The sequence below is a fragment of the Ahaetulla prasina genome, chromosome 3 (genome assembly GCF_028640845.1).
Source record: "Ahaetulla prasina isolate Xishuangbanna chromosome 3, ASM2864084v1, whole genome shotgun sequence".
NCBI lineage: Eukaryota > Metazoa > Chordata > Lepidosauria > Squamata > Colubridae > Ahaetulla > Ahaetulla prasina.
In genome coordinates this window covers 39,909,077-39,981,165 of record NC_080541.1, presented here as the reverse complement: position 1 = coordinate 39,981,165, position 72,089 = coordinate 39,909,077, and positions in this window count along the sequence as shown.

The following is a 72,089-nucleotide window of genomic DNA, read 5'->3' as shown; positions in this document are numbered from 1 at the left end:
TACAAGGCTCACGACAACACTGTCTGATTTAAAGCATGTGAAGCAAGCTGAATGCTATTAATAATACTAATGGAGTGATTATATTTGGCTCCCAAGTCTCTCTTTCTCTCCCCACCCCCACACCCTCACCACTTCTGAAAATAAAAGCAGGAAAGTTTGTTTTAACAGTCTGCTCTTTTTCCTGAATTGTTGAAAGAAGCAATTGAATTCCTTCTGTGCTTTATTAATTTTTTTTAAAGAAAGGAAAATGTCATCACTTAATTAAAAAAACTGTGACACTTCCCTTCCCTTACAAAAGCCAGTTTCTTTTCCCAAAGTCAGCTCTTTGCCCTAGTACCTCTCAAAAGCAATAGAAGATCAATGAATCAATGGCTAAATGAAAATACATTTGATTTCATTTACTTTCCACCACCCCAATTTCTCATTGCTGGTATAAGCCAGGGGTTAGTTGTGCTCTTCTGAAGCCTCGAGAAATAAATAAAAGCAATCTTTTCTGAGATGCTTTATATAGCACACGCTTAAGGGCTGTTGATCATAGCAAAATTGGCATGAGGACCAGTTACAGCATGTTACCATGCCAATGTCTAGATACAAATATAGCCGAAGTGTATGAGCCATCTGGAAATGAGTAAGTTCTGGTGAGGAATATTTCCTTGCACAACAATACACTTTTTAAGAAAGGAAGCCTCACCAGTTTTTTCGCTGATTGATCAGTTGATTGAAGCTCCCTGATGTATATGTTCTTCCGAAGAGCTCCCAGCAATTTCTGTATGGTCCTCAGTAGCTTTCCCTCCAGGCAGTTTACAATGTCAGGCCTGTTGAACTTCAGCAGTCATGTGCCTTGAGGCCATTCTTCAGGCCAGTCTGTGTAGATGGGTTTCAAGAGGACAGAAAAGAGTCTACTCCCTGTAAGGACTGTCTCGAGCTAACATTAATCACAACTAAGTTTTGGTAAGGCCAATAGGAGAGGCCAAAGGATTGTATCTAATTTGAGTTGGATTGCTCTTAGGCTAAGCTTAACCTACTGTATCTTGTATACTCAAGCCTTGATTTTTATTTCAATTGTTAATTAAGAGGGATCTAAGTAATGTTCAAGATTTCATAAAAGAGAAACATTCAATGAATTCTTAGAAGGCCTGAATTTTGCCTGGATTGGGTCCTCCCACCCCGTAGTTCTAATAACTTGGCAACCAAACTGATTAATAATAGAAATTAATAAGTCTGTAATGTGCAACTATTGAAAGATCTTCACACAATTTACACATTGATTTACACATACATAAGTTCGATTAAAATTAATAAGGCTTCAGTTAGCTGTGATTTAAAGGTCCCACTGCTTTCAAATTAGATATTTTGACTAAGTCTTGATGAAAGCTCTTAATGATCATAAAGATAAAAACTGAGGGCTTTAGAAGATATGGAAATGATGTGATGTCATCACTGCATGGTAAAAGATTGATATTTTTAATCTGTTTTTCCAAATTTCTTTCTGGTTTTGGATTACTTTTTTTACTCCCCTTAAGCATGCCAAAAGCTGTTTTAGGCTTAACATATCTGTTTAGGTTTTTTTCTAAAACATAATAAAATATGTGGGCATTTATTTGGATTACAAAAATCTTTTTAGGCAAGGAGAACATAATTAGGATGAGGGGGTATGTTACACCTATCCTGAGATATTTTGACAGTAAGTGAACCACCACATCTTCTCATTTGCCAGCACCCCTAGGAAGTCCAAACCATGAAACTATGGAGGTCTAAAACTACTTTTATTGAGCATTGCTATAATAACAAAATTTTGTAAACCCAAGTGTTCTGTACCTGATCTTTCTTATTACAGGTCAGTGAATTAGGGAGGTTTCTTTCTGAACCACTTCTGACTTAGAAAATGTTTCAGCTCCTAAAGCCTAGGCAACAGCTTCCATGCATTTCTGTCAAGGTTATCTTCCTTACTTTCCTTCCATACTGGACAAGTCCTCACTGCTGACTCTTCACTCTTTTTTTCCAGAAAAGCAACAGTTATTTATTTTCCTTACTGTAGGCTGGGGTGTCCAAACTTGGCAACTTTAAGACTTGTGGACTTTAACTTCCAGAATTCCTCAGCCAACTTTGCTTGCTGAGGAATTCTGGAGTTGAAGTCCACAAGTTTTAAATATTGCCAAGTTTGGACACCCCTGCTGTTGGCAATTCTTACTCAGCATAAATACTTTTATATACTTGCACCCATACATTTTTATTAATCTTCTCATCATTCCTATCACCTATCTCCTCCCACCTATGTCTGTATGACTGTAATCTTGTTGCTGGTATCCTTAGATTTATATTGACTGTTTCCTAATATGATTTGATTGCTTATTTGTTCCCTATGATTATCATTAAGTGTTGTACCTTATGATTCTTTTCTTTTATGTACACTGAGTGCTTATGCACGGGAGACAAATTCCTTGTACCCCAATCATACTTGGCCAATAAAGAATTCTGTTCTATTCTATTCTACATTTCCCTCCCCCGCTAATTTAACAAAATCCTCTTTACTCACACTCTTTTGGTCTCTACGATCTAGAATACCTTTATTAATAGTTCTGCAACAGTTTTTAACAAGTTTCATGCCGGACGTTTTCTATATACTAGGGAACCAGGCATTATTTTATCTCTATTAAAGGTCCCTCTAGAACAGGGGTAGTCAACCTTTTTATACCTACTGCCCACTTTTGTATTTCTGTTAGTAGTAAAAAATTTTAACCGCCCACCGGTTCCACAGTAATGCGCCATGTATCATCGTCTGCGCATGCCTCTCACGCATCGTGGATTGGGGTTGGGGGGGGCACTGGCTACCAGCTCTGCTTGTCTGTTACAGCTGGGTGGTGTGGGGGGAGATGCGTGAGTGGGATGAGGCTCTTTTGTTTGCGGTCGTACTATAGCGCCATTTAGTTTCACTTAGGTAACGTGAACTAAACTTATACGTGGGCAATACAAATAATATATTTTCAGAAATTTAAATTGTCACGTGGAATTTTATGAAAATCTAATGAAAATGTTTTTAAATAATGCTATGAATTTTTTTTTAAAAGTCCATTAAATTAAAAAAAAGGAAAGTGCTTCAGTATCGGACAAAACCTTTACTGCCCACCATGAAATCTGGAACCCCCAATAATGGGCGGTAGGGACCAGGTTGACTACCGCTGCTCTAGAAGATCCTAAAAACCATGGCCAACATTGTTTCGGTTCGGGGGCATTCCTATCTCTGTGACGTGGCCAATGTAGGGGCTGGCATGGTAGAAAATCATATGCCATAAGCAAAATGCTCAACAGTATTTCAGGCAATAGTAAAACATATAGAACATTAAGAAGTTATGATATTTATGTACTGGTAGTTACTTACCAAGCACATCTAAATTAAATTATAAGTAACCAAAATATCTTTACAATCCTCAACTTTTGAGCACCCCTAATGTTTGGAAATTGAAAGCTGAAAAATTTGACACAGCCTAAAAGTAGGAGGGAGTCTGGACTTTGACAGTGCAGCAATCTAAAAGTAGCTTTCATGATTGGGAAGGATTGAGCAGAGAGTAATGTTACCTCTTCCTACTTTTCAAAAATACCTACATTGCACTTGGCAATGCAGATTTCTGATTTGCTCTTTATTTTCTTACTCTAATCACAAGATCCCTCTAACTTCTACTCCTGGCACTGTCTAGAATCCAATTTCTCATAACTAATATCTGAGTTCTTGGTCTGCTAATTACTATAAGTGACAATTAAAACAGATTAAAACCTAGATAGTTAATCTTGATTTTTTAAATATTTAAGTGGAATTACCTGAGTTAAATAGCATTTTCTTTAATGATATTGGATTGGATCCAAACTTAGTTATAGTAGACTAGCTGAAATCAATGAGACTTAAGTTAGTCTGACTTAATTAAATTCCATTATTTACAATAGTTCAATTCAAAGAATATGTTCATCTGGTTCTAAGCCACTATTTTAAGTGACATCACAAACCTTGCTTTGTATAGAAAATGTGATACGTTTAACTTATTTTATTCAAAGACTTATCCATAAATCAACCAAAATGTCAGAACCAAAGCAATAACAAGAATTAAAAATATATATATTGGGCTATTTCAAATTTCAAATGATTATAGAATGCATTTACTTTGCTCTTTTCCCAGTTTTACTTGTGATAAATTTAATGAAAATTTTAACTTTATAATCTTTAATCGGGTTGTGCAAGAAATAAACACAGTTTTAATCATTAAATATTTATGAATATGTCAAATTTAAAAACAAAAGAACCATATGCTTTTGTAAAATAAAATGGATAAAAAGTTCAATAACGTTTAGATTTCTACATACATATCAATGACTTGGTAGATTATTACTTCAAAAGGACAAAATAACAACATTGGAAGGACTTTGGTGGTCTTCTAGTTCAATCCGCTGTTCAAGTAAGAAACACAATACTATTTCAATCCAACTTCATATGCAAATGCTTTCAAGAGAAGATAAAACCAACTATCAGCGGTACATGGATCATCACTATACATAAAGAATTTGTGACATGATCAATAGCTGTCAGTTGTTATGCTCTGAAGAACATTTTGTGCATTTCAATTGTGTTTAAGAATCATTTTGATATAATAACTGTTATTAGTAGATAAATTAATGGATAAATTAAAGTATTTATAAAAGAAATGCAAGTATTACATTTATTCTATAATGTAAGTAATAATTTAAAGAGGCATCCTAAATTTGTCGAAATAGTCTAAATCTTCAAGATGATGAAATGTAAATAATTGTATGTTGTTTAGAAGTCCTGGTTTATTCAGAATAGTGATATTATTTTTTAAGTAAAACTAGGCTTTTATTGTGCTTATGGAATCATGACCAAAAGGGAATGACTAAAACTGTAAACCTAGTTAACTTGTTCTTTATCTTATTAAAAACATTATGTGAAAGCCTCAATTTACTGAAGCCATGATGTCAATATTTGTGGATCCATTTGTGGATTGCCATAGCATATGGTATTGATGTAAACTAAGTTTAATTAGATTTTGTTTTCTTTTTCTTTTCAACTGCCTTTAATTCTCTTTGCTTACTATTTCTTATTCTTTCTATGCTTTCCACAACACTATTCTATGCTTTGCACAACACTTTGCACAACACTTATCAAATTTGAAAATGACACGAAACTGGCAGGAATAGCCAACACCCCAGAAGACAAGCTCAGGATCCAAAAAAATCTTGACAGACTTGAACAATGGGCCCTATCCAACAATTAAATTTAATGTGGGGGAAAAAGCAAGGTTTTACACCATGCAGGAAAAACCAAAAGTACAAGTACAGATTAGGTGAAACCTAGCTCAAAAACAGTAACTGTGAGAGGGACCTTGTAGTCCTAGTAACGATCACTTAAACATAAGCCAGCAGTGTGTGGCAGCAGCCAAAAAAGCTAACAATCCCTGGTTGTATAAACAGAGGCATAAATTCAAAAGCATGTGAAGTATTACTACCATTTTATTAAGCCTTAGTAAGACCTCACCTGGAATACTGCATCTAGTTGTGGTCATATTACAAAAAAGATATTGATACTTTGGATAAAGGACAAAGAAGAACAACTAAGATGATTAAAGGCCTGAAGATTTAAACATATGAAGAATGGTTGCAGGATTTGGGTTTGGCTAGTCTAGAGAAAAGAAGGACTGGGGGGACATGATAGCAGTATTCCAGTATTTGAGAGGCTGCCACAAAGAGGAGGGGGTCAGCATATTTTTCAAAACACCAGAGGGCAGGACAAGAAACAATGGATGGAAATTAATCAAGGAGAGAAAAAACCTGGAATTGCAAAGAAACTTCTTAACAGTGAGAACAATTAAACAGTAGAGCAGCTTGCCTTCAGAAGTGATGGTGCTTCATCAATGGAGGTTTTTTAAGAAGAAACTAAAATAAATAAATAAATACAAAAAGCATTTGGCAGTTCTTCAAGCTTGACAGAGCACACATAAATATGCATAGATATGTAAAGTGAACAACCAGAGAAGATATATCATGATACCACAACTGGTTTTTTTTCCAATTGAGAGTCATATGTGTATGGGGCAATGGAAACATGGCTATCATAGTGAACAGAATGTGGTCATATCCAGAGTAAAACCACATTTTAAAAAGATTCAATCTACTTTTTCCTATTATTATTGTAATTATATACTATACTTTTTACCATCCTAAAATAGAGGTTATTTGAATGCTGTACATGCTCTTGCCCCTCTTATTCAGTCTTCAAGTCATTACATTTATTTTTAACTGATTTAACACCATTCACTTGTTCAAAATGACTAGAGGGGCCTAGAGTTGTGTATCCCTGAGGTAAACAATGAAACCAGAAATTATACTCATTGATAGCATTCTACTCAAACCCACCCTCTTTATCTCAACAAACAACTATTTAACATAAATTCAGATTGTTTTTAAAAATTAAATATTCACATGCTTCTCAGTCCCCAATTCCATCTGAAAGCACCAAAATTCTTATTTTCCTTATAGAAGGTTTTCTGTAATGAAAATAACTACATATTAAAATGCAGGTAGTATTTTTTAAAAAAAATTTCTTCCATACGCCTCTTGTTTTATATATGTGTTCCTTTTAGTTGCTGTTGTCCATTGTGCTTTTTTTCTCCAGCATGGAGTTTAAAATATAAAATATGCTTCCCCTTCAGAACTGAGCCCACTGGGTTATACATTATGCCATGCAACGTACAACCAAACACAACTTATCACAATGTGACAGCTAATATTTAAAAAAAGAACACACACGTATTTTGAGGTTTGATAATGCCTATCAATCTCAGTAATGGGTATCCAATCCAGATTTCTGACAGATATCTAGTGGATGGAGCATCCACTTTGAACGGCTATGGCTGAAGGAAACGAATGAGGTAGATATTTCACCCCTCTAATTAAAAATAAGACACAAACACCATCTACACTGGAATGTTAAACATTATTGCTTGTTGACGTATTCTGGAATGTTCTAGAAATTTAAATTTTTAGATAGGACTCACTTTGTTGTATAGGTAGTGATAATGTGTGTGCCTTTATTGTTACAATGGCAATGTTTTACAAATCCCTATGCAATTCAATATCCGGGTTGCACGCATGCTACCAAGAAGCAGTACAGTAGTCCTGATAAATGCATGCCTTTGATGCTTTGAGAAAATGCGCTTAAGTCAAAATGTCCTTCTAAATAAAAATTGCAGCACAAAGCTTATAGCGTAATACTATGTAGATTATTACGTGTACAATTAGGGATGCTAATATTGTGAGACCAAAGGGTGCTAGTTAATTTGATCTTGACTTTTTCTAGGGATGGCTGATATCCCTGGATGACACAACAGCTGCATTGGCGAGAAAAATAATCTCATAATCCTAAAAGCTTTAACCAAAAACTTTCTACTATTGACCTCACCCCATTCCTAAGAGGACCATAAGGGGCGTGCATAAGCGCACAAACGTGCCTACCGTTCCTGTCCTATTGTTTTTCTTTTCTTCTTCCTATATATATATATATATATGCTTATACCTCCTAATATTTACTCATATATGTGTTTATATGCTATATAATCTTTTTGTATGATACCTACATATATTGTTGTGACAAAATAAATAAATAATAAATAAATAAATAAATAAATAAATAAATAAATAAAAAAGCAGAAAAACCTGTCTCCTTATACTCATAGACCCAGTCTGGAACTTACTAGCTGGTATGTTAAAACCCTGAGGCTACAAATTTGTCCCTTTGTTTCTACACAACATGAATCTAAATATTTTGCTCTTTTTAATCTGGCGTTTTAAATGAGTTTTCTACACTTTCACATATATTCTCCACATTTATTCCATATTATTTTAATTCCCAGAACAGAGACATGATTATTCTGTCTTTTGCTTACATGCTCTGTAAAGCACCCTATGTATTAACAGACTACAAGAAGTAATATAATAGACATTACGGTGGAAAAAATTGCTTAAATGAGTACACTTGATGTGCCCAGATTTTAAAACATCGGGCACAACTTGCTTCATTGTGAGGAGGGTGAATATTTGATCATTTCCCATCCCAGTGGGAAAACTGAAATATAGATAGCAACTTTTGAATCTTCAGAATGTTTCTTCTATGTAAAAATTAAATGCTGCATTTCACTGTGAAGCTGAACCTTACAGAAGTGTCACATTACCCATTTTGGGAAATGAAAGATAGTCAGTTCTTATTCATCTTATTGTTCTTTCAACATAAAACAAAGTTTCAAATAGTATCAAGTGTTATCTCTATAGAAAAGAAGAAATGGCAGTAATTAGGGATGATCTATACATAATGGGTGAGGCAACTTCTGCATTAATACTTAACAGAGTTTTGAAAATGATTCTGAAGAGGTGCTTTCTGACATGCAGGAGGAATGACCTGTATAGATACCTCATTAAAGCAGCTATACCCCTTTTAAAGCTTCTGTATGAGCATAAAAAAGGAATTGCTACCTTAAAGAGATGACTCATTAAAAGGAACCATATATTTTACGCAGCTAAGTCTTTTCTCAGGCTTCAACAAAAGCCTGAAAAAGAATTAAAGAATGACTGGACTTGCACTTTCACATGATTCAAAGCACTTCTGCCAAATAATATTTTTCAAGGTTTTAAGAGCTCTAATTCTTAACGCAGAAAAGAGATATCATAAAATGTTATGTGCATAGAGATATGCCGAATATCAGGAAGTGAGATTATACCCCACTGCTCTTCTGAATGAGGTTATTTTTCAGCAAGTAAAGATACCTTCTCTTCCTAGAAAAAAAATTCTAATCTGCTATCAATAGTGTAAACCGGTGGTAATATCTCCTTGGTAGTGAAATCAGATATATTGAACAGTAGTGGGTTTCAAAACCAGTCACTACCGATTCTCTCGTGGGTGCTTGCATGTGCATGCACAACACTTCTGCGCATGCGCAGAAGCATCCGGGCAGGTGGGTGGAGCCTCCCGCTGCCACTGCTCCGATCTGGGACGAACCAGTAGCAACCCAGAACTTGGAAGTGACAATTACAATAAAATATAGAAAACAAAATGTAGTGTTCTAGCGATAAGGAGGAGGAGGAGGAGGAGGAGGAGGAGGAAGAGGAGGAGGATTATTCATTAAATAGGTAAGCCAGCAACTCCCAGCAACTCTGGGTGGTTCTGTATGAACTGTACTGCAATTCATCAGCTATCCTTTTGTTGCATTGTCATGTTTTTCAGGGGCAGCATTGAGTACTCTTTTATCAGCAGTTTTGGAGAACTAATCAATGGGTTGGTTCTAGGACACTGATTTAAGAACGGGTACTTCTATTAGTGATGCATGTTTTAGATTCATCTAGCTTATTTCTGACAACTTTGTGGGAGTATAGAAAAGAGGCTTTCTTACGACCTAACTAGCAATACTGCAGATTGCACCTGGGCCTTTTTACAAGCAAAATATGATTTTATCCTTAATGTCAATGTGAAATCATGCAGAGGTTGAAATCTAACTTCAGTCATTCTTCATCAGCAACAGGAAATGTGTTGAATGAAGGGAGCTGCAATTCAAAACCTTTTAAATGTTATATTTTGCATTTTTTTGGCTGATATCATTAAGATATTGTTCATCTTTAGCTCAATGAATGTTCAAAAGATAATGTAGAAGAAGCAGGGAGGCCTAACATGAACGTTCCACAAAATCCAGTAAATTTAGGAATGTTTTTCACTGGTCCTAAGAATCCCTCAACATCCCATGGTCAGAAGCTCCTTCAAAACAGAGTTTCCAAGATCTCTGGTGCCATCTAAACTTCCAACCCAGATGAGTGCATCAGCAGAAGATGTGGAAAATAAATAAACATGGAAATTGGGTGGACAGTATTTCCAAATTTCTCCAGGAGAATGAAAAATTGTCTATTTATTTCTTTAAAAAAATAATCCATTAAACCTCTCAGGAGCACTACAATTAATAAAATCCAGTATGAGGTTTCTTATAAGGCTTACTTTGGAATATAATTAAACATACAGTAGGAAAGCTTCAAAGCAGTGGAAAAAGTATTGTATTATGAAAGAGAAGAGGTTAACACACCCCTTGGCTACCTGGAAGCTACATAAGCTCAAGAACATGACTACCTCTTTCTTTTAAATGTTCTATTCTTTTGGTATGAAAAATTCTAACTCAAGCTCTCTTTCATTAAGTCAAATAAGCACTAGTAGACAAAACAAGAAGTTTAATTTATTCGATTGGTACTGTAGCTAGAACTCATGATACATTTCTGTTTTTTAAAAATTGTCTGTTCTTTAGTCATATTTAGAAGCAGCATGAATCTTTTCAGTTACTAAAGCCCAGTTTGAAGAGGAAAAGGGAATCAACCCTTCCTCCAAATTCTTCGATTATTTGGAAGAAAAAGCAAGATCAGTGAACCAATGACTATCAAACACAGCCAAAATTTGTAGCCCTCTGCTTGAAGTTCTGCAAATATGAATAGACTGACTGCCACATAACTATATTTAATCTCTGTTCGGTAAGCAAGGTAGGTGGCCGTGAAAACCTAAATTTCATACTTTGGATAATGTGTCATCCAAGCAGACACATGCTGTCTGACAGCTGTCTTCTTTTTCATCCCACAGGCTTGATTCATGGGCCAAATCTTCCAGATAAACCCAGCAGTTTAGTTTCTAGTAGAAACAGTCTGGCACTTCCTCGGGGAATATTTTCTGTTAAGATATGACATGGTCATCTTATGAAGCAATAAATGCTACCCTATCTAATGATCCACCAAAATGTTTCTCATGCAAGGAAGAAGTCAACACATTGCTATCAAGATAAACTTGATCTTCAGTTTTTATAACATGTTATGGTTCACAACTTTCCAACATGGACTTTTTCCTATATTCCAATAGCAAGAGAATTACAAGCTGTGTGTACTTTGTACTGTGCAATCATATTAGAGAGATGGGAAAAAGAGGTGTATTGTCAAAGGAATTTCTTCTAGAGTCTCAACACTGACACAAACATGTTATGCATGCAAGTGTGGATTTATTGTGTATCCCATTATTGGTCTGAGCCAAGACAGAATGAATTAAAGAATGAATAGGATAGATAGATTTCTCTTGGGAATACAGTGATTTGATCCCTTTATTTCCACATAATATTGCAATAAGAAGGCTCTGTAAGGTAATGACAATTGCATTTTCATGCTATGCGCTAAAAATATGAGTCACATGCATAATGTCTGCATTTTCCATTCTTTTGACAGGTCCACTGGCTCCACTGACTGTCTAATTAAACTCTTTAATTAGACACATGCTCAAATTAAGTACATATGTTTTTATATAGTGAAGTTAGATGACATTTAAATACATTTCAGTTTGCAAAAATGTCTTTACAAGTGCAAAAGCAAGGAAATCCCCTCACACTATTTTTTTAAAGTGAAAAACAAAAGAATTGGAATGCAAAATAAATGAATGATTCCACTTGATATTTTTTTCCTCCTCTTTTAGTCATTGTATCAGGATCGAGGATACAGGGCTGCATCCATGAAGGTTGCATGCATTCCACAGCATTAGATTGTGGAAGGAAATGAAAAACCTAATAGCATTTTGATATATTCCAGTTAGGTTTTCCATTAGGAGAAAAAGGTGATATGTTCACACCATTTGTCAAGAAACGAAGAAATGAAGAGAATGTTGACAATTTCATTACGCTCTGGTTATGGGGTAATCCGCACTTAGCTATTACAAGATAAAAAAGTCTATTCAGGATATTATTAGTTGAAAACATTACTGTTTATGTTTTTTTTTGTTTTTAAGTTGTGCCACAACTAAGGGAGTTAATGTAATGATGGAGCCTACAAATTTTAAGACAGAGATTTCATATTAGTTTACAGCACTAAGTATTTTTTTTTCTTTTGAGGGGAGTGGGATGTTACTAATTTTATTGACACAGTATCAAAGTCTTCTGCTAGCAAGCATTTCTCTCATAAAACCATACTTTTCAAAGAACAAAAGCAACTAACAAGATATTAAAAATGCTTTGCATCCTGCCCCATTTTCTTATTTTATTTTGGAAAACCACTACAGCTGTTATCTTATGCACCCCTTTTAGAAGTAAATCACTGGAACATATACTTTGAAATAGATATTCATATTACAGTAACTTTTCACATGTTAAGCAAACAAATTCTCTTCAGCTTCCTCTTTTATCAGTATTTCCAGCTAGTCTGTTGAGAATATTTCTTCAGTGGCTAGGTATGTCATGGTAAAGTCAGTGAATTTATTGCACAGTCCTATTGATTGATTTTAATTGGGCTAAGTCATAGGTAAGTGGATTTATGATTGTAGCCAAAATGTACAATCACAGAATGCAAAGGGCAGAGAGGTTAAGATGAACCATCAATCTGGCCATTTGACTAATGAATCAGAGAAGGTGGCTTCACAAGGCAGAAGTGGAGATATATTGCTGAATTCCAACTCCCACAGCCTTTGAGCAAGGGATATTGGAAACTGAATAATATTCGGAACAGAAATAGAAAATTTGGGGATTTGACGAACATGCTGACAGCACGTGGCTATCTTGATGGGCATGGCTTCTCCCAAAATATCTATTGATTGAACAGCAAATTAATAACGTTGTTCCCTATCCTAGCCTTACTCGAAACTTCTCACCACCCTAGTTTATATTTGGACAGACAGACATATTTAAAAACACTGTGCTACAGCAGTCCATGAGGTTGAATGTCTAAAACATGCAGATAAGTAGCCTTTTGCTTTGCAACATGACAGCTTTTTGTTTATTTCTTTGTTAATTAAAAAATTAAAATTACGGTAAATCTGATGGGACAGGAGGACCAAAAGAAGTATCCATGGGCAAACTGATGTTTATGGGGAACATATTGCCTATCCTATATCTGAGGGTCCTAAGTTCTTCACAATTGCAATGAAGTCTGAATACACCCCACCCCCCCAATTAGACACTATCTACACATGAAAAGGGATCAAATTCAAAACATTCAGCTTTTAGAAATCCTTATGTACAGCAATATGAATATAGCCCAAGGAATTAAGGATCAGTGCTATACCATTCAGCTTTAATTAAGCTTTCGCCTGATTTCCACAGTCTTGTGTAATGAATATAAAATTACAACTTTGAAAAAATTGCAAGGGTGGGGAGAGAGTTAAGCTCTGGTTTGATTAGAATACTATTCAATGAGATTTATAAAGCAGAGGATTACATTAGGGACTTCTTTCACTACAATAAATACCTAAGACCTGTCCTTGCCATAGCTGAAAGTAAAATAATAAAAAAAAATACGCAGCTATATTTGTCATAGAAAAGGTAATTTGTTTCATAGTGCATGTTTTATTAAAGGTTAGGGCCCACATTAAAAGTAACATTGGCATATAAAAGAAATTTGTGTGGGATTACACAAAGGTGATGTCATGTACTTGTATTTTATATAGCACCTTGTCCATTACATAGGCTATTTAAATACATTATCATAATTTTTGCTTAAATTGGATGGCTAGTTCCTAGGCATGTGCAGTATTAAATAAAGATGCAGTAAGCAACTAGATCACTAATATTTTGGGATATATAAAAAAACAGGAAGGAAGGCAGACTGGTGAGTTTGTTGTAATTAATACAACCTATGGATAATACAGCATTTTTGTCTAATGTCATCTATATTGGCCTTGAGAACAAATTCAAATTGACAAACCAATATTCAGAAGTATGTATTGGTTGGATTCATGCAGAATTTGGTAAATGCGGGTGAGCCTTTGTGATTGCTTTCCTCTCTGTCTAGCTTGTAATTCAACTGAAATGAATGGCCTCATGACAAACAATCCAATATAGCTGGGGATTTGCAGAGGGGAAGTAAACGTGAGTGGCAAGTTGAGAACATAGTGAAAAATAGTTTGGGAGCCTTTTAATGATATAGCATATGCCAAGGGTTTAATCAGTCCCCATAAGGAAGACTACCAAGGCCATATGGAAAGTCACTCTATTAAAGAAGCCAGCCATTAGCAAGCCTAGCAAGATACATGGTGGGTATATCTTATTTGTTCTGGTGAAAGCGTCCAAAGCAAGGGTGAAATTCAGCAGGTTCTGACAGGTTCTGGAGAACCAGTAGCAGAAATATTGAGTAGTTCAAAGAACCAGCAAATACCACCTCTGGCTGGCCCCAGAGTGGGGTGGGAATGGAGATTTTGCAATATCCTTCCCCCAGGAGTGTGGAGGAAATGGGGATTTTGCAATATCCTTCCCCTGGAGTGGGGTGGGAATGGAGATTTCACAGTATCCTTCCCCTGCCATGCCCATCAAGCCACGCCCACTAAGCCACACCACACCTACCAAGCCACTCCCATAGAACCAGTAGTAAAAAAAATTGAATTTCACCACTGGTCCAAAGGGATAAATAAATAACCAGTTGCATGATAGTTCAGAATGTGTATATAATGCTTGCATTTTTCTCATAATATCTTAATTATGATTAAGATGGATTACTCCAGACACCTTCATTGGACCTGCTCAGATTTCAAAATGGGCTTGCCAGTTTTTCAGTGCTACAGCAAAATGTTCTTCCACAACTCTGTCTATCTCTAGTATGAATTCAGTCAGTGCCATACCTGCCCAAATGTGATACCCGAATGCAAATGATGCCGCAGAATGCCGTCAAGCCTTCTATGGAACTAGTTTGCCTCCTGTGTTGCACTCTGGGTAGTGTGCAAGTATGAACTGAACAAACTTACAATCAGCAGCAGCCAATTACTTTGTACTAGCATTGTAGTCTCCTGGCCAATGTAATATCACCATACACTAAATAAATAAATAATACTTCATTATCAATTCCATCCTGCCAAGATTAATCTTTTGTTGTGGGGTCCTTGATGCTCTCTGAGCTTGGTTGTTTTCTTGCAGATATTTCATTACCAAATTAGGTGACATTTTCAGTGGTAGGAGTGGAGTTTGCTCTTTGTTTATGCTTGCCCAGTCAAGGTTGGTGGGACTGTTCTTGGTGGTTCCTTGATTTGGCTGTTGTTCACTAGGTTGGTAGTTCCTTGATAGGGATATTGCTTATTGCTTGGTGTTTATCTCTGCTTATCTGAGTATTGATGACAGTCAAGAGGTGTTGTAATCTTTTAACTTTTTGAATGTCTTTTATGAATGATATGTAAACGTTGTTTATCACTATGTGCCTGTTGATGGCTAATTTGTGTAAGTGCTTCTAGGAATTCTCTACCATTTTTGGATTTAGCCTGGTCTTGGATGCTCACTATCTCCCCATTGAAACTATGTCTATGTGTTGTGTAATTAAGGAGTTTTCATCTTCTGATTACTAGTTGATGTTCATGGGTGAGGTCTGCTAGTCTTCTCCCTGTTTATCCTACATATTTAATGTTATAGTCCTTACATGTAAATTCTTAGTAAGTCCTGCTTTTTTCTCCTGGGGCTTCTGGGTATTTTGGTTTACTTAAGATCTTTTGGGAGCTTTAGTTGGTTTTTAGAAAATAAAAAAATACAAGAAATATTACAGGTCATCATTACCCATTATCTTCTCTGGTTCTGCAAATATTTTGTCCAACTCCAGGTGAATGGGATTAGTCTTCCTAATAAAATCATGCAAAGTCATCCTAGCAGTCTGAAAGTTCTACCAGGTCAACCTAGGCAATGGGATGAAGGTCATCTTAAACAATCTGCAGGGTAGCATTCTGCTGGTGAAATAAGGATACAGAATCCCTTATTTTTATCATTTTTATGTCCACAACATAGGTCTAAACGTGGACTTTGTGTTTGTTCATGTTAATTCTTTCCACTATTAGCATTCCAGTTGTCTTTTCTCCTATTTCATCTTCGAGAACTCCTGAGTAAGCCAAGTGTCCCTTGGAAGTTTCACCCCTGCCTCCCCTACACTCAGCTTCTAGGTTCTGGGATAGATTCTTGATAGCCTCACTTAGCTGCCCTGGAATCAAAAGAAATAATTGGACATCATCAGCATACTGATGATACTAATACCCAAACCAGTGGATGGGCTGAATTGAAAGAGCTTGAATGACCCAACCATTCTGTGAGGTGGATTGAATTGGAAGAGAATGAATGATCCAACATCATCAAGCCTCTCTTTTGCATAAGAGAGGAATGGAATTCACGGTCTCTAGTCCACCACTTGACTTCTAATGTGACTACAACACTGTAATAACTCTCCTTGAAACTGTGTGGCAGTCTTCAGTTCAAACACCTTTTGACATGTGAATATATACTTAATTATGAAATAAGATTGTAAAGAATGTAACAGTCAATGGAATAAAGAAGTTGAAAATATTAATGTGATCCTAGACTGAAGACCATTTTGACTCTAACTGATATATTCCAGAGAAACTTGTATGTCTCTTTTCCAGATAAATCAATAGGTTTGATTAATTATAGGTAATATTGTACTCAACATGCAGCCTTGAGTGACTTTGTTTTAAAGTTGTGCCTTTTATATAGAAGTTACTTTACATATTAAGTTTGCTCTGGAAACATTGTCCAGAAATTCCTGGAACGTCCAGGAATTGGTGTCTTTTTGTAGGGTTCATATTCTGCTAATTATTTCCAATGATTTGGAAATTAGTAGAAAAGCAGAAATGGATATTGGCTGATTTTCTAATTGCACTAATAAATAAATGATAAAATAACATTACAAGCTTGATGGAGTACCCATTCTCCATCAATTATACAATGCTCTGGATAATTGACTTTTATTTTTTTATATAATAAAGTATTTTATTGCCAGATATATTCAAATGTTTAACTTTCTTATTTTTCCTATTAAGTACACTAACTTAAATGTTAATAATTTAACATAACATGAATATATATAATTAGTTTTGACTAATATGACAGTTTTTTGCTTTTATTCTGTTTTTCCTTTTTGCATACAAAATTAATCAATAAATGTTAACTAAAAGAAATCTCTTTTGCTTCAAAATAACAGAATTGGAAGGGACCTTGGAGATCTTCTGGTCCAATCCATGGCTCAAGCAGGAAACCCTATACCATTTCTGACAAATGGTTGTTCAAGCTCTTCTTAAAAATCTTCAGCTTTTGGAGCACTCACAACTTCTTGAGGCAAGTCAATTGTGAATTCCAGTTTCTTGGTGTATTCATGAAGAGAGCAATGCAGTTATGTTAAATTACTGAATAGAGAATTGAAAACAGCAAGATATTCTCACAGGTAATAGTTTTAAAGTTCAACACCTTAGACTGTGCCTAGGAAACAACTGGCAACAAGTATAAAACTTTCAGCACAGAAATCATGTACACTTCTTGTTCTTGTTCTAGTTGTCCTAGTCCTCCTTCCAGGCATTTTCAAGGATAGCCCAATGTAGACTATGCTGCTTTGTCCAGTTGGGATGTAATGAAGGCATGGATAATCCAAGCTAAATCCAATCATTTAGGAGGGAACACAGTTGTATATTGAGCATAATTATGCAAATGTGTTTAATACCAAAGCCCTATTTTGGCCAGATAAATCAAGTAAGAGGGACAAAAGGGAGGTAATCAAGTTGTTGCCTTCCTTTCTATATACTTCTTGTTCATTTCTTCTGAAAAAACAAATCCAAAATAATAATCTGAAGCAAGACAAGCAATGGCTGAGATTACATCACAATAGTCTGATTCAACTTTAGAGTCCAAATCAAAATGGAACTGATCAACTTTGTTCGCAAAAGCGCAATTTTTTCACAATGAGACATAAATTGCTTTATCTCCAACATCTTGATGGAGATGATGTACAAATAAAAACAATCAATGCTGGTCAATTCTGTATCAATGTGAAGATGGCAGGAATGTAAGCCCTATTGGCTGCCTCCCCCGGTGTAGGATGGGAATTAGGATATGTTTCTGTACCAAAACCATTTTAGCAATAGCTAAGTAAAAAGTTGAAACCAAATCTATTCTGGTGACTTGCTGAATAGGTAGGCAGAAAATGATAGTAGCATATAAAAAAAATCAGTAAAAGGTAGTGATAATGTCATTCATTGCCATCAAAATAGCCCAATGAGAATATTACTATTTCATGATATGGGCTTACTCTCAGAGGCATTTTTGGTTTAAGAAAAGGCAGTCTCTATCTTTTATACTAATATCATAAGCCTCTGTGATGCTTGGCAAAATGATTCATTCAAAGAATTATTTTTTTTTTGTGGTAGACAGGTTGTTCTGGGTTTAAAGTAACATAAGAAGGCCCCTTTTAGAGAAGATGCTGGGTAACCTTCGAGAACTTCCAGTGACTTGTATGACAAGATATGTTGGCCCTTAAGAAACAAAATAATTACTGTAATGGATAAATAGCATTAGCTTTATTTATTATTACAAATTATAAGTAACCATTACTACTAGTAGTTATTGATTAATCTCCTTTTAAGAACACCTTCACTAGTGGCTTTGATATTCTGCTGCACTTAATTTCAGACTTCTTGATCAGGACCTGGCAGTAAATTATAGAATTTTTCACACTTTATAAATTAGTTTGACTCTTCTGCAAAAGGCTAGTAGAGATTGCTTGGCTAGAATATAATTGTTACTGAAACAGGAAAGTAGCTATACAAAGCATTGATTGCCCATTTTGAGATATAGGACACTAATGATTCCTACACCTACATCAGTTTAAACTCATGCCTTTTTTATGCTCTCTTCCATGAATTGAGATAGATGTTTTCAAGCTGAGCAGTTCATGTTTACATAACCAGAGAGCCAGTTTGTTATAGATGTTAATGTATTTGGCTAAAAAGTTGGAGATAATGAGTTCTACTCCCACATGAGGCATGAAGTCAGTCAGCCAGTGCCAGATCAAGGGTATTTTACGCTACCCCTAGGCCATGGTAACTGGTGGTGCCGCCTTCTCCCTATGCAATGATTTGCCTTTTTAAAATTTGTTGGTGCCCCTAAGCTTTGGCATCTAAGTCAGTGCCTGTTTAACCTTAGCCTAAAACTGTCCATGTTCCTAAATTTCCTATATTAAAAGAAAAAGAACCTCTCCTTGTCATCATTACTACACTATGCACATCAGATCATTGAGGTGATATAAAATGTTGAGAAAGCCATTGTGTAATAAAAAAAAATCTTAAAAGTAGCTTTTTAGTAGCATGAATACAACAACAACCAAAAAAATTACACCTTTCTTACTTACTTGGGAAATCATAACAGTTATCTGATTCATAATATTTAATTACTGGATTACAGATTTCTGGGCATACTGGCTGTTTATAAATAACATTTCAATATACAATTCTAGTTTCTTCTTCCCCCCTAAGTTACACAATTTATACACAAAAAAGACAGTTAAAGGATTTGCTTGTGGGATTTAATTTCCCTTTCCATCTTTCTTGCTGAACTACTGGAGTACAGCTTCATTTTAGAAGGACATTACTCAGACAACTTCTACTGTCCTCATAAAGTATCGCATTTTATGTGATAATATCAGCATAGTAGCAAATTTCAGAAGATTTTTTTTCTCCTTTGTATATTTTACTTCATTCCATTTCTTTCTGGGAAGGTTGCCACTGAAAGCTATATAAATTATTTCATTGTTTTTATAATGCCAAATAAACAAACTTCACACTTAACATAACATAATTTTTCCTTTTCGTAGGTACAGTATATAAAGCCAGTTTATACAGAATAACCTGAACCAGGATTGCTTATCATAGTAGCAAAGTAATCGTAGGCAGCAGTTTTTTAACTGAATTGTTTGTGTTCCTTTCATTAGAGGTGCATAGTACCAGATATAAATCATTTGGTACATTCACAGCAAATATTCTACCCCTGGACAATGAGTCAAACACTCTGAACAGAGTTTGGCAACCATTTGGTGGCCAGGAGTTACATTTATGCAGCTTTTCTAATCTGGACTAGGTGATCAATCACAGATCTTCATTCTTGCACAATAAAGCTATATACCTGTGATGGCGAATCTATGGCATGCATGCCACAGGTGGCAAGCATAGCCATAACAGTGGGCACACAAGCTCAGCTCCGGCGTGCATGCACGTGCCAGCCAGCTGATTTTTGGGCCTTCTGGGCCGACCAGAAATAGAGAAACAGGCTGATTCCTGTCTCCAGAGGGCCTCAGGCTGGTGGTGGTGGGGAAGGCCCATTTTTCTCCCTCACCTGGCTCCAGAGCCTCTCTAGGAGTCTGGCGGGGTGCAAAAACGGCCTTCCCCACCCACCCGGAGATCCTCTAGAGGCCAAAAACAGCCCCTTTGCCAACTTCCGGTCCCACCGGAAGTTTGAAAAAGGACTGTTTCTGTCATCTGGAGAACCTCCGGAGGGGGAGGCTATTTTCACCCCACCCCCCAGCATCCTAGAAAGGCTTTGGAGCCAGGTGAGAGAGAAAAACAGGCCTTCCAGGCCATCGCGTGCCGGGAGTGGGAGAAGTGGTGGGGGGTCATTTTTTTTTTATTATTTTATTTTTTATTGGCCAAGTGTGATTGGACACACAAGGAATTTGTCTTGGTGCATATGCTCTCAGTGTACATAAAAGAACAATTAGAGAGCATTTCACCGAGGCAGCCTTCGTCGGCGCCATCTTAGGTTATATGCACATATAGGTCATGTGCACATGTGCGGGGGCAGGGCGCATAGAATTATGGGTGTGGGCATATGAACGCATGCGCATGACCCCCCACCCTCCGGCAGGTGATGGCAAAAAGGTTAGCCATAACTGCTATATACAATGATACAGTCATGAATTGAACAAACTGTATGTTGAAATGAGTTTTCCCAAGCATAAGAATGTGCATATGAGATAGGTCAACTTGCTCAACTGTTGTTGAAATAGTTTTACTTTAGTGGAACATGCATGATTTCCACTCTAGAAACATATTACTGAAATATAGCAAAATTTCCATCTAGATAGAGTTTTCCATAAGGAACATTAATGCAAGAAGACATTCCAAATTTTCATGGAGTTTGTTTCCACAGTCATACCACCTTTCTCAGTGTATACTGGGTATTCCACGTACCACTTATCATTAGTGACCTGCAATTTTTGTAGTAAATATATGCAGTGGCAGTCACAGTGCTTACTAGACCTTTTGGACAGGTGCCAGGGACTGAGTCCTAGGAAACTAAAAAGAAAACAATTCAGGTTTCTGTCCTGAAATGCCTACAGGTGAATATAGAATTTGTTAAGTTCGGGCAATGAAGAGGCAGGAGACGATACAAGTGACAACAGCTCTTTAGTTTATTGTGATCCCAGCAAAAACCAACAGGCAAAAACCCCTCTTTAAATAGTAATTTGGCTGAGGCATCAGCCAATCAGCAACGTGCATTTTCCCGCCCAAATTTCCCTCCTAAAATTCAAATACATTACATTCCTCCCCTCCCAGAACACATTTTACCATATTTACATAATTTTTGCATGTTATTTTTCCACGTAGTCACGCAGGTAGACATGGAGTCTCCTAACTCTTTCTGACCTGCGCAATTCATTCCCTGGGAGTGAGTCGAGCTGGTCGGAGGGACTGTTTGTTCCTCCCAGCTCCTCCTCTGGGCCCTCTGGACCTGGATTATTGGCAGAGTCGTCCCTGCTGTCCTTTGGAGGAGCCGGTTGGCGTCGCTGGACTTCTTCAGACACAGCTAAGTCCTCCGATCACCTCGGGGTTGAGTTAGCTGTTGGTTCAAATGTTTGGTAGTCAGGGTCTGGCTGTTTGGTTTCTGGATCGTTTTGTATTCTTTTTCGTAATTGATCTATGTGGCGTCTCCACACTCGGCCATCCCCCATGTCCACTAAGTATGACTTTGGGCCCGTCACTCCTACAATCGTTCCCCTTAGCCACGCTGGGCCCTCACTATAGTTATGTGCCCATACCGGGTCACCTGTTGCCATTGTTCTGGTTTTTTCCTTCGTACTTTGGTACCCATCAGGGGAGTATGTCGGGTTTAACTGATCTAGGGGGCACCGGAGTCTTCTACCCATTAATAACTCCGATGGGCTGCGGCAGGTGGTCACACAGGAAGTTCTATGTTGGACTGCCAGGAAGGTATCAATTTTGGATTGCCAATCTCCTGGGCTAATTCTAGATAGCGCTTCCTTGGCACTGCGTACAAAACGTTCTGCAAGTCCGTTCGTCGCCGGGTGGAAAGGTGCCGAGAGGACATGTCGGATGCCCTCTCCTGCCAAGTACCCCTCAAACTGGGTGGCCGTGAATTGTGGGCTGTTATCGGACACTAGAGTGTCGGGCAACCCGTGTGTCACAAATAGATGCCTCAAGACTGTGATTACCACTTCCGCTGTTGTGGTTTTCATGAGTAAAATTTCTAACCACTTCGAGTAGGCATCTACCACAATTAAGAAGGTCTGCCCATGGAACGGCCCGGCAAAATCTATGTGGATCCTGGACCAAGGACTCTGGGGTTTCTCCCATTCCCTGTTGGGAGCTGTTGGGGGTAGTGGCGTTGATTCCTGACAAGCTTGGCATTTCCCTACCCTGTCGCTAATGTCTTTATCCATTTGTGGCCACCACACATAACTTCTCGCTAGGCTTTTCATCTTCACAATCCCTGGGTGGCCCACATGCAATAGCTCCAACACATGCCCTCGTAATTTCTCCGGAATAACCACTCTATCCCCCCATAATTTGTATTTTATTGGGCTGTAAACCGCCCTGAGTCCTTCGGGAGATAGAGCGGTATAAAAATTTGATTAAATAAATAAATAAATAAATAAAACAGACAACCCCCTTGTACCGACAGTTCCGAGCGCTTCTTTGTAAACTCTTTGAAGCAATCCCCCGGTGCAGCGGGCCATCCCCTCTGCACCCAACCGATCACAGTCCGTACAATAATATCTTTGTAAGATGCCCTAGTCACTTCTGTGGATGTGACTGGGACAGAGTCCAAAGAGTCAATTAACAACACAGGAGTCCCTGGGGTCGGGTCTTCAATAGCCTCTGGCAATGGGCATCTACTTAAAGCGTCCGCATGTCCCAAATCTTTGCCTGGTCGGTGAGACAGTTGGTATGAATATGCTGCCAGGAAAATAGTCCAACGGGTCAGCCTGGGTGATAATGCAACCGGTGTTGGACGGTCCCCTGCCAATAGTCCCAATAAAGGTCTGCAGTCTGTGACTATTTCAAATCGCTGCCCAAACAGATACTCGTGGAATTTTTTAACCCCCGAGACTATAGCAAGCGCTTCCCGGTCTAGTTGGCTATAGTTCCTTTCTGTTGCGGACATCATGCGGGAGAAATATGCGATAGGGGCTTCTGAACCGTTCGGTAGCTTGTGGCTGAGGACAGCCCCTACCCCGTAGGGTGATGCATCGCAAACTAGTACTAGTGGCAACGTCCCATTGTACTGGATTAAGAGGCTATCGCTGGACAAAAGTTTCTTAACGCCTTCAAATGCCTTAGCCTCAACCCTGCCCCAAGTCCATACCGATTTTTTCGCTAGCAGTTTATGTAATGGTTCGGCTACCGTTGCCTTATTTTTTAAAAATACCGCATAGAAGTTTACAAGCCCCAAAAATGCTTGTAATTCTGTTTTGTTTTTTGGGGGTGGGGCCTTTCTAATGGCTTGCACTTTGCTCTCAGTTGGGTGGATGCCTTCCTTATCTATCCAGTAACCCAAGAATTCTACAGATTCAACTCCTATCTGACATTTTTTTAGTTTAACCTTAAGCCCTGCAGACCGGAAAATGCCCAAAACCTTCCGCAATTTGACCCCTAATTCTTCCATGTTTTCTGCTGATATCAGTACATCATCGAAATATGGAACTACTCCTGGTAGACCTTGTAGGAGCTGTTCCATTAGGTTTTGGAATAACCCGGGGGCTACACTAACTCAGAACTGAAGTCGAATGCATTTAAAAGCGGCCCAGTGCGTGACAATCATCTACGCTTCGGCCGTTTCATTGTCCACTGGTAATTGTTGGTAGGCTTGAGCCAGGTCGAGTTTGGCAAAAACCTGTCCCTGCCCTAATGAGTGCAACAAATGTTGCACTACGGGAACGGGGTAAGCACTCTTTTGCAATGCTTTGTTAAGCGTTGCCTTATATTCAGCGCAAATACGGACTGATCCGTCCGGTTTGACTGGGGTCACTATTGGTGTCTCCCATTTTGCATGGTCGACGGGGACTAGTATTCCCTGGCTTACTAGTTTGTCTAGTTCCCTGTCAATCTTGGGTTTGAGGGCGAACGGGACCCTCCTAGCTTTTAATCTAATGGGACCCACCTGGGGGTCCAAATTGAATGAAATGGGGGTCCCCACGTACTTGCCCAGGCTGTCTTGGAAAACGTCCTCGAATTCTCTCAACAATTCGTCCTTCAGGTTGACGCTGCTTCTGTGAACCCCAGTTATTCCCATGCCCAAGGCTCGGAACCAGTCCAGACCTAGCAAACTGGGCAGGTTTTCATCTACGATGGTGATCGGCAGGGTTTTCTTGAATTGTCCATATTTCACTCTGACGGACGTGACTCCTCGAACAGGGATTCGGTTCCCCTGGTAGTCTTGCACTCTCAGCTTTTGGGGTTGCAGCTGGCGTTTCGCGACTTCTGGCAGGTCCCTTGCGATTGTGTCCCAAGACATAATCGTGATTGATGAGCCGATATCCACCTCCATTTTACACTGCACTCCTTCGATGTATGTCTTGGTGAATATTTTCTTTTCTAGCCGTGTCGATGCGTGGCCCACTCGCACAGTGGTCTGATTCAACTTCGCGCCTTTTTTGAACTGACCAATCCCTGGCCGCTTCGCGGATCCGGCGCCTTGTTGATTGGCCGGTTTGAATTTTTGGCGGGAAGGTTGGGAGGCTCGACAGGCCTGAGCTATGTGTCCTTTCTTTTCACACCGCCAACAAATTGCGTCTTTGAATCTGCACTTTTGTCGTTGGTGTTGGCCTCCGCAACTCACACACTCGTCCCGGTCGCCTCTCTCCGGCCTCCCGGTGTGGAAAACCTCTTCCTCTTCTTCACTGTCCGATTCGGCCTGGATTTCTTCGCTGTGGACTGGCGTTGCTTTCGCCGCGGCATTTGGTGTGTTCGGCTTTTGTAAGGTTTCCGCCGCTTTGGTGGACATCTCGTGTGCCCTGGCCTCATCCAGGGCTATCGCCAGGGATAGGTTGCTTTTCGACAGCAGCCGCCTCTGTAGTCGGATGTCCCTGACCCCACAAATGAGTTGTTCTAATAAAGTGTCCTCCAAGTCTCTATACTCACAGTGGGTTGCGGCTTTCCTTAATGCGGCCATGTACACGCTTATCGATTCGCCCTGTCACTGAACTCTTTGCCTCAACTCGAACCGTTGTACAAACTTCGACGGCACCGGTGCATAGTGTGCTCATAGCGTCATCTGTAGCATTTGCCATGACACCGATTGTACAGGCGTTGGTTTCGACAGCGATTCGGCGGTATCGAAGACTTCTGGCCCACAGTGGCTCAGGAAGTAAGCGCGCTTCCGATTATCCGATACTCCCTGCAGTTCATTAGCTTCGAGGAAACACTCGAAACGAGCCATGTACGACCCCCATTTCTCCTTGGCTGGGTCGAATGGCACTGGAGGCATATAGCTAGACATCGCTATGTATCCGCTCTTGATACTGGCTGGAGTTGAAACTAAGTTGCTCCTTCAGCTCTTTTCCTGGTCTCACTGCCTTCAATATCCCACCTTCGTCGCCAATGTTAAGTTCGGGCAATGAAGAGGCAGGAGACGATACAAGTGACAACAGCTCTTTAGTTTATTGTGATCCCAGCAAAAACCAACAGGCAAAAACCCCTCTTTAAATAGTAATTTGGCTGAGGCATCAGCCAATCAGCAACGTGCATTTTCCCGCCCAAATTTCCCTCCTAAAATTCAAATACATTACATAATTTATCTCAATATTTTAAAAAAAATACTCCCCTCCCTAAATTCCCTAAAATTCCAATTATCTATTTTTATGGGGAACCCAATCTTTGCTTACGTTTGAACAATAAACAGAAATTATGTTTCCTTGCTTTTCCATTTATGACAGATGCCTCTAACACCTCATAGAAGCCAATTGTCAAAAGAACATGGGTACAGAATAATAATGATGAGATAATGATGGTGGTGTTATATTATTATTTTCAAGATCCTGTCTGAGACCTTGGATCAACCACTTTCTAACTGTGGCTAGCAAGCAGCACATGACCCCCGGTAGAGTACTTTAATAATGTTATTATTCAATCCCATTGCAGGCACTTTGCATTTTTATGTACGTTAAAGCACTCAGTAAATGATGCGGCTGGCATGGCTGTCAGGAGACTTTCTCTCAGAGCACAGTCTTATAAGCAAACAAATCTTTGCCATGTCTGGAAATGGCTGTCAGAGTGACACTGAACAATATAAAATAGAATCTCTACTAGTGTGCGTTGATGAGGAGATAGACGGTGGTAAGGGACTATCACCTGGAAGGTAAAGACAGGCATGAGGAGAATATCTGGAAATCATTTATCCTTGCAAATTTATGTAAACAGTTTATGTAAACAAACATGCTACAATCAAGTTTCGCATGCAGATTTTTGAAAGCCAAGAAATCTATCACATCTCCAGAGAGACGGATGCATGCAAATGTTTGCATGTGTGCAGTCACAGAATTAGCTCCAGTATTCATTGCGTATTGCTCATTTACACCCTGGTATCTCATATTCAGCAGCTAAGCAAGTAAGGCAAGTTGCTTCTGGATGGGTAAATCACTTCTTTTAATAGAATTGGCAATACACTAGGAGCTGAAAGAAGCACCAGCCCTCCCTTGAATTGATCTTAAGACAAGCATTTCAAAACTGCAGGCAGCACCTAACTTTTATGAAAAGATGAGACAAAAGGGGCTAAGACAAAGTCCATTACTGAGTAGAAGCAGAGTGGGAGGGAACATGTCACATATTCTTCCTTCTCACTGCATTGCTGCAAGAACTGTGAAATGATGAAAATTCCATAATCAGATATGAATTTATTGTCTGGCTTCAAAAAGAATTCCTATTTATTATTTTTTCCCCTAAACTGTCAAAACATAAAGTAATTTTGAGTCCCTGCAAAATAGGCCTTCATAATAGCATAATTTGATTTAAAATAGATGAGATGGTTTAGCACAATACTGATTCTGCTATCATTATTGTCGTGTTTCTCTGCAGTTTTAACAGCCTTGCTCTTACAAAAAAAAAAAAAAAGTGAACAGTTTGAAGGATCAATCATGTTGAACCCATAATGGTTTTTTTTTTAATCCTGAGAGAGCTATAAAAATGAAACTGGATGCAATCTAGCTATTGTACTTTCTTCACAAATATTAAAATTATGCAATGTGAACTAAACAAAACAAAAACAAAAACACCTGTGAACTAATGCATGCTTTGAAACATCACGTAGCCTGCCTTTCCTATATACTTTATATCCTTACTAAATGAAAAACATGTCACTCATCTTCCATCTGGCTCTAACTATTAAATATTAGCTATTGAAATCTGTTCAAACTTTAATCAATATTCCATTTTAAACAACAATAATAATGCTTATATGGAAGTAATCACTAAAGCAGAATTTGAACAAGAATTCCAGCATTTCTTTAGCTTTACTATGCAACCAAATCAAATTTTATAGTGATAATAGATGCCATTTTATCTTTTGTTATGCTGCTTTACAAGGCAGTCATTTCCATAAAAACTTTTCATTCTGTGGAACAGAAAGAATAAAGAGCAAACCCATCCACAATGTATCCTAAATCCACCACCACCCTCTCCAAAATAATCTTATCAGTCATAAATATTTCGTCACAAAGAATCTTTCTCTTTCTTTCTTTCTTTCTTTCTTTCTTTCTTTCTTTCTTTCTTTCTTTCTTTAAAGATAGAAGATGGAAGCAAATGTTTTAAAGCAAACATCTGCTAAACATCATTTGGCAGATGCAAATCAAAATGGTTTTCTTTATAGCCTTTTTATGTCAAAATAAGAAAAAAAATGGCCTGCATTTGAGAGAGAAAATCGGTTTTTATTATTTTCGCCTGTGTATTGAGAATCCTCTTCTCTCCCACCCCCCCAACCAATAATAAGGAAAGTTACTCTGGGAAGATAATGCGTATGATTGCAGCTCTGCCTTGTTAAAATCCTGGCCTTTTTATGCAGTCATGTTATCACTCATGAATTATGCATGAAAGAGGATCTCATTACATTCCATTTTCTTTACAGCCGCATTCCCTGCTCTTCGACATGCTCAGATTCCCATCAGTCTGGCCCACTCCCTGAAGCCTGGCTCCATCATAGCATTTTCCCCATTCCCCCGACAAAATGGGCGTGTTTAACTTGTCACCTCGAGCTGGATATAAATTATTCACCAGAGCTTTGCGTAGATTTGTGAGATAACCAGCCTCAAGTCAAACAAACTTCATAGGTTTGGGTCTGTTTGACAGGGACCATTGATGGCTATTTCCTCTTGAGTAGCCCTTCCCACCCCCACCAATATCCTTTTGATCATAAAGCATTTTTCACATTCAGATATAGTGCATGTGTATTTCTTTTGAAATTTAAGCAAGACTATTACATTCTTCCTTGTGGCTGCAATGTCCATTTCATTTTATTGATTTAACAAACGGGGTCAATGTCTTCCTGAAAAGCCTGCTCAGGAGTGAAGCGCATTGAGATCATCCCTCACTGAATCTCAGTGTTCTTTATTTTTAATTATTTTGATAATAATTGAAGGTACGTAAAAAAAAAATCATGTAAAGAGCTGTTTCTGCAACAGCAACTCACCAGTTCAGAATTTCCACCAAGCTCCTGAAAGATGTTCTTTTCAAGTTACAAACTCAAGTATCCATTATCTTTTTTAGTTTTTATAATAAATCAATTATATTGCAATAATGCTTTCTAACTTAACTGGAATTTTACATATAGAGTACTGCTGTCTGGATTTACATTTTTGCCAGAATGGTTTTAGATCCTTGAAATAAGAGAGAAGCGGGATTAGATAATATAAGCACTTAACATTTTTCTTTCTATTTTTCTATATAACCTGTAAATCCCTGTTTATGCACGTCACTTCCTATTAGGGAGATGCATGGACCATGTTTTGAGCATACTTTGGTAGAAAAGTACAAACTGTATTTAATGGTCTATGGTATCTTCCAAAAACCCACTTGGAAGATTTCCAGGCTCAGGTTAAAATGTAAAAGTAAGACAGCCTATGGTCTGATCTAAGCATAACACACAAAAGTGTCTGCTACAACGTTCTACCTCTCAACGACTACTTCAGCTTCAACTGCAATAATACACAGGCAAATAATAGATACAAACTCAAGGTAAACTGCTCCAAACTCAATTGCAGAAAATATGACTTCAGCAATAGAGTGGTCAATGCCTAGAATTATCTACCTAACTCCGTTGTTATATCCTCAACCTCCCATAGCTTCAACCTTAAACTGTCTACCATGGACCTCACTCCATTCCTAAGAGGTCTGTAAAACAGGTATGCATAAGTGCACCAGCATGCCTACCATCCCTGTCCTACTGTCCCCATTTATTTGTACTCATTTCCTGTGTTCATGTCCATGTTTATACTTATAACTGTTATCTCGTACATGTTTGACAAACTAACTAACTAACTAACTAAATAAATAAATAAATAAAATAAAATAATAAAATCTTTAAAGCTTCAAATGGCTTAGCCCTAGCTGAGGACCAGTCATTACAAACCTGGCCAGATGTTAAGTATGGACACTTTGAAAGAATCTTCAGGTGCTAACAAAGAAAATATTCATGTGTGCTGTGCTCTGGCATCAGATGTACTTGAAGATACATGCTGCAGAGAGACATCTCGTTTGTGACATCTCAAACTTGATTTCAAGGGAAGAGTTGCTTACTGTTCCTTCTTTGCTGAACTGCATTGTTAAAGCAGACACTCTACCATTTGAGCTACAAGTTTTTCTATTTGGAGTCTGTATTTGGGGCCACATAGAGTGTGCTGAATTATTGCCTTTTGGATATCACCAATATCATAAGCTGTTGATAAAAGGATGACTTCAGAACCAATGTTGGACTAAGGTGCAGAACCAAGTCTCTTCTAGTCATTCTTTAGTAAGTTATCCCAACCTGTCTCAGACAGTTGTTATGGAAGACACTGAAGGAGTTATAATAATAAGCATTTTGAGCTTTTGATGGAAAAGAGAAATATAAGGCTACCTTATCCTTATTAATTAATTAAATTAATTAATTAAATATTAATTTATTAATATTAATTATTAATAGGGACACGGTGGCTCAGGGGCTAGGACAATGAGCTTGTGGATTGAAAGGTCGGCAGCTCGGCGGTTCGAATCCCTAGTGCTGCTGTGTAACGGGGTGAGCTCCCGTTACTTGTCCCAGCTTCTGCCAACCTAGCAGTTTCGAAAGCACGTAAAAATGCAAGTAGAAAAAATAGGGACCACCTTTGGTGGGAAGGTAACAGCGTTCCATGCACCTTTGGTGTTGAGTCATGCCGGCCACATGACCACGGAGACGTCTTCGGACAGCGCTGGCTCTGAAACGGAGATGAGCACCGCCCCCTAGAGTAAGCAACGACTAGCACAAATGTGCGAGGGGAACCTTTACCTTTATCCTTATTATTGCATTTCCTCTACCAGGTTGTCAATACAGAATATCTGTATTGATCCATAAGACACAACTATTTGCAAACTGAAGTATACTTTTCATGGGATGCACAGTGCCTCACGTGATTATGATCTGGCTTGACAAGCAACAATCCTGCGTTCAAGACCTCAGTGCTGCCATGGATAGAAAGAGCTCCTGTCATTCGCTCCAGCTTCTGCTAGGGACATGAAAGGAGTCCCCAACTGGGTATGCCCCAAACATTGGTGATGTCACTGGATAAAGTTTTCAACTTGGAAACACCTCAGTGCTTCTGACATTAGCGCAATGCGATGCATCTTTTCATACCACACTAATTTTCCCATAGTTATCCCTGTCTTTCTGTTATATTAAGGATGTGAGTCTATTAAGGATGTGAAGTATGAGATGGCTACTTTAATGGTAAATTTATAGTCCTCTGAACAAATATTATTTCTCTGAAAATTAAATTGAAAGGAATTGAGTAAAGCAAATTTTTAAAAATCACAAATCTTTGTGTTTGTGTGTTTGTTTAGAATTCAGCCTGGTCCTCCCAGTGATTCCCATTACATCCTTCACAACTAATCTATGCAAATACTGTTGAAATATTTGGGTTTTAATATCTGGGTAGATGCTAGGTCAAGGGTGGAAACTTAAAGACTACTGGGACGCCGCTGATGCAATTACAATTCATAGCTTATTTTGTATATAAATGCATCCCTGCTTTCTTTATGTGTGGGCTGGGAGTCTCTTTCTAATTTCACTCACAGCATTAATATCATTAGCAGAGACTTGTTTGTATACTGCAGATAAGTAATAATTTAAATCCTCTGTGTAGTTAAGAAATAATATTTACTTAATTACTCTTTTTCATAATGGTTTCCTTCTTCATTACTGTATGCAAAGATGAGGCAGCAGACTTGAATGCCACTGAGCAGTTGCCTCTGTGCACCCAAATATAAGATACTGGTGGTGGGGGAGTATCTTTTTAAATAGAGTATCATTCAACTGGGGGGGGATGTAGCCGGAGATTCCAATCGTAAGGATACATAGAAATAAGCTCCAATGTAAGATGCCTAAAATAGAAATACTAGAAAAGATATTTATTTTAGGCATGTTAAATCAGCATTTACCAAGGACAATTTTAACGATGATACCACATTCTTTAAGTATTCAGTTGAAGTTATAAAAAGTTACAAATGGGACAGAGAAATTGTCCAAATATCTCCGCTTCTATTACCCATTTTCGGGCAGAAATTTGAAGATGACCTTGTCAGGAGTTCCCTTCTTGTGAATCAGGACATGCTTATTTTTTTAGCATAATGTAGGATAGAAAGGCATTACTTGTTCTATAAGACTGATTCTCAGCTAGATAATTATACAAGAAGTTTTCAGTTAGTACATCCAAGTAGAGCTTCAGTTCTTCCTTCCTTGTTTGGCTCCTGCCTTCAAAGAAATGTAGTGAATTGTTTTCTGGCCTAATTGCTCTATCATTCTGAGATTAACTGTTTTCCTGAATAGCGCTTTCTATATCAAGTCCTCTTGGATTATCTTGAATCACCATAGAAACCTCATCTGCCCTAGACTGTTTAATTCTATGTTTATCCTTATGATTTATGTAATCCTTATTGTTAAGTTCGGGCAATGAAGAGGCAGGAGACCAGTGAGTGACAACAGCTCTTTAGTTTATTGTGACCCCAGCGAACACAACCGGCAAAAACCCCTCTTTAAATACTCTTTTGGTTGAGGCTTCAACCAATCAGCAACGTGCAATTTTCCCGCCCAAAATTCCCTCTCAAAGTTCAAAATACATTACACTCCTTCCCTCCCAGAACGCTTTGTACCTCTATTTACATAATATTTACATGCTATTTCTCTACGTAGTCACGCAGGTAGACAGGGCGTCTCCTAACTCTTTCTGACCTGCGCAGTTCATTCTCTGGGAGAGAGTCGAGCTGGTCGGAGGGACTGTTTGTTCCTCCCAGCTCCTCCTCTAGGCCGTCCGGCCCTGGATTATTGGCTGAGTCGTTCCTGTTGCCTTAAGGAGGAACCGGTTGGCGTCGCTGGACTTCATTGGAATCAGATAAGTCCTCCGCTCACCTCGGGTTTGAGTCAGCTGCAGATTCAAACAATTGGTAGTCAGGGCCTGGTTGTTTGGTTTCTAGTTTGTTTGGTATACGTTTTCTTAACTGGTCTATGTGGCGTTTCCATATCCGGCCATCCTCCATGTCTACTACGTAAGATTTGGGTCCGGTTATGCCCAGAATTCCCCCTTTAACCATGTTGGGCCCTCGCTATAGTTGTGTGCCCATACTGGGTCACCCACCTTCATTTCCCTGGTTTTTCCTTGAATACCCTTGTACCCGTCTGGGGTATAAGTTGGGTTTAGTCGGTCTAGCGGGCACCTGAGTTTCCTGCCCATTAAGAGTTCCGCTGGGCTGCGGCCAGTTGTTACACAAGGGGTCCTATGTTAGGGGGGCAGAAAAGTGTCTATTTTCGTTTGCCAGTCGCCTGGACTTATCCTAGATAGCGCTTCCTTGGTGCTCCGAACGAAACGTTCTGCAAGTCCGTTCGTCGCCGGGTGGAAAGGCGCCGAGAGGACATGTCTGATGCCCTCTCCCGCTAAATACCCCTCAAACTGGTTTGCCATGAATTGCGGGCCGTTGTCAGAGACTAGGGTGTCGGGCAGACCATGTGTTACGAATAGATGCCTTAGGACTGTGATTACTGCTTCGGCCGTTGTGCTTTTCATGAGGATTATTTCTAACCATTTTGAGTAGGCATCTACTACAATTAAAAAGGTCTGCCCATGGAACGGCCCCGCAAAATCTATGTGAATCCTGGACCAAGGCCCCTGGGGTTTCTCCCACTCTCTAACTGGGGCTGTAGGGGGTAGCGACCTCGACTCTTGGCAGGATTGGCATTTCCCTACCCTGTCGCTGATGTCCTTATCCATTAAGGGCCACCATACATAACTCCTCGCTAAACTCTTCATCCGCACAATCCCTGGGTGGCCCACATGCAACAGTTCCAACACATTTTCGCGTAATTTTTCTGGGATAACTACCCTATCCCCCCATAACAGACACCCCCCTTGAACAAACAGTTCTGATTGTTTTTTCACAAAGTCTTTGAAATGCTCGCCCGGCGCAGCGGGCCAACCCCTTTGCACCCAACCGATTACAGTCCGTATTGTAATGTCTCTATAAGATGCCCTAGCCACCTGCTTGGATGTGACTGGGCCAGAGTCCAAAGAGTCAATTAGTAAGAGGGGTGTCCCCGGGGTGGGGTCTTCAATTGTCTCTGGTAAAGGGCATCTGCTCAGAGCGTCCGCATGCCCTAAGTCTTTTCCTGGGCGGTGGAGCAATTTGTAGGAGTATGCCGCTAGGAAAATAGTCCATCGGGTCAGCCTGGGAGAAAGTGCCACGGGTGTTGGGCGGTCACCCGCTAAAAGCCCTAGAAGGGGTCTGTGGTCCGTGACTATCTCGAAATCTCGCCCGAACAAGTATTCGTGGAATTTCTTAACCCCGGAGACTATGGCCAACGCTTCCCTATCTAACTGGCTGTAGTTCCTTTCCGCAGAGGACATCGTCCGGGAATAATACGCTATAGGGGCTTCTGTTCCATTCGGTAACCTATGGCTGAGCACCGCCCCCACCCCATATGGTGAAGCATCGCAAACTAGCACTAGTGGCAACATGCCATTGTACTGGATGAGGAGGCTATCGCTGGACAAAAGGTTTTTTACCCCCTCAAATGCCCTAGCCTCTTCTCTGCCCCAGGACCACACAGCTTTCTTTGCTAGCAACTTATGTAGCGGCTCGGCTACTGTTGCTTTATTCTTCAAGAATACCGCATAAAAGTTAACAAGCCCCAAGAATGCCTGTAATTCTGTTTTATTTTTGGGGGCTGGGGCCTTTCTAATGGCCCGTACCTTGCTCTCCGTGGGGTGGATCCCTTCCCTGTCTATTCAGTATCCTAGGAATTCTACAGATTTCACCCCAATGTGGCATTTGTTGAGCTTAACTTTAAGCCCCGCAGACCTAAAAATGGCCAACACCTTCCTTAGTTTTACCCCGAGTTCCTCTAAGTTTTCAGCTGATACCAATACATCGTCGAAGTATGGTACCACTCCTGGCAGGCCCTGTAATAATCGCTCCATTAGGTTCTGGAAGAGCCCTGGGGCCACGCTAATTCCAAACTGGAGTCGCGTACATTTGAAAGCCCCGCAGTGCGTGACAATTGTCTGCGCCTCAGCTGTGCTGCTATCTACAGGTAGCTGCTGGTAGGCTTGGGCCAAATCGGCGAAGACCTGCCCTTGCCCTAATGAGTGTAGCAAATGTTGCACCACTGGAACGGGGTATGCACTTTTCTGCAATGCTTTGTTAAGCGTTGCTTTGTGGTCAGCGCAAATCCGGACCGAACCGTCCAGTTTGACTGGGGTTACTATGGGTGTCTCCCATTTTGCATGATCGACGGGGACTAGTATTCCCTGGCTTACTAGCTTGTTCAATTCTCAGTCAATTTTAGGCTTTAGGGCGAATGGAACCCTCCTAGCCTTTAACCGGATGGGGGCGACTTGGGGGTCAAGGTTGAAAGAAAATAGGGGTCCCCACGTACTTACCCAGGCAATCCTTGAATACGTCCTCGAACTCCTTCAGTAGTTCGTCTCTGAGGATGACGTCGCTCCTGTGGACCCCGGTCACTCCCATGCCCAAAGCTCGGAACCAGTCCAGCCCTAGCAAACTCAGTAGAGTTCTGTTTACTATGGTGATCGGCAGGGTCTTTTTGAATTGTCCATATTTGACTTGGACGGATGTGGCTCCTCGAACAGGGATCCGATTCCCCTGGTAGTCCTGCACTCTCAGCTTCTGGGTTTGTAGCTGACGTTTAGCGATTGCTGGCAAGTCTCTCGTGATGGTGTCCCAGGACATAATTGTGATTGACGACCCAGTGTCTACGTCCATGGGGCACTGCACCCCTTCAATGTAGACTTGGGTAAATATTTTCTTCTCTAGTCGTGTCGATGCGTGGCCCACTCTCACAGTGGTCTGGTTTAACTTCGCGCCCTTTTTAAATGGACCAATCCCAGGCCGCTTCGCTGCTCCCGCGCTCTGATTGGTCGGTTTGAATTTTTGGCGGGAAGGTTGGGGGCTCGGCAGGCCCGAGCTATGTGTCCTTTTTTTTCACACCGCCGACAAACCGCGTCCTTGAATCTGCAGTTTTGCCGTTGGTGTTGCCCCCCACAACTCACACATTCGTCCCGGTCACCTCTCTCCAGCCTCCCGGTGTGGAACACCTCTTCCTCTTCCTCACCTTCCGATTCGGCCTGGACTTCCTCACTGTGGACCGGTGTAGTCTTTGTCCCGGCACCCTGCGCGTTTGGCTTTTGCAAGGTCTCTGCCGCCTTGGTGGACATCTCATGAACTCTGGCTTCGTCCAAGGCTATTGCTAAAGTCAGGTTGCTTTTAGACAGCAGCCGCCTTTGTAGTCTGATGTCCCTGACCCCACAAATGAGTTGTTCGAGTAAGGAATCCTCCAAATCTCTGTACTCACAGTGGTTTGCGGCTTTCCTCAATGCGGCCATGTACACACTTATTGATTCGCCTTCTCGCTGTACCCGTTGCCTCAATTCGAAACGTTGGACGAACTTTGAGGGTACCGGTGCGTAGTGCGCTCGAAGTGTTGTTTGTAGTGTCTGCCACGGTACCGATTGTACCGGCGTTGGCTCTGAGAGTGACTCCGCCGTATCGAAGACCTCTGGACCGCAGTGGCTCAGGAAGTATGCTTTTTTCCGATTGTCCGAGACTCCCTGTAGTTCGTTTGCTTCAAGGAAACACTCGAAGCGAGCCATGCACGACCCCCATTTCTCCTTTGCTGGGTCGAATGGCACTGGCGGCGTGTAGCTGGACATCGCTATTTTCCGCCTTCGAGAACTGGCTGGGTTTTCGAATTCCTGGTTCCTTCAGCTCTTTCTTTCAATCTCACTGCCTCAACATCCCACCTTCGTCGCCAATGTTAAGTTCGGGCAATGAAGAGGCAGGAGACCAGTGAGTGACAACAGCTCTTTAGTTTATTGTGACCCCAGCGAACACAACCGGCAAAAACCCCTCTTTAAATACTCTTTTGGTTGAGGCTTCAACCAATCAGCAACGTGCAATTTTCCCGCCCAAAATTCCCTCTCAAAGTTCAAAATACATTACACTTATAATTTATATTGATATTGATTGTTCCTGATTGCTTATTTGTACCCTATGCTTATCGTTAAGTGTTAAATTGTATCACTAAGTGTTAAATTGTACCCTATGACCATCGTTTGTCTTGTAAATGTTATACCTTGATTAAGGTATCTTTTCTTTTATGTACATTGAGAGCATATGCACCAAGACAAATTCCTTGTGTGTCCAATCACACTTGGCCAATAAAAATTCTATTCTATTCTATTCTATTCTATTCTATTCTATTCTATTCTATTCTATTCTGTTCTGTTCTTTTCTGTTCTGTTCTATTCAATTCTATTCACTAACCATTTTCTTCTCCTGTTATGACCCATTCCAGTGTAACTATCTATCTTCCTTGCCAGTTCTATTTTGCCCATTTCAACTTTTCCTCTTCACAATATAATATACGCATAATGTCTTTTTCTTTCTCTTCTTTTCTCAGCCAATTTCCAAACCCAATTAACCAGCCACCAGTACAATTTATATATCTAGAAGATCATTTGATGGGATGGTAGCTAGTGTTTACTCTCTCTAGTCTGCCACAGAGCTGCACTTGCCTTTGATTGAACTTTTCTCTATCTAATGCAACAAGAGAGAAACCAGTTTGAGTAGAGAGCTTCCATATATTTAGTTAATTTTTTGAAGAGAAGCAATATAACAAGTGTTTTTGGCTCTTCTCTGGCATATTCTTGTTTCTGCACTACCTTTTTTTTCAGACATGTCCCTGATATTTAAAGATACTGTATGAATATGGACAGTGGTGGGATTCAAATAACTTAACAACTGATTCTCTGGCTGGGTGGGCATGGCCATGGTGGGTGTGGCCAGGGGGAGTGACAGGCAGCACTCAGCCTCCTGCAACCTCCTGGGAGCAAAAACAGGCTGTGGGAGAGGGATGCTGCCCTCCACACCCATTTTGGGCTTAATAGGCCTCCCTGCAGCCTCATGGGAGCAAAAACGGACTGCGAGGGGGCTGTGCCACAACCCCCTGCCCTGTTTTGGGCCTAGTAGGCCTCCCTGCAGCCTCCTGGGAACAAGAACAGGCTGGGGGGGGGGGACACCGCACCCCCCATACCCCATTTTGGGCCTAGTAGGCCTCCCTGCACTTACATGGGAGCCAAAATGGGACATGTGGGGACTCCTGGAAGTGGCAAGGCGGAGAGGGGTGGGGCCATCCAACAATTTAACAACCAATTTGCCTGAACTGGCTGAATCCCACCATTGAATATGGATATTTTTAATTGGTAAAAGCTTTATTGCTAAAAATACCTGAAAGTTACATATGAAAATGATTTTGGTTAAGCATTAACTTACTTATTAAGTTGTTGTTACTGTTATGTTGGGCTTGACAGTCATAAGTAGCATTATCAAAGTTCCAGGATGTTTGTGCAACAGTTTTTTCTTGAATAGATTGCAGGCACATTCATGGAGTTGAAGAAAGTTTGTATTATATTTTGCAGTGATTCTTGTACTGCTTAGGTGGAATTCCTGATGAAGCTAACTAAAGAGAGAGACACACACAGAGAGAAAATTGATAGACATGCAGATAATATCTATTTATTAAAATATCCTTCATTGCAACCTGCCTTGGTGACAATTGATATTTTATTCAAGGTTACACCAGTGATAGTTCTATACTATCACTTTATCCATTGAACATTACTTTGGAATTGTATTTGATTTTAAAGCTTTTACACTTTTGAAAATATCTCAGAGAAATACGCTTGAAATCACATATCATGTCTCATTTGTCCATAAAGATGGGCAACAACCCACTTTTGGTGAGGAATGTTAGAAACAGTTTACAATGCCTTGCAGACTAACAGATTAGGGGGCAAAGCTCTTTATTGGAGCTGCTTCAGCCCTGCAACAGGTCTGTTTCTGAAATAGAATCTTTACAGATGTAACATGATTTTTAAATGATCAAAAGATGCAAACAATTCATCATACACTAGGGCATTTTTTGGTAAAAAAATTACCATTTTTCTAAAATCTCTATGAAATATATATGAAGTTGTCTTAATGATTGTTTGCTTTTATACGGATGACCATACAAACTGAATGAATGAATGAATGAATGAATGAATGAATGAATTGGATTCACATTTACTGCATGCATCTGAAATGTTATATTATAGGCATATTACATATTATAGGCAATATAAACATAAATATTATAGGCAAGTATAAACATAAAACCCATATACACAAACATTCACTACATGATGAAAATAGTTGTTTCTGATGTTTTTGAAATCATCATTTTTATAAAAGAGATGGGATTGCTGGGAATCTAATAATATTTAAACATGAGAGATAACTAAACTGAGATATTCATCCATATGAAATAAGGTGAAGGGTCTTTCCGTTTTTAGTAATTCGTCCTTTGAAGCATGCTTTTAAAGTACAGTTTGTTCTCCAAATGTACAACCATGACCTCAACGTCTATGGTATTCTAGACATTATTTACTTTCATTTTGTTAAAATAATACCTACGACCTCTAAAACAGGGGTCTCCAACCTTGGTCCCTTTAAGACTTGTGGACTTCAAGTTTTGCTGGCTGAGGGACTCTGGGAGTTCAAGTCCACAAGTCTTAAAGGGACCAAGGTTGGAGACCCCTGCTCTAAAACACTACCTGAATATTTCCATTCTTGGGCAATCATCTGCGTGCTTATTTCTGCCAATCGTGATATTGCAGATTTGTAAGAAACAATAGTCCAAACTTTACCTTCCAAACTTCAGCTTTAATATGATTGTATGATGCTTGTAGAAAACCAGTTGTCTTCAAGTGCCCTTCCTCTTTTCATTAAAAGAATCAATTATTCTAATTTACACTTGGAAAATAGCGGGTTTTTTTTTTAAATTTATGTCATCGTTTTAAGAAAGATGTTGTTGTGTTTGCATCTGTAATACACCAATGGCGCCATCAATTTTGGTGTGATAGATTGCATTAAAGAAAATGTACTACATGGAATGGTCTGTGACATTAGAAAATTTGAGATATAATTGGGTCACTAAACTAGAAGGAGCATATTGTAAAATGACGAAAACACATTGCAGGGTTTGCATAAGACAAATGAACATAAAAAGGATCATTCTCTAAGGGGTTCTTTTAATTGAATACATTTAATATTTTCAGAAGCAGTTAAAGCTGACACCTGCTGTTTTATAGAATGACGTGGTCTGGAGCTATCTAGCTCTTTCCAGCAAGCTGAAGAGGCAAAATAGCTAATTAAAATGTACCAGGAAAGACATTTAGTGAAATTGGATAAAAGTGTTGTTTCTATTGAGTAAAAAAGTGATTTCTTGGGCCTTTATTGTTTGTCAAAACTAACAATTATAGCATAAATAAAATATCCAGGAAAACATAACTGTTTGAATAAAATCATTGCGGAGTTATTTGGTTTCTGCATTTCAAAAAGTTTAACTACAGTTGAAATTGATCATAATGGCAAGAATGTAGTACTATCAAAATAATTACAGGATTATAAACATATATCAAGATCAATGAACTCTGGCCATGATTGGCATAGTCATCGTAGCATAGTGGCTACCAGAAAGCAAACCAGCCCACCCTATGCATCTCCCCATTATCTTTGGGAGGCTCAGTAACACTCACCTAAATCAGTATTGCAGTATTTGCTCATCCTTTTGCTTAGCAAGACAACCTCTTTTTAATTTTTACTACTTAAAACGTATAATTTGTAAAACTCATGTCAAGCAGGGAACCTAAGGAAACAGCCAAGCATGTTCTTCAGTAATGGTTTAATGCAGTGAGGGGATATAGATTATGACAATGTTTATGTATAAAGTTCATATGATATTGTTATATCATGTAGAAGTGAGAAACAACTTGCTATTAAACAAGCAGCAACAGAACAGACCATTAACTGCCTCAACAGAAACTGTGGTTGTGTAATACAGGAAAGGAGGAGAAAACATTTATCTAGCTACCAAGGAAGCATCCCAACATCTATTCCTTCTTTTCCAATTGTTTCGCATGAGAACATCTTGATCAGAAACTCCTGTAGGTTACATATTATAGATAGATATAGATATAGATATCCTATTGCCCACTGTTGGATACAATGGACAAAACATAGGGATGGACACTTTATCCCTGCCTCTCCCACACATAACACAGTTCTACTTTCTATGGCCTTAATCCTAGGTGAAATATCTACAGCAGAAAGATCTTTAGATATTAAGTGTCTGAACTATACATGAGTGAGAGCCTTATTTGTCTGAATTATAAGCAACTGTGTTCTCTTCGCTGATGATGTAAAACTATTCCACACCACTGACAATGCTGCTATCCTTCAGAAAGACCTTGACTATGTGTCAGAATGATCAAACAATTGGCAACTCCAAATCTCAACCAACAAATGCTCTGTCTTACACATTGGCAAAAAAAATCAGAACACAAACTACAACCAGGACAGATAGGACTTCATAGACGACCCTCACTCTGTCAAGGGCCTTGAAGTACTCATCTCTAATGATCTAAGTGCCAGAGCCCACTGTAACAACATTGCCAATAAGGCATTGAGAGTTGTTAACCTAATTTTGTGTAGCTTCTTCTCTGGTAATATTGTACTGCTAACTAGAGCATACAAAACATTTGCTAGACCAATTCTCGAATACAGCTCATCTATCTGGAACCCTCACTGCGTATTGGACATTAATACAATTGAGCAAGTCCAGAAATATTTCACAAGAAGAGTCCTCCACTTCTCTGCTCGCAACAGAATACCTTATACCACCAGGCTTGAAATTTTGGACAAAATTAGACAACTTACAACTATGCCGCCTTCGGTCTGACCTAAGCGTAATACATAAAATTATCTGCTACAACATCCTACCTGTCAATGACTACTTCAGCTTCAACCACAACAATACACGAGCACACAATAGATACAAACTTAAGGAAAACTGCTCCAAACTCGATTGCAGAAAATACGATTTCAGCAACAGAATGGTCAGTGCTTGGAATGCACTACCTGACTGTGATTTCTTCTCCAAACCTCCACAATTTTAACCTTAGACTGTCTACTGTTGACCTCACCCCATTCCTAAGAGGTCTGTAAGGGACAGGCATAAGTGCACCAATGTGCCTACCATCCCTGTCCTACTGTCCCCATTTATTTGTATCCATTTCCTGTATTCATAATCATGTTTATACTTATATCTGTTATCTTATATATGCTTTATATATGTTTATACTCAATGGTGGGATTCAGCCAGTTCGCACCACTTCGGGAGAACCGGTTGTTAACTTTCTGAGCAGTTTGGCAAACTGGTTGTTGGAAGAAATCATTAGGGCAGAGAACCAGTTGTTAAATTACTTGAATCCCACCACTGTTTATACTTATATTTGTTATCTTATATATGCTTGACAAAATAAATAAATAAAATAAAATTCCTTCTGTCATCTGAGAAAATTTGAGAAAATAAAAACAAAAGCTGCTGCAAAGTTTCCCACAATCCAGGAAGACCGGGAGGAGCAGAGAGATGGTCTATCCAGCCCCTTTTCTTCTAAACAAATTCTTCTATGAACCTTCTCTGCAGGCTGATTGCTGAGCCACCAGAATTAGTCCAGGATACTACACAGACATGCAACTCAATTATAAAAAGGGTAGAACACTTTCAGTCTAATTCTAATCGTGTCACAGAGGCTCCAAAGAATGAAATGCAAATGGGAGGAAAAAAGTGGCAGCCAAAAAAGGAAATCCAGTGAATGCTAAATGCCAAGATCACTTCCCCTCCTCCCCCCTCTTTTTTTTCCCCTTTGCAAGGGTTCTCACATGAACTGTTTCAGGAATGTTCATAGCCGGCCTCATGTTGCTATAGCAGCCCTGCAGTATCATATTATCTACAGAACAAGTGTGTGGAAATTAAAAAAGGGGGGAGGAAAGTGGTACGTTGATTGTTGCTCTTGCTGTAAATGTACATACGCTGGTTTATCAGTTTTTGTTCTAATTTTTGAGGTATGTACTATGCATTCCTGCTGCTGATTTTAAGGTGAGGGTTTGGGGGGGCTCTATTATTCCTGGCATGCAGTTCAGTAGTTACAAGGCTGAAACTTGCTGCTGTGATTGAGAGTGAGGGGAGAGATGCGAGAAGATTGCTCTTGTATTCCCCTATGAAAGGCTTTTTATTATACGAGCCCTGTACATGCTGTACTATGATCTTGTGTTGCAAAATTAATGCTCACAATATTATAATCCGGCAAACAGATAATCCCTTAAAACCAGCAAGTTTAACATTTCAGATACCTCAAAATAGATGCACAGTTCAAGGTAGTAGAGTCATTTTTTAAAATTTACTTGAATAACGTTTGTCCCATACCTACTGTGTTTCCCCGAAAATAAGACCCTGTCTTATATTTTTTTGAACCCCAAAATAAGTGCTTGGTCTTATTTTCGAGGATGTCTTAATCCTTTGGGGCACGTGGAGCAAGATGGTGCTCTTCTTGCCATCTTACCTGATTTCCAGCTCTGTCTCCCTAACCCTCACCAGTGGAAATGGCAGGGACTGGCTATGGATGCGTTTAAATATTTTCGGGAGGGGAGGGCTTATTTTTGGGGAGGGCTTATTTTTTGGGGGGTGCTTATTTTCGCACATGCGCTCAAAAGCCCGATTGGGCTTATTATGAGGGAATGTCTTATTTTAGGGGAAACAGGGTAATTAGGCTCTTTATATCCAGGTTCTTGAGATCTATTATTTAAAAAATTGGTTTCTAAATTAATTACCTAAATCCAGTGGTGGGATTCAAATAATTTAACAACTGGTTCTCTGCCCTAATGATTTCTTCTAACAACCAGTTCACCAAACAGCTCAGAAAGTTAACAACCGGTTCTCCCGAAGTGGTGCGAACTGGCTGAATCCCACCACTGCCTAAATCCATTAAATGGACCAAAAGAGGGAGGGAGGAATCAGAAGCTTTCTTATCTGATATGTTACTGCCATAAACCTTTTTCTGAACGTGTGTATTCAGCAGACGATCTTGGCTTAGTTTAAGAATTATTGTACCAGATATCAAAATACATTCTATTTGGTTTTAAACAACAAACAATGGTGTCATTCGCCAGACTATGGTTGCCGGATAAAATAAGCAAGCAAACAAACAAGACATTACCTACATTCTACTTCAGACCTCAAAGAACCTAGTAAATATTATTAGCACATTGATAGGTGAATGAATAGCTATCAGAAGAAATCAAGCATTTACTGTTCATTTATAATGCCATGAAACATGATACTGAAACAGGCCACTGGATCATGTCAAGAGGTCTGACACAGTAGTGCAAAAACATCATTTTAAAAAAAAGGTGACAATGGTGGCAGGGGAAGATATTTATTTACTGTATTTTGGTTGAATGATTGCAGTTATATATGAACTTGTCATTAGAGTATCGTTTCCTGTAACCATCTCTGAAATAAATTGGGAGCTGTGTAAGAATACCACATGCTAGCATTCATTTGAGTGGCGTTTTGGCAAGTATAGGAAAAAGCCTCCAATATGAAAACAGGGATTCATTTAATTTATTGATCAGTAAGCCAAACGCCAACATAAATTCTTCAGGCAAGCATTTTGCAACCTAGTTTTGGATACTGTATACTATCAGTGGTTCCTGAGGATCTGAATATTCTCAATGCAACTAGTTGACTGCTGAACAGATCTTCAGTTGGTTGTACTTGGATTGGAACAATGCAAGTCCTTATTTCTCAATCTGTGTTTTGCAAACAAATCTAATTTAGATGAAGGTACAGGGGAATATGTCGTTTCTTCCACTGGCTGCATAAATAGTATTGCAAACCAAAGAAAATTAGTTTGCCGTCCCACTTGTGAGATGGCTCCCTATGTCTTGCCACAAAAAACGGTGAGTATTTTTGCATAACCACAAAATAATTATCACTCTTTGCAATACTGGCTGATTCCGAGGGAGACTGGGAAGAAACCTCAGTGAATAAACTTTCTGCTGTTCCCAACAATGTGATGACTAAATATATCTGACCCATAATTAAAATGGTGAAATTTGAAGAAATTGTTGGCTTCATTTTACAAAAAGTAGGAGGGGAAAAAAAATCTAACTCTTCAGTAGTTTTATAAATAACCGTCAAAAGCTGGAACAGTGCTCTAAAAATATTGCTGCCATCCATTGCACTGTGGGAATAAGGGTGAAAAGAATCACATTCACTTTGGGAGTACTGATTGGAGGTGATCAAGACTTCTTCTTCTAAAAGCTATTTTGTCATATCTGAAAAGCTCTTGATGGAATATAGAACTACAAAGATGCATTGATACTGTGTTGACCCTTTCCCTGCCCTTTTAATTCATTCAAAGCATAATGGAGACAGGGATAAATAAATGTTGTGAGGGGTGAGAATTCTTTTCAGACTTTGTATGGGTGGGTGTACAGAAATCCTGGAAGATGGATAATATTTCAATTATTTTTTTAAAAAACAAATTAAAAGTGGAAAAAATAGCCCATAGCCAAACCAGCCCTATGCTATGTAGAACTTTATAGTGATAGCACCTTGAATTCTACCTAAAAGCCTGTTGGGAGCCAGGGCAGCTTATGGGATAGTGGTGGTCAAAATAACATCACAATGGATGCAGCACTCCCATCCCAAAGTCACCATGGGTCAGTGATAAGGACAACCAAAATTCTCAATACTATACTGCAATCTGAATCTTTATTGGAAAGGGTCCAGATCAGCTTTGTAAGAGAAGCTTCTTCTTTGGTCTGTTGCAAATATAGCTTGAGTCTCCAAGTTTGTGGTAGCTGTTCTTAATTATTAATAGATTCTCTAATATTTGCCATAAAACTCTCTTGTCAAGGGCTGTGTTCTTCAATCATTGACTACGTGCTTTCTAGTTCATGTATCAGTCTGGATGAAACCTGAGTAATGGGCTGAGGTAAAGATAATATTTAACTGAAAATTGATTCAAATATATTTACATAGGTGCTGTAACATTTAATGAAGGGTACGTGACAATCAGACATGTAATATCTTTATGTTTGAGTCCTGAAATGGCTAAAATACACCAGGAAATATGACAAAAACATCATAATTGTTAAGCCATTGCTTAAAATGAAACATAACAAAACAAACAAACAAAAACCATCAAAACCATTAATAGCTAAACTTGACATTGTTCAATTGCTTTAATGCCTTAAATAGCAAGCAGTTACTGGCATAATGATGTATTTGTTGAGTGTTTCATATTTTTTGACACAAATTACTTGGTTTTATTTGATTTTTTAATGCATCTAGTAATAGCAGACACATTATGTATGACAAAAATGCCATTACAGGGGGTAAGTTGAAAGAATTTGTACATAAATCTAAGAAAAAATAACAGCATTTGGTAGGATTTTTATCAACACTCCTCATGTCATCAGTGGCAGGTAGAAAGTTAATGTGACCTGATTCAATTATTACTTATAGAAAAGAAATGACCACTGAATATACAAATCATTTTATACTTCTGGACACTTTGGCACAAGGCATAGATATACAGATACAAAAACACAAGTAACAAAATTTGCTTGCTAGTTTTTAAGAATTTCAGACATTTTGTTCTGTTTTAAAGAAAAAAGTCATTGATTATTAATAAACAAAATGAAGATGTACTTATTAACAAATATGCATATGCATCCATCCATCCTGCCTCTCTTTGATCTGTCAACAGCTTTTGAAGCCATTGACCATGATACCTTCTAGACTGCTCAACGGTTGCGAGTGATCAGTGTTGGGAATTGTAGCAGTTCTCTTCTTTCTTCCAAGAATGCATCCAGTCAGTATTGGTGCATAGCAGAGGTCTCACATTAGACTTTTACTTTGAGGAGTGTGTCAGGGCTCTACCTTCTCCTGTTCAATATCTCCATGAAGCTACTAGGCAAGTTCACTCATTGACAGGAAGTGAGATGTCATAAATAAATTCATGATATCGAATAGTACATCTCTGTCCTAGGCTGATCGAATGATCCCTTCAAATTTCTTTTCCTAGTCTGGAGACTATAGAAGGGGTGAATAAGCTTTGGGTGAACCCTGACAAGATCAAGTAGTGGTGGATTTTGTGGGCTTCTAAATCTGGATATTTTCTATTTTTAAGCCTGAATGGGGGTTCACTGACACAGAGTTGGTGAGCAATTTAGCGGTCCTCTTGGACCACAGGTCCTACTTAAAGAGCAGCTGTGACTAGGAAGATTTTTTTTCACAAAATTATTTTATGTACCAACTTAGCTATACCTAAACCAGGAACCACTATTCACTTCCTGTTTCAACTATTGGAATGTGATCTATAAGGTGCTGTCCTTGAAGAGCATTTGAAAGCTTCAACTGGTGCAGAAAGAAGTAACAGAGAAGTTTTGGGTATGTTAAAATAAGCAATAAGTGACTATTTCTTTTCAAATTTCACTGAGTTTTAGCTCAATCTGAAGTCTGAGCTTCAAGGTGCTAATCATTACCTCCATTGCCCTTTATGACACAGAACCAGGTTTTCTGTAGGACCATCTATCTCTTATTTTCCACATCCTATCAGATCAGATAGAATGGGCTTGCTATAGAACTCTTCTATCAAACCATATTATCTGATGGGATTCAAGAAGTGTGCCTTCTTTGCTTCAGTGCCTGCCCAATGAAATATTATTTTCACAGAAGTCCTGATGGTCCTGCTCTGTTGACCTTCTGTAAGGCTTTAAAGGCTTGGTTGTGTTCCTGAGCCTTGGGCTGGAATGATGTCAAACATATTTCCTATGAAGGGGGAACAGTTGTGATGGACAGAACAGTTGTGAAGCCACAATTTCCAGAAGAAGGATACATATTGCACAAAGGGGTTGAATGGGTGGAGGAGAGACATGAAGCAGCATGCCAGGAAGGGACACAAAAGAAGAAACTAAGGATAGCAACTGCTTAGAATTTCCCAAGGTATATCTGTTAGGATGAGAGTAGCAAGGGTTTAGCCTGGCAATATTCTTTCTATTGTGTGTGAAAAAATAAAGAACAGAATCATGGCTAATTTGTTCTATGTCGATCCTGGGCTTAGACTGACAGATATTAAGTGAATTTGTTTCACATTATTTATTCATTGGCATGTTTTTGGGTTATTTTCAGTATTTTTATATTGGGTTTATAGTTGTTATTTGTATTTATTTTGGTAGTGTTGGTGTTTTAAATTGTTAACTTCTGAAGATTATATCCTGAGATTTGCAGCCACATAAATCCTTTACATAAAATAAATACATAAATTTAGCTAATGAATTAGTTCCAAAGTTAATATTCCGCAGCGTTTTTCCAGTGTTTTGAGGCAGAATAGTTATGTACTTTCACCTGTTCTCCATTTCTGTGCATTCCACTTTGAATAGCTTTTATATGTAAATTATATACCTGTGAGCCTCTCCATGTAATTTGAAAGCGTCAATCCTATGAGATATACCAGATGAAGAAACTGACTCCACAGGAAGACCAGAACTATATTTTACTAAGATGGCTATGGTAACAGAATCTTGCAAGTCTGACTGTTTTCCTTTCCTTCTCCACCTTTTGTTCCCCAGGAAATCAGGGGGAAGGGGAACAATCTGAATCTTTTTCTAATACTTGGCCTGCCTCCCTGGGCCTAATGTATGCTTTTACCTATTGTTGCCCTAATAGCTTCTGGATGTCTTATCCAAGGTCATCTCTGTGGCTCACTACACAAAGCCTAAAAGAGAGAGAAAGAGGGGGGGAGGGAGGGAGAGGGAGGGAGATTCATAACTGCACTGAAGCACCACAACAGTAGTGTAAAAAAATGGCAATGACTCCAACAAGTCAGAATAATTTCCTCCTTTTCTTGGCATCAATTCAGAAATAATTAGCAATTGTCTTCTAGTATGTATGTATGCATAAATAAGCACTCATTCACACTTCCCAGTTTAGCGTATACCCCAAGGATTTCCTGGTGGTCTCCCAACCGGTTTCAATCAAGACCCTGAATAATTGTTTCAGGATCAACCAGTTTAATTAGAAATTGCTAAGCCGTCATGCTCATTTTTATCTGAATAAATATATACTGGATGTAACAATACTGAATACAATTCTGAGCCATAGCATCATGCAATATTTCAGTTACATACATAGTCTGGATGATGCATCAGAACATATGCATCCTGGGTTCTGCTAATGGAAAGATGGAACATATCCACATGTAATGGCACTGTCCTCTCACACAAGCAAGCTTTGAAATCATACCAGACACCTTCACACAAATGGTATCACGTGTAGTTAAATTACCAATGTGATGACATTCCTTTTAAAAAGAGCTTCTGAAATTACCAGCATAAAGATGTCCAAAGATTTAGGAAAAGACAAGTTTGGCTGCATATTGTTATTCTTTCCCTCCCTCCCTTCCCTGTAGGAAGATTACTAGAATGGATTCAGGCACTATAAATTTATATGAGAAGGAACCTAGTCTTCTGAGTGAGCAGAAATAAAAGCTTAAATGATCTGTGTTTCTCTAAATCCAAAATGGTCTTTTCAGGGAGTTCTTGGAATATATTCCTATGTTGACTATCAAGATGCAAAATTGATTCCAGAGGATTCAAATAAGGCTAATGTTGTGCCATTATTTTATGAGAGATGACTGGAGTGACTTGGGCCACTATAGATTAGGTGGTTTGACTTTGATCCTGTATGAAATCATAGGCAAAGATAAAATATAAGGTGCAATCATTGAAGAATTAAAGTATAATTAATCTGAAGCATCAGCCCTTAATGGAAAATAGATCTTGTCAAACAAATCTGATATCATTTTTGATGAGAATATGCTGCTCTTCTTTCCTTTACACTATGAGATCTACATTCCATTGTTGATTTATTTGACTAGACAAACTGAGTAGGTGAAATAAATATTATCCAAAGTGCTAAAGATGAGTTGGACTGAAGAAATATATCTGGCTGCATTTTCAAAGGCAAACCCTTGAATAATATAGTTTTGTTTACAGGTTTTAGCTGAAACTGAGGAACAAACAATATGTAGTTATTGCAAATAGAAATGAGGTATCTCCAATAATGCATTACTTAAACTGAAGTAATGCATTATTAGAAATATAGAATATGAAAGACAAGTCTGAATTTACATATATAGTAATTCAAGAAGTCCAGAAGGCTTTGATGGGTAGGGAATAGATTGTCATTGTTATTGGCAGTCTGAATGTACATATGCAGTCAATGTTCTGAATGTACATATGCAGAATGATCTGAATGTACATATGCAGAACGATCTGAATGTATATATGCAGTCAAATGTGTTTTGCACAAAAGCTGGCCCTTGTTATGCTCAATTGTGATTCATTAATCTTCCAGTTTTATCTTCTGTCAAATATATTCCATTGTAATTTTCTTGTTTAAGGGAATCAAGTATTAAGCACTAAGATCTTTAATAGTAATCATAGTTTGTCTATGGAATTTATTGTTCATTTGAAAGATGAGTACATTTCTATGATTTAAATAAAATGAAATAGCTAAAGCAATGGTCTTTCCTAGAATAATATATGGCTAAGAAGGAAGAACATTGAAAAAAGAGCAAAAGATAGTCACAGTCAGTTCATGGATCTGGAGACAGTTACTAAGAATATTATGTACTGTAAAAAGAACCAATCTATCAATCCTAGATTGGCTGCTCAATTAAGGCAATGATCAGCAAGCAGAAGCTACTTTGAGCATGTGATGCAAGCAGATGATAGACTAGGAAAAATGTCTATATTAAGAAAAATGCAAGATTGGGGCAAAATGAGTAAGATGAATAAGTAAGACCAAACAAGTTATAGAACAGACCCTAGAAACTATATATATAAACCTTTTAAAAAATTAGAAGCATCCATCCGTTTTGAAGCCAGATTCTCACAAAGAGTTTGGCCATCCTTGAGCATACATTTACGCTCAAAGTAAACGTGACTTCAATTTCTTCAGACATTCAGCTGAACGTATGAGGGACTCCAAACTGGGCAGAACATAGGAGTTATGTATGCTGTTTTGTTCCATTCTTTTCTCAAACTCCACATGTTCTCAGTAGGGAGGGACCTAAAAAGAAATAGAATTCTGCTGTGTGATTTGTGATCTTTACAAAGGAGAGACCCAACTTGTGCAGAAAATAATACTCATATTCAAGCGTATGTAAATTCAGCTTATGATCAGATCTCCAGCTGACAGAAGTTAGTCAAAAGTGCATGGCCCACATGAACACTAAGTTCTCAGCCAGATTTGAGCATCTGAAGGTTCAGCTGATATTCATAAATCTAATCTGGACAAAGGTCCAGATTTGCTATATTGTAATATATTGTAATAATTGTAAGGGCCTGACTGAATGAAGAATAAATAGTATTTTTTCAATAGAAAAATTAGTGAGAATGTTTTTAACAAATACTTTATGATTCTGAAAATAGCTCCTTCGTAATACACATGCAATTTGGTTTTGTTCTTTTCTAAACCTAAAACTATTAACAACCCAAAGGGTCACTACCTTTTAGACAATAAGTGTGTTTACAATCTATGAGTCAATATATGGACTAACACATGAGATCTGCAGTTTCCTAGACAATCATTGAAAAGAAAACACATCATACTATCAGTTCAGAATCATACTGTGATCACAGAAAGAAATGCGGGCACTGCCTTACTGGCTCGACTTGTTACTGGATTATTCATATGCTGACACGATGCTGGAGACAATCTCTCAGCAGGAGCCTTCATGTTTACTCCCAGCTACTTCCTAGCTGCTCTGTAAGGGAATTAATCTAGAATTGAAACAGTCATGCTTATCCTGTCTTATTTTGAAACCTGAGGAATAAAGGATAGAAATAAGAAAAAAGATAATATAGTAGGGAGAAAAAGTTATTCATACAAAACCAATCAGATAATCATTTCCAAAAACCCTGTAGGCTGATGATTAATTGATTTCAAATGTTACAATTTACCCATTCCTACTCCTTTAGTAAACAGTTAAATGGAGATTTCCCCCTCCCCATGATTAATGAAAGCTAGCTACCCCGTATCCCACATATCCCACATTCCTGAATACAATGGAACTTGTTGTAAATGAAAACTGGTTTATCTATTGAACTTCCTTAATTAGAGGCAATATTAAACATATTAGAGATAATATTATTTATTAAATTTATATGCTGTCCATATTCCTGACAAGGTGACACTTCGTGACTTACAGATCATAAAAAGATAAATGGAAAAGCAATTAAAGATTTAAAATTATGCAAAACACCAGGAACCAAGAGACAGATGGCACAGGGATGAAGTCCTCTTACTGTATCAACCACCTCCTCAGGTCCCAAACCAACTGGCAAAATGAAGTTTTAATAACCTTCTGGAAGGCCAAAATGGTGGTAGGATTCCACAGGATCAGGGTCACAGTTCTCCTAGACCACATCAGCCACATTTCATTAGTAAATGCTCTCTAGCAGGCCTCTTTGACTGACGTAAGGGGGGTTAGTCGCATTGGGTGAGACAGCTCCTCAGATACCCTGGAACCATGCCATACAGGGCTTTAAATATTTATTTATTTATTTATTTATTTATTTATTTATTTATTTATTTATTTATTTATTTATTTATTTATTTATTTATTTATTTATTTAAATTTTTATACCGCCCTTCTCCCGAAGGACTCAGGGCGGTGTACAGCCAAAGTTAAAACAATCAAATATACAAAATTAAAATATCAATTAAAATACATATTCAATAATGGCCAAATTAAAACCGTCAATTGACCCAACCTAAAATACCCCATATAAAATTACAAAAAATTAAAATTTGAAAATTTAAAAATCAAGCCAGTCCCGCTTGGATAAATAAATAAGTTTTTAATTCCTGGCAAAAGGTCCGAAGGTCAGATAGTTGGCGCAAACCGGGGGGAAGTTCGTTCCAGAGGGTAGGTGCTCCAACAGAGAAGGCCCTTCCCCTGGGGGCCGCCAGCCAGCATTGCTTGGTGGACGGCACCCTGAGAAGACCTTCTCTGTGAGAGCGTACGGGTCGGTGGGAGGCATAAGGTAACAGCAGGCGGTCCCGTAAGTACCCGGGCCCTAAGCCATGGAGCGCTTTAAAGGTGGTAACCAGAACCTTGAAGCGCACCCGAAAGACCACAGGTTGCCAGTGCAGACTGCGCAGGAGTGGTGTTACCCGGGAGCAACGTGGAGCTCCCTCAATCACTCGCGCAGCTGCATTCTGGACTAACTGGAGTCTCCGAGTGCACTTCAGGGGTAGCCCCATGTAGAGAGCATTGCAATAATCCAGATGAGAAGTGACGAGAGCATGAGTGACCATGCATAAGACATCCCGGTCCAGAAAGGGGCGCAACTGGCGAACCAGGCGAACCTGGTAAAAGGCTCTCCTGGAGACGGCTGCCAGATGATCTTCAAACGACAGCCGTCCATCCAGGAGAACGCCCAAGTTGCGTACCCTCTCTGTTGGGGCCAGTGACTCGCCCCCAACAGACAGCCGCGGTTGCAGCTGACTGTACCGGGGTGCTGGCATCCACAGCCACTCCGTCTTGGATGGATTGAGTCTGAGTCTGTTTCTCCCCATCCAGACCCGTACGGCCAAATATAGTAACTAACACCTTGAATTGGACCCAGAAAAAAACTAGTAACTAGTTTTCTAGTGTCCCCTAGAATTGTATGTGCTGCTGCATTCTGTACCAGATGTAGCTTCCAAATACACTTCAAGGGTAGCCCCATGTAGAGCATGTTTCAGTAATCCAACTGAGAGATGACTGGGGCATGAGTGAGTGTGCACAGGGCTTCATGATCCTATTAAGAGCACAACTGGCTCACAACACAACATTGTACAAAAGCTCAAGCCATGACTTCCATCTGCTCTTCAAGCAGGAGTCATGAGTCCAGGAAAAATCCCAAGTTGTGCATCAGGTCTGTCTGGCATAATGTACCCAATCCATAACTAAAGTTGATAAACAACTAGATCCTGAGGTCCCTTGTGGTCACATCCATTATATCTTGTCAGGGTTCAACTTAAGCCTATTATCCCCCATCCAGATCCCTCCAAGCATTGAGAAAGGGTAACCACAGCATTGCTTGGATGGGGGTGGGGGGTGGGATTGAGATGCAAAACTGTGTGTCATCAGCATACAGATGATATCTCATTTCATGATGTTGGGTGATCTTGCCTGGCAATTTCATGTGGAGAGACAAATGCCCTCATGTGCCTTAGTGTCTGGGTTGGATCATTATTGAGACAGTAGAAATTATTATATAATGATACTATTAAAATACTGTAAAGAATTAAGGATGATCAAATCTACCCATTTTGATTTTTCCTATCTTCAATTATTTGAACTCTGAAATACTTTCTCATTTATTAATGACTTTGGTATGTGATTATCAAAGCATCAACAGAACGAAGTTCTCATCTCTCTAATTAACTAACTTTGAAGCAGAGCCAGGAACTTGTTACATATCCTATGAGGTTTCTTTCAGGAAAAATAAAGGTAGGAACTCTACAAAAAAAATAAAAATCAAACAAACCACATATTAAAAAGTCTAGATTTTAAAAATATATACCTATATCTTCCACTATTACTTCCTTTTCTTTATATTTTTTAATATAAATATTTTGCTTTAAAGCCTGTTCTATATGTTTCCTTGGATGTGGCCAATGAACCTTATACTAGGTGAGTGTTCATAGAATTGTGGCTGTAGTGGTTAAGCTTCTACAAGCCTCTTTAAAACACTGCACTGATAACAATGCACTATTCAAAATAATTTGTTAAACTGTGTGAAGTTGATTTCCCAGCCCCAAACTATTAACTTTTTTCTCCCCCCCCTTTTTTTTTTAGTATTTAGATCACAACTCCTGAAGACTTAGCTATATTTTGACAGGAGCTGACAAAGGGTGCCATGGAATTGTGACTCAATTGTCACCTTCAGCATGTTCAAGCTGAAAAACTCTGGATGAATGCTAGGTACTAATTAGAACTGTTATATTAGGAAAGCAAATACAATGGTGTCTAACATTAAACAAAGCATAGTTCTCATCACAAATGGTTTCTTTTGTGTTCAGGTTAGTCTACAAAACCATTTTGCATGTTAATGAAGCACAAACAATTATGGCTAAGGTAACCACTTTGTGCAATTACAAAAACCACATAAAAAGCCCTATTGTTTGTTGTCTTTTGATTTTTAATGCTAATTTTGCATAATTTGAGGATTTCATTTTGTAGTGCAGTATAAAATTAGGTTGTTGGATCTGTGAAGGCTTTAATGGATGGAGCAGAAAACTTATATGATAGGACAAAAACTAATTCATTACTTTTTTAATGAAAAAGACAATAATTCTTCAGGGTAACAAACAAGGTAGAAAAAGTAAGATATTGTAGGAAACTTTCATCTTGTGAAAAGAATTATGTAGAGGGGAAGACAAAAATGAATGACACATAAAGCAAAAAAGGCAGACTGTACATCCAAAGCATCTTCTAAATGTTAGTGACTATAAGTAAAATGATATCATAATTAGTAATGATTCATATCCCACTTTTAGAGCACAAGACTGTTTTCTCAGAAACAAATCCCATTATGAATCTTGCTTTCAAAAAGTGTGAACAAAATGCTAGCCTTAATTTTCTTTAAGTGCTACAGATGGCCTTAAAATGGAACGGTTGCTGCAGTCATCAACAATCCTCCCTCAGATTCAACACAATAAGAGTGAGGCTTCTTCCTGTGGAGGCATCACCAGTGACTTAAATGTCTCTTGAATAATATCATAGTACTACACAAATTGCCATCTCCTCTTTGCCACAGCTTTAGGAACTGCGTTAATGGCTGGAGCAGCTTCTCATCCACTGCTAGCATGCAGTTTCAGTGAGGTTCATGATAGAACTACAAATCACAAAAAACATGGAGCTATCACTGAAAATGATAGGAAATGTTAGCCTTTCAGGCCATAACACCTAGTTTTAGTTTTCTGATATGATTCTTATAGGAGCTCTCTCAGCTTCATAAATGTCATACAGTGAAAGTAAAAAGTCACACCATGTACTGGCATTAGGATTAGAAGGCTGCAGGACTTAATATATGGGCAACGTTTTTACTTGTAGTCTCTTTTCCTTGTCATATGTTATGTATTTGAGTTTATTTATGACAATAATTAGAAATTTGCTAAATTACAGTCACTAAAAGATGTTTTATGTACTGTAACATTAACATAGACATGTACCAATGATAGTCTCAGATGGTGCTAGTCAGTGTGGTAATATTTTGGGAACTGGGATAGCCATTTCCACCAAAATAGTTGGATTCCATCCATTAATCCTTCTTTCTCCCTGACAGTCCCTAAGATTGTCTTTCAATATTGTTTTTCGATATTATTCAATTAATGCCAGAAATTGAAAAACTGAGAAATCTTATGATGTAGAGAACCATAGAGACTACCTTGAAGATATTTGGCAGCAAATAAGCAAAAAACGATTTAAGCCCAGAACAGGAACAGAACATTAGAAATAAACTTCCTCTTTTTAAAAAAAATTTATTGGTTTAAGAGAAAGAAAGGAAAACTTGCCAAGATTTCAAAGTTCTGTCACTATAATCTTTAGCAATAAAAAGAGGTCCAATAATCTTATGAGACTATTTCTTGATCTGTCGTATCTTGAAGCCCTGACATATGGCACTGCATAAGATCCATTGTATTGTAACCTAAATAAGTATTAATATCTGTTACGTTGTGTTTTGGGATTGCTGTATGGATCATTCTTAGGTTATGACCCTTATGGGGGACTGAAATTTCCTTCACTAAGCAAAAAGGATACTAAGCAAACATCACATCACTGTGTCATTTGGCACTTGCAGTTGAAGTCATTAAATCAGGACCATGGGGTCATCATGGCCAAGATGAAGAAGTTGATGTATCCCACTGCCACTTCTGCTGTTGCCATTGCCAGCTGACCATTGTGGTCAGCTTCATTTGTTGTCCCTTCCCTCCCTCTCTCCATCTTTCCCCACCTAGCTCAACTCCAGACCAGTCTGAGAGGACATTTATTTATTTATTTATTTATTTATTTATTTATCAAATTTATATACCGCCCTATCTCCCGAAGGACTCAGGGCGGTGTACAGGCATTTAAAACACATAAATACAATGTAAGAAATATAAAAACAGTTAAAAAACTTATTCTAAACGCCTATTAATTTAAAATTAAAAATATAAAATAAAAGCCAATTTAAAAACCAGTAATTTAAAATTTAAAATTTAGCTCAGCCCTGCACAATTAAATAAATGTGTTTTAAGCCCATGCGGAAGGTCCGGAGGTCCGAAAGCTGACGAAGACCGGGGTAGTTCATTCCAGAGGGTGGGGCCCCACAGAAGGCCCTTCCTGGGCGTCGCCAGATGACATTGCCGCTGGCGGCACCCTGAGAGACCCTCTCTGTGAGAGCGCACGGGTCGGTGAGAGATATTCGGTAGCAGTAGGCGGTCCCGTAGTAACCCGGCCCAATGCCATGGGCGCTTTAAAGGTGGTCACCAGCACCTTGAAGCGCACCCGAAAGCCACAGGTAGCCAGTGCAGCCTGCGCAGGATGGGTGTTATCACGGAGCCACGGGGCTCCATCTATCACCAGCGCAGCCGCATTCTGGACTAACTGCAGCCTCGGATGCCCTTCAAGGGAGCCCCATGTAGAGAGCATTGCAGTAATCCAGGCGCGGCGTCACGAGTGCGTGAGTGACCGTGCATAGGGCATCCCGGTCCAGAAAGGGGCGCAACTGGCGTACCAGGCGAACCTGGTAGAACGCTCCCCTGGAGACGGCCGTCAAATGATCTTCTAGAGACAGCCGTTCATCCAGGAGGACGCCTAAGTTGCGGACCCTTTCCATCGGGGCCAATGACTCGCCACCGATGGTCAGCCGCGGATTTAGCTGACTGTACCGGGATGCCGGCATCCACAGCCACTCTGTCTTGGAGGGATTGAGCTTGAGCCTATTTCTCCCCATCCCCCATGGACATATTTCTCCCCATCTCCCCATGGACATATGGGCGAGGCTCTGCAAAGTTTATCCCACCTAAACCTTCTCCCATTGCCTGCAAAGTTTCTGTGTGTCCAGGTCTGCCCTGGGGAAGGCACCACCGCTGTTCACCCTTCTCAGGGTGAAGTTCAGCTAAGCTGCCCAGGACTTGATAGGACAAGCTTTGTATGGGGTTGGTATAGGAGGAGCTACATCTCCAAGCCTGGGTTTGGGCTGGGCTGGGCTGGGCTGGGCTGGGCTGGGCTGGGCTGGGCTGGGCTGGGCTGGGCTGGGAGGAAGGAAGGAAGGAAGAAAGGAAGGAAGGCAAAAATGAATAACAAAGGTCAGCTGGGATGATGGCAGCAGAATCCATATCAGTGATGCCAAAAATGTAGTGGGTGGGAGGAAGGTGGGAGGAAGAACTGGAGAAGAGGCAGTTCATGTAGGGCAAGGGAACATGACCACCAGATGCTGCAAAAGGTCATAAATATGAGGACTGATCATAAATCCACTTTTCCATGCCATTGTAATTTTGAATGTTCACTAAGTGAATGGATGTGATCTGAGGATTATATATACATATCTCTGTTGTGTAACTCCTAAAGTGTTTTTAGGATTGCTGTATAAACTTCTTCTGCCACAGATACAGCATTCCTTATTGACATTCTGTGGCTTATTTTACAAAGATTTTTCAATGCAGTTTATATGTGTTTTTTAAAAAGAAAGCCCCAATGAGTTCAGAGAGCTTAATTTTTTAGATACCTGACCAAGAAATCATACTTCTGCAGCATTGCATGGAAAGAGACTGCACAATAAAAAGTACAAGATTTCATTTTTTCAGGACTGAAATTGCATTCTAAAAATCTGTATAATTGAATCTCTGACATGCTAGCTTTACACATGCAGAGTTATTTTAATTTATGGGTTGCCTTAATGTAAGCAATTTTACCACTGCATATTTAGATGATAAAACCTCTACTATTACATCATTTCCAGAACTTCTGGATCAACCCTAAGGATACACACAAGAAATAAGAGCATAAACTTTCTTAGCATGTTTGCATTGTATCATTTCTCTTTTGAAAAATTCCCCACCTTTTCCTGCCAGCCTTAATGTGAATAAAAGGCAAAAAATTGGATCATTTGGCATGTTTTATCTTTCCTCTTTTTATCCTTTTACAATCTACTATACTATAAAAACTGAAGTAAAAAAAAGTCTAAAATCTTGTTTTGTTAATATTTATGTATTGATTTGTACTTTTAACAAATACCCTTTATACTTTTTCTGATGCAGTCACCCTCTTCCTCTGTGTATTTGCCACAATATTCTGTGCTGCTTTTGTAATTTCTCTGTATTTTTTCATTCTACTCTTAGTTTTTATTCAAGGTTTAAAAGGAGGTGGGCTATTAAAGTCTTCAGCAAAGCATTTCCACTGTTATCATCTAGTAATTATTTTCTTTTTCTTTTTTTAATTACCAATTGGTATGTGAATAATTGATTCATGGCTGTCACAGCATGCAGATGACATTGTATTTTCTTATTCCTTTTCTGCTACCTCCCACTGTCTGCTTACTCTTTTCTTCTTTTTGTAGTCTTTGTTGACAAAAAGCCACACACATTTGGTGAACTGTAGCTTTCACTTCCACCAAGAAGCGAAAGGAGGCGAAAGCTCACTATTTTACAAATTGAATAACATTGTCACTTAATTTTGTATCAATATTGCAATAATTTAAAACTGCATAATCAAAACATCATTTCACCAAGTTTGCAAATTGCTGCATACGCATCTGTTTAAGGTCTTCAAGAGTTAATTAAACTGCTTATATGCAAACAAGTTTAAAACAAACAAGACTGAACTTCATTTAATAGTCTGGGAAATAGAGCATATTTCTAAAATTAAGACTGAACAATAGTTACATAAGAAACAACTCCAGCTTAGTTTATTGGCGCTAAAACATGAAAATCAGTCAGGGTTTCCTATTGGTAGGGCAGACCTAGACCCTGTTTCCCCCAAAATAAGACATCCCCTGATAATAAGGGGGCTTTTTAGCGCATGGCAATAAGGCCAAGCGCTTATTTCAGGGTTCAAAAAAATATAAGACCGGGTCTTACTGTATTTTCAGGGAAACACGGTAATAATATGTACAGTTTTCACATATAGAACAAGAAGGACATTTGTGGGTAAAAATGTAAGTGTGGCATTTTGTAATGAGCATAATGAAGTAAGATGGAGACAGTAGAACCATACCCACCTTCTATGCATTCATACAAATGTATGTATGCAAATAACACACACACAGATCTATGAGACTTGAAATAGCATAGGACTTATTCTAACTTGTATTCTAATGTAATTTTTTCTATGAGCTCTGCAAGTCTGCATATGTTATGTTTCTTTGGAATGGACAAATTATAACTTTAATCACATGTGTAATGGACTGTAAGAAGAGGAGGAAGATTCACAACCAAAACAATATAGATAAAAGAAATTTAAGCCTGAGGAAGAAATGTAATTTGGGAAACTGTCTCAGATTTTATGCTTCCTAGTTGTACTAAAAATAAAGGAAGGCAGTAAAAGGCATTCACACTTGCAAGATTCTCTTATTACAACCTTATAATAGAATTCTTAACTTTTATTTCCTGGCTTGGTCTACCTCGAAGGGCTACTCATGTCAGGTTACAACACAAATATATACATACACACATACACAATACATACATACATACATACATACATACATACATACATACATACATATATATCTTCACCTTTGTCAATTTTGTTGTGCTGCAGCCTGATTCTACAGTTGTTGAAATTCATCTACACTCAGCATTCCATAATGACAAAGTGAAAACAGAATTTTAGAAATGTCTGTTAATTCATTAAAAAGAAAAAACTGAAATATCACATTGACATAAGTATTCAGACCCTTTGCAATAACACTTGAAATTTAGCTTTGGAGCTTTCCATTTCTCTTAATTGTTGCTGACTTGTTTCTACACCTTGATTGGAGTTCATCTGTGGTAAATTAAATTGATTGGACATTGATTTGGAAAGGCACATACCTCTCTATAGAAGGCCTCATAGAGGACAATGCATACTGTAGGAGAGCAAAAGCCACGAGGTCAAAGAAACTGCCTGTGGAGCCCTGAGACAGGATTTTTGCAAGGTACAGATCTGGGGAAGACTACAATAAAATTTCTGTTGCACTGAAGGTTCCTAACAGCATAGTGGCCTCTATAATTCTCAAATGGAAGAGGTTTGGCACAACCAGGATTTTTCCAAGGGCTGGTCATCCAGTCAATCGGGGAAAAGGGCCTTAGTACAAGAGGTGACCAAGAACCTGATGGTCACTCTGTCTGAGTTCCAGATATCCTATGTGGAGATGGGACAGAGTTCCAGGTGGACAACCATCACTGCATCCCTCCACCAATCTGAGCTTTATGGCAGATTGGCTACACAGAAGCCTCTCCTCATGCAAAGCACATGAAAACCTGCTTGGCATTTGCAAAAAAGCACCTGAAAGACTCTCAGTCTGTGAAGAACAAGATTATCTGGTCTGATGAAACAAAGATTGAACTGTTTGGTCTCAATTCGAAATGTCATGTCTGGAGGAAACCAGGCATCGCTCATCATCTGCCCAATACCTTCCCAACATTTATTTTATTTATTTTATTTATTTATTTGTTTTATCACAACAATATATATAGGTATAATACAAAAAAGATTATATAGTATATAAACACATATATGAGTAAATATAAGGAGGTATAAGCATATATATATATATAGGAAGAAGAAAAGAAAAACAATAGGACAGGAACGGTAGGCACGTTTGTGCGCTTATTGTGCACATTGAAGCATGGTGGTGCAGCATCATGCTGTGGGGTGTTTTCCAGCAGCAGGGACTGGGAAACAGAATAGAATAGGAATAGGAATAGGAATTGGGAATAGGAATACAATAGGAATAGAATAATTGGAAGGGCTCTTGGAGGTCTTCTATTCCAACCCTCTGCTTAGGCAGGATACACTACACCACTTCAGACAAATGGTTATCCAATCTCTTCTTAAAAACTTCCAGTGTTGCAGCATTTACAAATTACAAAATACAGGGTTGGGAGAAAGCTGAATGCAGCAAAGTACAGGGATATCCTTAATGAAAATCTATTCCACAGCACTCAGGACTTCAGACTGGGCTGAAGGTTCACTTTCTAACATGACAACAATCCTAAGCACACAGCCAAGACAACACAGGAGTGACTTAGGGACAACTCTGTGAATGTCCTTGAGTAGCTCAGCCAGAGCCCTAATTTGAAACCTATTGAACATCTCTGGAGGAATCTGAAAATGGCTGTCCACTGACAGTCACCATCCAATCTGACTGAGCATTTGCAAGGAAGGATTTGCAAGGAAGGATGGCAGAAAATTCCCCAATCCAGGTGTCCAAAGCTTGTCGCATCATGTTCAAAAAGGCTGTAATTGCTGTGATTCAACAAAGTACCGAGTGAAGACTCTGAATATTTATGTCAATGTGATATTTCAGTTTTTTCTTTTTAATAAATTTACAGGTATTTCGAAAAAATCAGTTTGAAAAATCACTTTGTCATTATGGGGTACTGAGTGTAGCTTAATGAGAAAAATGAATTTCAACAACTTTAGAATCAGGCTTCAGTATAACGAAATTAACAAAAATGAAGGGGGTCTGAATACTTTCAGAATTTACTGTGTGTCTATGTGTATGTATGTGTATATATAATGCCAAAATTGTTATATGCCATAGTTGGCATATGGCACCTAGCAAGAAACATCATGGACACATTTATGTAGATGAGCTTCTTTATATCTACACACAGATCATATATTTGAATAAATGTATTGAATATGAGAATAAAAACTCTTTTCTGCCCCATTTTTTTAAAAGAATAATAGTCTCAGAAAACTTTTGATGGGATGCATGTTTGTTCCAGCATGAAATTTTAATCCGAATTATTGAATAACCTAAGACTTCAATCAAAATGAATATTGTTAGTTAAATGATACATGCAGCTTATACACACAAGGTATCTTAATAGGATGAGTGTGTGAGTGTGAGAGTATGATATTTGTGTGCATTTGTATGTGTGTGCGATACGGTCTCTGTCTCCCATCCACCCTGTGTGGGTCTCTGTGTCTGTCTGTGTGTGTGTAAAAATAAATAATATCATGGTGTCTGGTGGCAATTTCTCATAAAATATCATTTTAAAATATATATTTGTGCTTTAATGTGTTTTAATGTAACATTTTTAAAAAAATCAGTAGTTGTAAAGTCATACACATCACTGAATTTTTTGCTGTCATTATTATTATTATTATTTGCTGTTCTTATATTATAAAGGACAAATTTGTATTTGAGCTATTCATGTATTTGTGGATCTGTAGTTGGGTACTGATAATGCAGTATGAAATACTTCATCCTTAAAAGGAAGGTAGTCCCAGACTATTTAAATTGCCCCAGATAATTTAAATTCTAAATACTATGAGCTAACTGCTCACTAGAAAATGTGGTAAAAATAATGACATCATTAGAGCAGGACTGGGGATCACTTGTCTATAGTTTACAAGAAGGATTCACAAACAACTTGTGCAAACCAGTGATAATTTAAAGAAGGATGCTCCAGAAGAAAGTGTAAAGAATAGCAATACCAAGAAGCATTTTTTCTTTTTTTTCTTTTTCTTTCTTTCTTTCTTTCTTTCTTTCTTTCTCTCTATTATCTCCCGCCTTTATTTTTATAAATAACTCAAGGCAGGGAACACATACAATACTATTTTCCCCACAAAGGATGGGTGTCCAAGGTCACCCAGGCAGATTTCATGCCTACATGGAACTAGAACTCACAGTCTCCTGGTTTCTAGCCTGGTGCCTTAGCCACTACACCAAACTAACTCAAAAGAGGGAACAAAAGACAACAATATTACCAGTATCACTATTAGTTATATGCGGGTGGAGAATCAGTAAAGGAAAAACCTATAGAAGAAGTTGACTTTGTATATAATATACAAATGGATGAAGACTATTGCTTGACATAGTGTAAGCCGCCCTGAGTCTCCGGAGAAGGGCGGGATATAAATGCAAATTTTTAAAAAAAGGCCTTTTCCCAAAGCTCCTTCAAAACCCATAATTTCCATTCTTGGAACTTTTCAGCAGGTGGAAGGGAGAAAGTTTCTATCTGTTCTAATTTTTTTTTAAAGTTCTCAGGTCCACTAGCTCTCCATATTTATATCAGATTAATATTTAGTCACACCCACCTACCCCCACCCACACTCACACCCACCCCCCCAGGATATATTACCACAATGAAATCTTCAAACTGATTAACGATCTGAGAATTTGTTTTCACCAAAACTATACTGGCCACAAATGTTCATTTGGCCAAATATGAAGTTGCTAGTGTAAATCTATGCAATGGCTAGAATATTGAAAAGAGAGATTAAAAAGAAAAAAGAAACAGCTTGGTGAGCAACTTGAATTTTCTTCAGAAGGAAATAAAAGGGGCAACTTCAGATCTGCTCATCCATTGTTGGAACACTTGAGGTTGCAGGAAATTGGCTTGGGGCCTGACCATCTCATTTACTTAAAATTGTATGACTAGAGAGGTTCCAGTTAAGGCAATACTGCCTTAGAGCAGCAAACCAATGGATAAACTGTGCGGTCAGTGGAGAGGAAACAATATGGTCAGATCCCCTGATGATCTAGTGTCTCAGATCATTATGCATTTGTGCTTGGGGATGTAATATTATTGCATTTGAATTCACTGCAAATCTTTTGCAGCTTGCCACAATTTGTTATTCTCCAAATGCATTGGGATTACAGCTTCCAGAATTCCCAGGCACTATAGCAAATTGCTGGATTGACTGGAGGAATTTGCAAGTAGTAGTAGCCCTACAGATCACTTTGACTGGCACTACTTTAACAGCAATCATAACTTTTTTTAAAAGGAGATTTTCATAATTTGCAGATTTTTTTTAAAAAAAGGAATCATATTTCAGTATTAATTATGTTTACTCTACAACAAATGATTTTGCATTTAATGCAAGTGATCTACAATGCATTTTTGATTACAGACCAATTTAGTTTGAATAGTTTTAATTTCCTCTGCAAGTTACACATAATATATGTATATTTTATTTGATAATTGCAAGTTAATTTCAAATAATTTTTTCAGTTATATTTCTTCTGCAAAAGGAGACCTGTATTGATACTGAATGTTTCTCATTTCCCCATAGTAATGAGAAGAAAGTGCTACAGAGGTTTAGGGCAGGGGTCTCCAACCTTGGCAACTTTAAGACGTGTGGACTTCAACTCCCAGAATTCCTCAGCCAGCAAAGCTGGTTGAGGAACTCTGGGAGTTGAAGTCCACACGTCTTAAAGTTGTCAAGGTTGGAGATCCCTGTTTTAGGGCACCACTGTAGAATTTAGCTTAATTAGAAAAAAAGGGGAAAAAAAGAAAGGAACATGTGATGGAATGTGTGTCTGGAGGAGCAGTGGGGGAGAGCTTTGGCAACATAGACCTTTTCCAGAAAGAGATGCTGATTAAGAAACTGTGCAGTCCAAAACTGATGAGGGAGAGAGTAAGAAGTTCAAAGAAGGTGCATTGTGCAGTCTCTCAAGATATATCTAGTATAGAGGTGGGTTTCAGCAGGTTCTGACCAATTCTGGAGAACTGGTAGTGGAAATTATTCTCTGCCTCCCGAGTCCCAGCTGATCAGGACGGAATGGAGATTTTACAGTATCCTACCCCTGCCATGCCCACCAAGCCATGCCATGCCATTCCCACCAAACCACACCCACAGAACCGGTAGTAAAAATTTTTGAAACCCATCACTAATCTAGTTGGTTAGAAGGTTATGATTTTAGTTTGGCAAGATTCTATTCATTAAATGCAAGCATATAAAGGAATTAAACTCAATTGGAATTCTCTAGGCTCAGACCTGACAGAACACTAGAAAAACACTTGTGTTTTAAAGTGTTTAAAAGTGTTTTAAAAGCGATGATGCTCATCTCTGTTTCTTAGATGAGGGACGCAGCAGTGTCCAAAAACACTTCCATGGTCATGTAGCCAGCCTGATTATACCCTGGGGGGGGGGCACTGAACATTGTTACCTTCCCACCAAGGTGTTACCTACTTATCTACTCACATTTGCATGCTTTTGAACTGGCAGGTGAGCAGAATCTGGAGCAAGTAAGGGGATCTCACCCCGTCACAAAGTGCTCATGTCTTGAATCTAGGCTGTCAGTTTCCTAATTGGCAAGCTCAGCATCTTTAACTACTGAGCCACCATGCCCCACTGTGTTTTAGAAACATCTTATTTATTTACAAATATAGCATTGTGGCAACATCTATCCACTAACAGGAGTCACACATGGCAAAATATATTATCTTCATTCTGTATTCCCCCATTTCTAATCTAATGACTGGTATTTAGAGAAGCTTTTTGCAAGGAAAGAAGCTTTTTGTATTTTTGTACAGGTAATCCTTGACTTATAACAGTTCATTTAGTAACCATTCAAAGTCACAATGGCACTGAAAAAAGTGACTTATGACCGTTTTTCGCACTTAAAACTGTTGCAGCATCCCCATGGTCATGAGAGGAGAAGCGCCCCTCAATGTAAGTGACATTGAGTTGGCCACGCCCACCCAGCCATTCATTAGGGCAGAGTACCAGTTGTTAAAAAATTGGCAGCCCATCACTGATCTAGTCCTTATGTTAGTCTTGGAATTAGGTCATTTCAGTTAAAGATGTGACTTAAATCGGGGTGGGTTCTACTTACCTTTACTACTGGTTCGCATCGTGCTTGTGCACGCACATGCTCTTTTGCACATGCGCAGAAGCTTCTACACATGCCCAGATCACTTTTGATGACGTTCGGGTCAGTGGGTAGAGCCTCCCGCCTATTTTACTACCGGTTCTATAGAACCGGTCCGAACCATGGGCAACCCACCACTGACTTGAAATGTAAGACATTCATATACTAGCCAAAGTATTTTAGGTCCTAGTCAGTTCACACGTCAAATGATCAATATCAGGTCAGTTCCAAAAATTTGCCATTAAGCCATTGAATTATTCAGTAGATCTATATGTAATTTACAATGACTTCTCCTTTCTAATCCTAATTTGGTGCAGTGTTAGAGCACCAGGCTAGAAACCAAAGGCTGTGAATTCTAATCCTGCCTGTAGTATATTTCCCCTAGATGGGTGAACCTAGGTCAGTTATTCTTCCTCAGAAGGAGGCAATGCAATCCACTTCCGAAAAACGGTGCTCAGAAAACTGCAGAGACTTTCCCAGGCAGTCACCAGGAGTAGAATAAAAAAATAAAAAGAACTCCCCCTCAAATCTACACAGTTATAAAAACTACTGTTTGAGTTGAAGCTATGCATATTGAGACTAGCCATTGTCCTTAGCTTTTAGCTATGCTATAGTTTTTTCAATTTGTTTCTTTCTTGTTTCTTCAGCTGAACATATTGGTTGATTTGTCACATGAGCAGAGTGTTGTTCTGCAATGGACATAAAATGCACTGAACAGAAGATGCTATAAAAATTTCTAACTTCTTCTCTGGCTCTCCCTCCCCCCCGCCCGCACCCCCAGCTTTCTGCAGTGATTGAACATATCACTTGGTTCTGTGTCCAAGCTTCACTGGTCTAGGGGCCTGAGATCATAATTTTAAGTCCTTCAGTGGCCTTCCAGCCAGGTTTCTTACACATCGTATGTCTAGCATGACTTGGGCTACTGTTTTATTTATGATGCAATCAGATGCTCCGAGAATGTGAGCTGTAACTTTTCCATTGCATAAAACACTTTTTTTAGTTTGTAACATTCATCTCTTGTATTTCAGTCTGTTATTTTTATCCAACCTAACTACAATAAGGAATAAAAATGGATTCACCTGTTAAAAGTGATGAAATAATTATGAAAATTCAAATAACATTAACATTTCATTGCTAGACACAACTAGTTCATGCTTTTTGTAGAACATAACTTACCTTTAATATATGTATACGTGTACATATACAAATATACACATATACATATAGATATAGATATACATACACAAACACTAACTTAAAATTAAAAAAATGAGGTTCATGATTCTGATGTCTTATGTCGAATAAAAGTATTAAAATATTGTGCTATATTTTTATTGTTAAAAATTTGTTTTTTAATGCAATGTTTTAATCAAATGCCAGTTAGTAACCATTAATTTTCTCTAGTTTGTTAATGTTTATTAATGTTGTTGCTATTAAGCCATGTGTCAAGGCATACATATTCATTCCTGCATCCAGTGCCTCACTTTTAGATCTATTTATCTACATTAAATATAATTGTTACGCACTCTAAGGAATTGAACGCAGTCTCTACTTTTTCCACTTTCAGGAAAATGTCAAAATTATTAACTTTAGCAAGGATTTTTTAATTTGATTTTTTATTAGTAATGATTGTTATATGTTACTATATATTATATATAACACATATGTGTTACATGTTCTGCCTACCCAAGTTCACCAAAATAACACTTGGAGCTGATAGTGATGACCAGAATGGCTCTCAAATTCTAAAATAAATTTATGAGAGTATTTAAGAAAGAAATGTATTTAAATTTCTATTAAGTGAAGAAGAAATTCTTCAACATTTCTCAAGGACAGGTCTCTTTCATGTAGACCATAGAAATACTGTATCCCTTTGGGAGTTAACTGAAGCATGGAAAACTAAAGAACTGAAAATTGTGAGACTAACTATAGGAACATGAAAGGTAAGACACTTGGTACATTCCTGTTCCCTAAAAATTAATACAGGCAAGAATATGGCATCATGCTCATGTAATTTTTTTTTATAAAACTGGTTTTCCCCCTTTGAAAAATGTCTAAATAAATTATCTTTTATCAACTTGAATTAAAATGCTAATTCAAGTTGATAATGATAATCATAATTAGTGTAGCATTGCAAGCCTATGGGAACTAGAATATTGTTGCTAGCCCTTCCAGCCCTGTGCCCTGCATTCTGAGCTTAGGAAGCTGGATTGTTGGTGAACCTGGTTTCAGGTTGCTATAGTAAATGCCAGGTCCATTTGTAGCCAGACCACATTCATCAAAAACTAGCTGAGCAATGGCAAGATATAGCTTTCTCACAAATTTATCCTCCTTATTTCTTGGTTGTACAGAAGCCACTGTTTGTTGGTGGAGAGGAATAGCAATCATCTTGACAGAGATTTTATCTGTGATCTGAGCCTTGTTCTAAGAATGACAGGATTTAAGTGACTGTAAGCTATATTTGGTACAAGTTTTGCAGTCTGCTTGTTTGGCTCACCCTTCCTGATCTGCTAGACCTCATCACTCAGCTGATATTAGAATGTCATGATTTAAATGTGCATGACTAGGGATAGGTCCAGGTGTGAAATGCTACCGGTTTGCTCCGGTTTGGATGAACCAGTAGTGATAAAAATGCTTTTAAAATGCTGATATTGGTATTGTAAATACTTCATCTATTATTATGTATATAAATAAGTTAATGAATCCTGCTGAATCAGTTATCTATGTGTGCTTCTGGATTTGATTTTTACAAAAAACTCTGACATGATTCACTTAACTTCACTGATTTGCTTAACAACTGTAACAAAAAAGGTTGTAAAATCAGGTATGACTCACAACAACTGTCTTGCTTAGAAACTGAAGTTCTGACCCCTGAATTTATGTGGTAGTAAGTTGAGGAATACCTCTACTCATTAGTTTGAACTCTGGCACTAATGAATTTAATCCATTCTTTTCTGCTTTTTCAGTGGACTGTTGATAGTAGTGGAAGTAGTTAGATCTAGGAAAGTGTCAATATTTTTTAATGTAGAGGTTCCTTCTGATTGGCTTAAAGAAAGTGGTGATGCATCACCTTCAAAATAGTCCTCCTGTGTATGGACACTATCACGTCTTCAACATTCCCTTTTCTGGGGGAATATGATTGAGAAAGTGGTGAGAGTTCATTTACAAAGAGCCCTAGGGTTCTCTCTGGATTTCTTTTAGTGAAGATTCAGACACAAGCATGGATCAGAAATGACTTTGCTCATTCTGGTGGAGTGCTTTTTTCATGACTTTGATTGGGAATACTACCTTGAGCTTTCAGTAGTATAAAACACCATGACTATGGTATCCTTTTCAACTGTCTATGAAGGACAGGGGTAAGGTTACATTCCGTCTTAAACAAGCAGTACCTTGATCACCTACCTTGATGTTTAATATTACTATGAAATTGCAGGAAGGGATATCAGACAACGTACAGGAAGTTATCACAGTATATTTATGTCATCCAGCTCTTTCCATCATTTTCTTCTACTTTCTATGCAATCATATTAGTTTGTTCAATAATGTATTCTGCTATATTTACAACTGCTTCATTGTTGGACAATCATCCCATAATTACAGCGCAATTAAAACTAGATAGATAGATAGATAGATAGATAGATAGATAGATAGATAGATAGATAGATAGATAGATAGATAGATATAGAAACTTTTTAGTGATGTAGATGAAGATACCTTTGTATGCTCATCCAAACAATGTCATCAGCCACATCCTGGATGCAACAAAAAACTATTGATCAAAATATTTAAGAACAATTTTGGAGAAATAAGCCATACTTCCTCACTTTTTGGGAATAATGTTCTAATATACATTACTTGCAGTCTGTCAGGATCAATTTTGTAGGAGTAAGTAGGCCCAAAACATGGAAATTCTATAATGCACCAAGATCTGCACATTTCATGTATAAATTAGTTCAGTCTTTCAATTTTAAAAAGAAATGGTTATTTGAAAATATAGGTGTTGTTATAAATGTTTTCATGAAAAGTCATTTGCATTTATAATTATAATATTGCCTAGCACACAATTTTTTGTAAATAGAACGTACATCTTCCTGTAACCTATTTTTCCTAATGTGTGAATTTTTATATGTAGTTTTTATGGTTCACATTTTAGCATGTTTTCTTTGATCAGGGAACTGCATTATAAAATTCAAACATGCCATATTCAAAATAATCACATTCCAATTCATATATAATTTGGGAAGTGTGAATCAACTTTGTTTTAATATTAAAATGCAAACTAAACATATTAGAGATGAGAAAAAAATCCTTACATGAGCCAGTTTATGTCACAAAAAAAGTAGAAGAGAAGAGTGCTAGATTTGGTTACCATTACAATTTCTGTCCAGGTTCTATGGTGAATTTAGTGTGTCTTTTACAGTCCAATAATTTGTATATGACAAGTATGTATTATATGATGGGAGGAAAAAATGGGTTGCTTCTTTTAATATGCACCAAATAATGTTACCTCTAAGAGAAATGTAATTACTGTTCAGTTTTCACACTTTGATTTTAGATAGGCAGTTCTGTTTTTTAAAAAATGCATTAACTTATGTGCTTTAAGACCACTGTATTCCAAAAAGATAAGAAGTTGATTACTAAAAAGGCATTTATTAGAAAAATGTTCTTGCAGAAATGAAAATATTAGAGAAAATTGTTAACAGAAATACATATGAATTTTCATGAGGTATGTAAGTATAGACACTGGCAAATAGGTGAGAAGCTTATGCTTAAAAAATTGGATATTATGGACAATGAAACATTTATTCATTATCCATTCATATAACTTTCAAGATTATACTGTCTTAGCACTGATCTGAACTATAAGCAACAATGATATCACCAGCTATATTGAATTAAGTGGATGATGACTTTAGTCTTCATATTGGAAGCTAATAGAGGCATATTTAAATTATTCATAGATTAATTTTTGTTTAAAAATGTTAAACCATAACCTATATTTAAACCCAAAGATTGGTTCTGTTTCTATGCTCAACATATATTGTAATTTATAAACAAATTGATTTCATTGTCTTTAAAGTTAGAAGAACCAAACACTTTTATTTATGTGCCTATTTATTTATTATTCCATATCTGCATCACTGTCTCATTGTAAAACCTCCAGCAATTTGCAACACTAGTTTAAGACTAAAATAATGTTTATGGGCTAGAATTTTGTTAGAATGATTGTAAATTGGGGAAATAAATCTTCTATTTTATAGTATAAAAAGCAACACAATTGATGTAAATTTGGGGCCATGTTTGCATTCCTAATACAGAAACGTCTTTATTTTCCTCCATTTCTTTCATTTACTATACATTAACTGATTCTATTTTGCTATTACAAAGAAATCTCTTCTTT